The 72,089-nt window shown below is 39.6% G+C and overlaps 1 protein-coding gene across 1 annotated transcript; it reads left to right on the top strand.

Moving 5' to 3' along the window:
- Window positions 1–22,860: 22,860 nt before the first annotated feature.
- On the top strand, window positions 22,861–64,436 carry LOC311615837 (eukaryotic translation initiation factor 1A, Y-chromosomal). The gene is made up of 7 exons (XM_084871275.1): window positions 22,861–23,089; window positions 27,150–27,233; window positions 35,639–35,742; window positions 37,683–37,733; window positions 56,925–57,006; window positions 59,261–59,352; window positions 63,510–64,436. The coding sequence occupies exons 1-7, from the start codon at window positions 23,074–23,076 to the stop codon at window positions 63,513–63,515; spliced, it is 435 nt and encodes a 144-aa protein (XP_084727401.1). The 5' UTR covers window positions 22,861–23,073; the 3' UTR covers window positions 63,516–64,436.
- Window positions 64,437–72,089: the final 7,653 nt, after the last annotated feature.

Below are 72,089 nucleotides of genomic sequence, written 5' to 3'. Positions count from 1 at the left end.
ATAATTATAATTTTAATAAAAATGAGAAGTTTTAAAATTTTGAATTCTCTTTCATTAATGTTTACAGTGTAAACTAAGATAAGATTGTTATTAAAATGTTAAATTTGAAAGTAAATTAGTAATCAGCCTTACTATAAAAATACTTATAATATAACTAGCTAATTGCCTATAAGCTTGACCTTCAAACTGCATCCCTATAGTATAGGTTACCTGTTGTAAAAAGAAAAAGATTCTTGAATGAAGCTCTCTATAGCATGAAAATTATTCTAGAAGAAAATAAAGATGTTTCCTTCAAATATTATAGAAATTTTAATTAAAAATCTATATATTTAGCCTTTTAAACTAAGGTAAATTGTTTTTTCTCTCTGTCAAGTTTTATGTAAAATTAAAGATTAACAGTAGAAATTTGATGTCATTTATTATCCATAACCTAAGATAAGTAAAATTAATAAATAAATTAAGCTTTATTTCAGATTAATTTAAATTAGCTAATTAAAAGAAGTGAGTATTCATAAAAAGCTAATTATATTAGACAAAAAACTATTCCTAAAGTATTAACAAAACTTTATTGATAGTTCCTTTCATAGTAAAATTACTTAACATACAATGAATCCAAAATAGTCATATTTTTGTACTAAAAGTAAAAATTAAAAATTATCAAGACTACATTAAAAATTTTTTTAAAAAACCTCATAATACAAAAAGGGGACTAATGAATAAATAAAATAAATACCCTGCAAGTAAATTACATCAAGCCTTAATTGTTTTAAAATGTTTATTCATGTTAATTTTCATTTATAATACTAATACTAATAATGGAACACCCATAGAATCTTATAGTGTCAAAATAAGCCAAAGGAAAATCATTTGGACAAAAATCCAAAGGATCCCAAGTCCAATTTATAGAAAAGATTTCATTATTAACCTCTGGTCGAGAATATGTTTGTATATTTCCAGAAAAGCCATGTGGATTCCTGCAACAACAGACCCCAGAGAGATCCTGATAGAACCGTTCCAGCCACAGAAAAGGCAGTGGCCCATAAGAACAGAGGAGAAAAAGACCAGAATTAAAAATAGTGAAGACACCTTGCCATGCTAGCAGTCAGAAGTTATGCATTGCTACAGTTGCCCAGGACCTAGGGCAAGGAAGGTCGGTGTGAATAAGTTCAGATCATTTGCACACACCCTTAAACGTAAAAGTCAAAATATTTAATATTTGATGTTCTACCGGGAACCCTGGCTTAGGGGCTTGCTTTATTTCTAACACAGGGAATAGTATTAACTGCCACATTAATAGAGATATTATACCTCAGGCATTAACCATTTTTATCGATAGATCCAGTTCTGGAAAGGCTAGATATACTACAGCAGAGGAGCAAAGGTCCTTCAAACCCCTTATATTTCAGTAGAAACACAAGCTCTTATTTATTCCTTAACAGATTTCATTACAGAGCCCATCAACCTATAGTAATAGTACTTATGTGGAAAGTATAGCAAAAATTATTGAAACAGCTACTATAAGGCACACTAATTCAGAGGAACTTTTCATTTAATTTTCAGTCTTTAAAATGGTATTTGAGAACGACAATTTCCATATTTTATTAGAAGCAATATCCTCAATATATTGTCCACCTTCCTGTACCAACTAGTCCCCAAGGCCTTAAACCTAATCAAATCTAGCAAGATAAATATCACTCAATTGTCGAAAGAGCCAATCATACACTTAAAATCATATAGTAAAAAACAAAACAGGGGGAGACAGTTGTTATGTGTCACCTCAAGAGAAGCCCAGTCATATGTTTTATACTTTAAACATTTTTTGAATTTGTTGCAGAGGGTTATACAACAGGCGAAAGGCATCAGGTCTCCTGTACAACAGCCTCCACTGAGTTAGCTAGGTGGAAGGAAGCATAAACCAGAAAAGAGTTTAATCAGATTCAGTAATAATGTGGGGAAGAGGTTGTGTTTTATATCTTTCCAGAAGGAGCAATACAGCCAATTCAGGTGCCAGAGCATTACCTATGTCACCACAATAGACTCAGACAAGCTCCTGTGTCCCTTCACTCAAAAGGACTAAGTACTGCCCTTAGTCCTTTTGAACGAAGCAGAGTAAGAAGAAAACTAAAAGCTATGCAAGGGACTGAGGTACCAACATAAGTCATCTGAAGAAGTTAACGACTGAAGTACAGCAGATTGTGGAAAAGGAAGAAGTTGAAGCAAGGGGCTACTTTTTCAACCATGTTCCTACTCATACTAGCATCATTTAGCTGCCAGTCTTCTGCAAAGTCGTGCAACCAAATCCAAAAGAGACTTTCTTTCATTTAGTAGCTAAAAACGTTAATATGTCCATAGTTTTGATTTCTCTCTTATTGTTTTGTTATTTTTTAATAGCCAAAGTTTTGCTCTTGACATTCAAGTTTTGAAAATTATATCATGTGCCGAAACCAGTTTGGCTCAGTGGTAGAGAGTCAGTCTGCAGACTGAAAGGTCCCAGGTTCGATTCCAGTCAAGGACACGTACATTGGTTGCGGGCACATCCCCGGGGGGTGTGCAAGAGGCAGCTAGTCGTATTTCTCTCTCATTGGCGTTTTTAGCTCTCTTTCTCTCTCCCTTACTCTCTGTAGAAAATCAATAAAAAAAATTTTTTTAAAGAAAATTATATCATGTATGTAGGTTAATTTTACACTGGCATTGTTTACAATTGTTTTAATATTAGAGATTTATTATTAATGTTTAAATTTTACTTTTGTTATTAGCAGCCTAAAAAAAGGAGGTAAGCTGACACAGACTTTGCACATGGACCTTGCTAGCCCCCTACCCACACAGATTTCCCAGACTTGTTTGGATGGCTACTATCAATAGAATGAGAGGAACCTTTCATGACTTTCCAAGAAGTCTGTAACTATTTATTGAGATTTGTTGTTCCAAGAATTTGTCCTTCTGCTCTGTCTCTCCCTTAGAGATTAAGAGGAACAAATAATACATTCCTCTTGACTAAGGTGACCAGACATCCTGTTTTTGACAGGGCAGGACAGTCCCGATTTTTAACAATTTGCCCCATATCCTTCTGCCCTCTAAAAAAGTCCCGATTTTTGGAAAGAATTTTAAAAGGCCACGGGACATGGGACAAATTGTTAAAAAGCGGGACTGTCTCGCCAAAAGGGAGATGTCTGGTTACCTTACTCTTGACAGCTTGACAGACTTCCTATTCAAGTGTTTGTGTAAAAACAAACAAACAAACAAACAAACAAAAAAAAAAACAAAAAAAACATTTCACAGTTAATAAAGTTGCTACAGTTGGTCAATGGCTACCTGTAGTCCCGATCACACCTTCCTGTCTTTCTTTTTTTTCTCTTCCCACCTCTCTACCTCAGCCAGGTTCAACCTGTTAGGCTGGCCCTGGCACTGACATATTTTGTTTTACAGCTATTTACTAACAAAATGGGAAAACACTATTAAAAAACAATCAAAATCTATACTAATAAAAGGGTAATATGCTAATTAGACCAGCTCAACCAGACATCTTCCAGATGTCCAATGTCCTTCCAGGCTAAGCAACAGTGGTGGGGGCCGAGGCAGAGACAGTTAGGGCAGGGGAGCAGTTAAGAGGCAATCAGGCTGCCAGGGGGCAGAGAGGGGAACAGTTAGGGCAGCCAGGCCACAGCTGAGCATTTAGGTAGCTACCAGGACAGCAGGGAGCAAGCAGTTAGAGGGCATCCAGGCTGGCAGGAGGCAGTTAGGGGGCAACCTCAATCCAGGAGGGGACCAGTTAAGGCCAATCAGGCCAGCAGGGGAGCAGTTGGGGGTGACCAGGCCATGAGGGGATCAGATAAGGGGTGATTAGACTGGGAGGGAGGCAATTAGGTTGGCAGTGGAGGGCAGTTGGGGGTGATCACGCTGGCAGGGGAGAGCAGTTGGAGGCAATCAGGCTAGCATGGGAGGGCAGTTATGGACAACCAGGCCAGCAGGGTACCAGTTAGGAGGTAATTAGACTAGCAGAGGAGCAGTTTGGGGTGTCCAAGCCAACTGGTGACCAATTAGAGGCAATCAGGCTGGCAAGCAGAGGCAGTTAGGGGGTGAATAGGCAGGCAGGCAGAGTGGTTAGGGCCAGTCAGGCAGGTGAGCTGTTAGGAGCCAGCAGTCCTTGATTGCCAGAGGGCACAGGCTGGGCTAAGGGAACCCCTCTCCCTCGTGCATGAATTTTTACACGGGGCTTCTAATATGGTCACTATGACAGGCACTGAGCAGCAGGGGATAGACGCTCAACATAGGAGCTACTCTCTGTGATTAGTGCGCTCCCACAGCAGGAGCGCTGCTCAGCTGACCAATCCATCCTGGTGGTCCACCAGTCAGTGGCAGCCTCTCAGTAACCATGCAGGTCCAATCTCCAGAGAATGGGCCAGTTAATGAAGATCCAATACCACCAACACAATCCCAGTAGCACTGCTGGTCTCCTGGAAGTCAGCCTCAGGTACAGCAGCTGCGATGTGGACCCGCGTGACTAGGGCCCACTCAGGGTCCAGTTTCTGGAGGAGGCCACACACTAAAATGAAGAGAGAGACTAGAAAAGAGTTAATTTGGGACAAATGGGGGGCCAGGCAGAAGTCAACCTCTAGTGGGAAGACTCTCTAGGCTCTGGCCTTGCTGTCCCTTTTATTGAGGCTGCTGTGGGATACACCGTTACCCTTAAGCAGCTTTGGGAAACACCCATAGCCCTTAGGCAGGTAATAAGCAGATTATCCTATCAGTAAGGGTTTACATGATTACAAGTTGGGGAAGTTGCCTCAGTTACCATTGTCTCAATTAGATAGGGAGTGGTTGGCTCTGACCTTTCAGAGCTTCAAGGTTGACCAGCCTCTTTCTATTAGAGAGACAAGGATTGGTTTCTGGCACTGCTTCCCCTCTTTAGATGCTCCACAAGGAAGAAACAATATAAAAGCAGCCGCCAGATGGCTCCTGACAAGCAGCATGAACATCAGCAGGATGGATCTGGCTCCTAGGCTGGTAAGGAAATTCTATTGCCTGCCCAGAAGGGCGATTGCATCCTGGCCTCTTCCACCACCTCTGGACCAGTGCCAGATGCAGGGCTCCTGATTAGTGAGTGCCACTGTGGTGGCGCTAGCCTCTCCCTATTAGGACTAACTGGATATGAACCTTCCACAGGTCCGAGATGAGCAGGATTATCAGGCAGCGTTGGACTGCCAGTTTTGGGCTAATTCCTGCAGGCCATGTTAAGGGTCTCCACCCACGCACTAATTCATGCACAGAACCTCTAGTTGTGTTTTGTTTAGTAGTCCAATGATTATTTTCCCCAAATTGTAATGTGCAGCATGTACATTAAGTAGTACAATAAGTAGTATGCTTATTGAAAAGCACAGCTGATATAATAAAGCATTTGACCTCGTTAAAAAAGGGACTACAGTTGACCTGGACTTCTTAAAGATAAGCCATATAATCCTTGATAGTATTCTCCCTTAGAGCAAGGCTGAATACACCAGACTTCAAGTGTGGCTGACATACCAGTCTTTCAACTAGGCTGGCCATGCCAGAAAGATCATTGAGATTTTAGGGTGGGGTTTGGGATCATGAGATTTTAATCATTTAGAGACTCAAATCAATCACCTGAACAGACAATCACTTATGCCTATACTAGAGGCCCCGTCTCTCTGCCTGACCTGTGCCCTCTCACAATCCAGCACCCCTCAGTGGATGTTGGAGTGCCAGTTTCAGCCTGACCCACATAGAACAGGCCAAGGGACCACAATGTGCACCAGGCCCTTAATATGCATATAAGATCTTTGGTAAATCTCTTCTTGTCCTCCTTCCTCCCCTTTTTCCCCTGAGATTAATCCGTCTGTCTATGTTTCCATACCTGTGATTTTCACTCCTGCATTGAATATCTGCCCCCTGGTGACTGAGAGGAGGGCAGTTGGGGGAACCAGCAAATCATAGCTACCTGTTAGTCAGCCAGTTGGCCAGTCTCTTGGGCTTTTATATATATAAATAATGGAACCTCAATAAAAATTCTGAATACTGAAACTCAGATTCTCTAGTTGGTAAATAATTCATGTGTAATGTTACACACTGAAACAGGGAGAGTTATCCCAGTATCTGGAGAGAGGACAATGAAAACTATGTTTGTAAACTTGGACTCTGCCCTTTGCTTCACTTCCTTTAGCTGACTTTAATCTGCATCTTTTTTCTGCAATAAATTGTAACTGTGAAATCTGTGAGTCTAACAAATTATGTCAGAGGTAAAGGCAATCTTATGTGAGGACAATATATAATTACATTTAACTTGAACTTTATATGGCCTCAAACAACAAAATGTCTTAACAATTTACATGGGGAAGAAAATACAACCCTAGCTTTGAAAATATCCATGCAAGCTTTGACATCAGCTTTTCATTTGAATGAGTTTGTATCTAAAAAAACAAAACAAAACAAAACCATTATGTTGATATTGCTGTGGGAAGCCCAGTGATATTGAAAATTAACCATTCTCCCATACTTCTATAAAAAAAATTCTAAGACAAATAAAAATTACATTGTATTGAATAAAAGAATAATATGTAAATTTACTGTCACTCCAAGACAAGATGACCACCCCATGTGGTCAAAGATGACTGCCCCCATGTGGACACAAGATGGCAGCCACAAGATGGCCAGCAGTTTGGGCAGTTGGGGGTGAACAGGCCAGCAGAGGAGGGCAGTTGGGGGTGACCAGGTTGGCAAAGGAGGGCAGTTGGGGTGGAGGGATCCAGACCTGCAGGGGAGGACAATTGGGAGGGACCAGTCCTACAGGGGAGGGCAGATGGGGGTGGGACCAGACCTGAAGGGGAGGGCAGTTGTAGGTGATCAGGCCAGAGGAAGGGCAGTTAAGGGAGACCAGGCCAGCAGGGGATGGCAGTAGGGGGGACCAGGCCTGGAGGGGGAGCAGTAGGTAGGGGGAATACGAGGCCTACGGGGAGGACAGTTGGGGGGACCAGGCCAGCAGGGTAGGGCAGTTGTAGGCAATCAAGCCAGCAGGGAGGGCAGTTATAGGCTGGTAGAGAAAGGCAGTTGGGGGAGACCATGTCTGCAGGAGAGGGCAGTTATGGGCTATATGGCCAGCAGGGAGGCCAGTTAGTCCTTCAGGGGAGGACAGTTGAGGGGGATGCAGGCCTGCCTGGGAGGGAAGTTTAGGGGACCAGGCCAAGAGGTTAGGGAAGTTGTGGGCAATCAGGCAGGGAGGACAATTACGGGTGACCAGACCAGCAGAAGAGGGCAATTGGGAGTGACCAGGACTGCAGAGGAGGGTAGTTGTGGGCGTCAGGCCAGCAGTGAGGCCAGTGAGGCCTGCAAGGGAAGGCAGTTGGTGGAAGCGATCAGGTCTGCAAGGGAGGAGCATTGGTGGGGGAACCCCGACTTGCAAGGGAGGCAGTTGGGGGAAAGCAGGCCAGCAGGAAAGGATAGTTTGGGGCTACTAGACTGGCAGAGGATGGCATTCAGGGTGACAAGGTCAGCAGGGGAAGGCCGTTAGGGGCAGTCAGGCCAGCCTGGGAAAAGTTATTAGCTGGCAGAAAGTTATTAGCAGGTAGTCAGGCTGGCAGGCAGATGCAATTAGGGGCAATGAAGCAGGCAGGCAGGCAAGTGTTTGGGACCCAGCATCCTGGATTGTGAGGGAGATGTCCGACCACCCATTTAGGTTGGTGCAGAAATTCATGCACGGGGGGTGTGGCGGGGAGGGAGGTGTCCTTCAGCCCAGCCTGCACCCTCTCCAATCTGGGACACCTCAAGGAATGTCCGACCACCCATTTATATCTGATTCCAGGGGCATTGGGCCTAAATGGGTGTTCGGACATCCCTTTCGCAATCCAGGACTGCTGGCTCCCAACTGCTCACCTGCCTACCTTCCTGATTGCCTCTGTTTCTACCTGCCAGCCTTATTGATGTCTAACTGCTCCCCTGCCAACCTGTTGATGTCTAACTGTCCTCCCTTGCAGGCCTGGTTGCCCCCAACTTCCCTCCTCTGCCAGCCTAGTCACCCCCAACTGCCCTCCCTTGCAGGCCTAGTCTCACCCAACTACTTTTCCTTGTTGGCCAACTGTGATCACCATCTTCTTCACATGGGGGCAGGATCTCTGCCTCATGAGTGCAACTACCTTGTGTTGGAGTGATGGTCAATCTGCATATTACTCTTATTAGATTACTAGAGGTTCATGCACAGGTGGGGGGGGGGGGTTGCCTCAGGCCAGCCTGCCCCCTCTCCAATCTTGGACCCTTCAAGGGGTCCCACTGGGATCAGGCCTAAATCAGCAGTCGAAATCCCTCTCACAATCCAGGACTGCTTGGTCACTGCCAAATGCCCTCCCTTGCAGACCTGATCCTTCCCAACTGTCTCCCCCTACTGGCCATTTTGTGGTGGCCATCTTATATCCACATGGGACAAGATCTTTGACCACATGGGAGCAGCCATTTTGTGTTGGAGTGAAGGTCAATCTGCATTTTACTCTTTTTTTAGATGGGATGGGGGCCAGCTTGTTTTCCCTGAAGAGTGTCCTGGATCAGGGTGGGGGTCCCCTTGGAGCATGGGGTGGCCTAGGTGAGGGGTCTGTGGTGGTTTGCAGGTTGGCCACACACACTTCATCCCACCCCTCCAGAGACCCAAGCAGAGGCCATGGTACCATGGGTTTATTTATCTTATACAATTGAAACTTTGTAGCCTGGAGCAGAGCCAAGCCTTCTGCTCACTCCATGGCCACAGGCATTTCTGTGAGGATTTATGCATCATCTATAATTGAAAATCTGTAGCCATAAGCAGAGGTCTGGGAAAGCCAGGGTGTGGCAAAAACTTGGCTTCCTCTATTACCAGGGGAAACCCTATCCTCCCCCTCTTTCCAGCTCTGTGGCTACCACCATTTCTGTTGGGATTTATGTGTTCTACCATTGAAACTTTATAGCCTTGAGTGGAAGGTTAGGCTGCCTCCATTGTCTGAGAAACCCAAGACTCCCTCCTGCTCTCTGTGGCTGTAGACATCTTGGTTGGTTTTTTTTTTTTTTTTTTTTTTTTTTGCATATTTACTCCTGATTGGCTAATGGGTGTGGCTTGTGGACTTGGTGTATGTGTACAGTGGAGTGATGGCTAATTTGCATATTACTCTTTTATTAGATAGGATAGAGGCATGGTGCATGGGTGGGGGCCAGCTGGTCTTCCTTGAAGGGTGTCCCTTGGTGTGTGGGGCAGCCTGGGTGAGGGGCCTGTGGTAGTTTTCAGGCCAGCCACGCCCCCAGTCAACCTAATTGGAGTCCCTGATATCTAGGATTTATTTATCTTCTACAATTGAAACTTTGTAGCCTGGATCACAGCCAAACCTTCTGCTCGTTCCATGCCAGCAGCCACTTCTTTTGGTATTTATTTATCTGCTATAATTGAATCTTTATAACCTTAAGTTAGGGGTGTCGAACTCAATCAGAGAAGGGGCCAAAATCTAAAATCCAGCCAAAATCGTGGGCTGAATGGTTTACTGAACAGTCATAAACTGACAATGTCAACAGCGGAGTGCAGTGATGACAGCGCGGTGCGGGCCACATTGCAAGGCCTGGCGGGCTGGATTTGGCCCGCGGGCCTTGTGTTTGACACATGTGCCTTAAGTGGAGGCCTGGATTGGTCAGGGTGTGTGGAAAGCATGTCTTCCTCCATCAATGGAGAAACCCAAGCCTCCCTCCTCCTCTCTGTGGCCACAGCCATCTTGGTTGGGTTAATTAGCATACTTATTTCTGATTGGCTGATGGGTGTGACTTGTGGGTGTAGCAGAGTGGTGGTTAATTTTTATATTGCTATTTTATTAGATAGGATATTACTACCATAAAAATTATCAATCTATCACTGTCCTTAGTATTTTATAGGCAGACATAGATGTTAATTTGGATGCCCTATTATTTTCAATGTATGACCAGTAAAAACCTGAATTTCCTCAAAATATTTATCTTAGATTGACTCTACAATTATTTTTAAAATCAATTCTGATAGTATTAATCTATTTACAGAAGAGCATCACCCATCACTGCTGTACCATTCAGCTCAGTAGCCATCAAAATATTATGGACAGGACAGTCAACAAAAGGAACATGTCAATAATCAAAATATAAGAACCAGATTTCAGATAAATTAAAACTTAAATGTGAGGGCTACAGACTTCATTAAAGTTAAACCACCTCCAAAGTAATCTTGCTCTAAAGTGGTTTTAAGGGTTGATGTTTCCAGATTTTGAAGCAAGATTACCAGTGAAATAAAAATGTTTAAAGTTCATTACAAAGCGGATAAAGTTATGTGTAGATGTTACTTATTTAAAAAAAGATAAGGCTCTAATGTGCTTGGGAATTTGAACCCATTTAAAGTAAAATATAAAATTTATAAAAACTTATAGTAATGAATTAGAGAAAAACTATTTGCCTACCTATATGTCCTTCATGTATTTTGTCCATGTCCTAGTAGGATCATTTCATCTTGATCATTTTCTTTTTAGTTATTGAATTATTTTGTATTCTTTATATATTTTAGTCCTTCATTGAAAATGTGATTTATAAATATTACCTTTGGGTCAATAGTTTGTCTTTTTATTTGTTTTATTTTATTTTAAGAATGTTTTCATTTATTTTAGAGAGAAAGGAAGTGAATAGGAGAGTAAGAAAAATCTATGAGGAAACATCAATCAGTTGTCTGTTGCATGCCCTGGCTGAGAATGGAACTGGTGACCATTTGAGCACTGGCCAACAATCAATCAAGGCTTTCTTTTTTAAAAAATTTCTTTATTGATTAAGATATTACATATGTGTCCTAATCCTTACATTAATTCCCCAACCCACCCTCGCCCACTCATTCCCTCACCTCCCTGGTGTTCATAGTCCATTGGTTAGGCTTATATTCATACAAGTTTTTTGGTTGATCTCTGCTCCTTTCCCCCACCTCCTGCTTTCCCCCACCTTGCAGTCTGATTGATACTCTTTGTAATACGCTTGATATCTAGTATTGAGAAACAACTTGTTTTGTTCTTCTTTCTCGAGATTGAAAAAAAAGATTGCAACTATTCAGGGTCTTTTTATATACCATATGAATTTTTGGAAAGTTTGTTGTAGGTCTGTAAAATATATTATACCATTGGTATGTTAATGGGGATTGCATTGAATCTGTAGATTGCTTTAGGTAGTATGGGTATTTTGATTATGTTAATTCTACCAATACATGAACACGGTATGTTCTCCCATCTATTTAATGTCTTCCTCTATCTGTTCTCTCAGTTTCCGTAGTTTTTTAAATATAGGTCTTTTACTTTCTTAAATCTTAATTTTTTGGTGCAATGTAGATGGGATTGCTTTTTAGTCTCTCTTTCCGTAAGTTCACTATTGGTATAAAGAAGTGCCATAGATTTCTTGGCATTAATTTTGTATACAAATACATAGTCTATTTTATTTATTAAATCTAATAATTTTTTATGGAGTCTTTTTGGTTTTCTATGTACAATATCATGTCATTTGCAAATAAGGACAGTTTTACTTCTTCTTTTCTGACTTGGATGCCTTTTATTTCTTCTTCTTGTCTGATTGCAATGGCAGTACTTCCAGTACTATGTTGAACAGGAGTGGTGAGAGTGGGCATCCCTGACTTGTTTCTGTTCATAGGGGAAATGGTTTCAGTTTTTGTCCATGAGTATGTTGTTGGCTGTGAGTTTTTCATATGTGGCTTTTATTATGTTGAGGTATGATCCTTCAATTCCCACCTTGCTGAGTGTTTTGATCAAAAATCGGTGTTGGATTTTGTCAAATGCTTTTTCTTCATTAATTGATAAGATTATGTGGTTTTTATCTCTCAAAGATGTATTACATTTATTGATTTGTGGATATTGTACCATTCTTGCATTCCTGGGATAAATCCTACTTGGTCCTGGTGTATGATCTTTCTGATGTATTGCTGGCTCCAATTTGCTAGAATTTTGTTGAGGGTTTTGGCATCTATGTTCATAAGGGATATTGGTCTATAATTCTATTCCATTGTGTTATCTGATTTTGGTATTATGGTGATGATCTTGGAAGTGTTCCTTCCTCTTGAATTTTTTGGAATAGTCTGAGGAGGATAGATTTTAGTTCTTCTTTGAATGTTTGGTAGAAAAATACAACCTTCTAAAATGTGTCCATTTCCTCCAGGTTGTCTAGTTTATTTGCAGAATTGTTCATAGTATTTTTTTAACAATCCTTTGTATTTCTGTAGGGTTGCTATTTCACCTCTCTCATTTCTGATTTTGTTTATTTTAGTCCTCTCACTTTATTTCTTGGTGAGCCTGGCTAGGGGTTCATCAATCTTGTTTATCCTTTCAAGGAACCAGCTCTTGGTTTCATTGATCTTTTGTATTATTTTTGTTGTTGTTGTTGTTTTTTGTCTCTATGTCATTTATTTCTGCCCTGATCTTTATTATCTCCTTCCTTTTGCTCACTTTGAGCTTTTCTTCTTGCTCTCTTTCTAATTCTTTGAGTTGTAGAGTTAGATGATTTACTACCATTTTTCGTGTGTGTGTGTGTGTGTGTGTGTGTGTGTGTGTGTTTTAGGTAGGCTTGTAGAGCTATAAACTTCCTTCTCAGGACTGTTTTCATTGTGTCCCATAGATTTTGGATTGTTGTGTTTCGTTGTCATTAGTTTCCAGTATGCTTTTAATTTATTCTTTGATCTCATTGATAACCAATTATTTAATAGTATGTTATTCAGCTTCCAAGTGATTTTTTTATTGTTTTCATTGTAGTTTATTTCTAATTTTATGGCATTGCAGTCTGAGAAGATGCTTGGTATGATTTCAATCTTCTTGAATTTGGGGAGACTTTGTTTGTGACCCAAAGTCTATTTCTTTTTAAATGTCCCATGTGCACTTGACAAGAATATATATTCCATGGCTTTGGGGTAAAATATTCTGAAGATGTCAGTTAAGTCCATCTGATATATTGAGTCATTTAGGATTGCTGTGTCTTAGTTGATTTTTTATCTAGAGGATTTATAGAGTGATATCAGTGGTGTATTAAAGTACACGACTATGATTGTTGTTGATCTCTCCCTTGATATCTCCCAGGAGTTTTGTTATGTATTTGGATGCTCCTGCATTGGGTGCATATGTTTATCAGGGTTATATCCTCTTGTTGAATCAATCCCTTTAATATTATGAAGTGGCCTTCCTTATCTCTTGTTTTGGCATTACTTTAAGGTCTATTTTGTTTGATATAAGTATTGCTACCCCAACTTTTTTTTTATTCCATTTGCCTGAAATATATTTTTTCATCCCTTCACTTTCAATCTGTGTGAGACTCTTGTTCTAAGGTGAGTCTCTTGAAGACAGCATATATATGGACCATGGGTTTCTTATTCATTCAGCCACTCAATGTCTTTTTTGGTCAAAGCATTTAGTCCATTTACATTTGAAGTTATTACTGAAAGGAATTTGTAGTTTTATCTATTTTTTGTCTGTGTTCCTTCTTACCTGTTCATTTCTTCTTTTTACAGTATTCCCTTTAGCATTTCTTGCATTGCTGGTTTGGTGGTGATAAACTTCCTTAGCCTTTTTTGTCTGTGAAGCTTCTGATTTCCCCTTCAAATTTGACTGATAGTCTAACTAAATAGTGTATTCTTGGATTCAGTACTTTGCTTTGCAACACTTTGTATACGTCCTTCCATTCCCTTATAGCTTGATGTGTTTCTATTGAGAAATAATTTCATAATCTGATGGGTGTTCCTTTGTAGGTAACTCTCTGTCTCTCTCTTACCGCCTTTAAGATTCTCTCTTCGTCACTGATATTCACCATTGAAATTATGACGTATCTTGGTGTAGGTTTGGTTTTTTTGTTGTTGTTTGTTTGTTGTTGTTGTTGTTGTTGTTTTTTGGTTGATCCTGCTTGGGACTCTTTGTACTTGTGTAACTTTTCCCCCATATCCTGGAAGTTTTCTGTCATTATTTCTTCAAATAGATTTTCTAATCTTTGCTGCTCTTCTTCTCCCTCTGGTAGCCTCATTATACTTCATTTCATGTTGCCCAAAGCTCCCTTAGGCTTTCCTCCTGCTTTTTAATTTTTTTCTTCAATTGCTGTTCAGATTGAGCTTGTCAGTCCTCTTCTTCTAGTCTATTGTTGAAACTTTCCGTGGTGTTTTTGATTGTAGCTATATCACTTTTCATTTCTTTCTGATGCTTGCATAGATTGTTGATTTTCTCATCCATCTGATCTGTAAATTCCACAACTATTACTTTGCACTCTTTTTCAGTCATGTTGCATGCTTTAATTTCATTAATTTCTTTTCTTTGTGACTCCTCATTTTTCCCCCCCTCTGGGGATAGTGTCATCTTCCCATTCTGACTATCTCCAAAAGGTTCAAACTTCAAGTTGTGTGGACCTAGGCCATATGTCATGGGAGCTTCACACCATCCAAGTTTCAGTGAAGTGCTCTGAAACTAGGACATGTGGATGCCATTGTAGGAACCAGGCTTGCCCAGGGTCAGTGTTCGCAGCATTAAATGAGGCCTCATGTGCTCACTTAGGAGTCATGGACCCTGCCTGCATCACACTGTTGATATGTACAAAAATTAGCATACTTCACAGACCTAGAAAGAATTCTCCAAAAATTCATTTGGAACAATAAAAGACTCCGGATAGCCACAGAAATCTGAGAAAGAAGAGTAAAGTAGGAGGGATCTCAATACCAGATTTCAAGCTGAGTTACAAAAACACTGTTCTCAAAACAGCCTGGTACTGGCACAAGAACAGACATATAGATCAATGGAATAGAATCAAGACCCCAAATATCAACCCAAATCACTATGCTCAATTAATATTTCACAAAGATGCACGAATATACAATGGAGTCAAGACAATCTCTTCAATAAATGGTGTTGGGAAAATTGGACAGATACATGCAAAAGAATGAAACTAGATCACCAACTTACACCATACACAAAAATAAACTCAAAATAGATACAGAACTTAAACATAAGACTGGAGCCGAAACCGGTTTGGCTCAGTGGTAGTCTGTGGACTGAAAGGTCCCGGGTTCGATTCCGGTCAAGGGCATGTACATTGGTTGCAGGCACATCCCCGGTAGGGGGTGTGCAAGAGGCAGCTGGTCGATGTTTCTCTCTCATCGACGTTTCTAGCTCTCTCCTCCTCTCTGTAAAAAATCAATAAAAATAAATAAATAAATAAATAAATAAATAAACAAACAAACATAAGACTGGAAACTATAAAAATACTAGAAGCAGCAAAATACAGAGGCAGCAAAATCTCAGACATATGCCAAAAGAACTTTTTCACTGACACTGCTTCTAGGGCAATGAAAGCTAAAGAGAAAATAAACAGATGGGACTCCATCAAAATAAAAAGCTTGTTTATTGCCAAAGAAACCATCAACAAAACAACAAGAAAGTCCATTGTATGGGAGAACATATTTGCAAATGATATCACTGATAAAGGTTTAATCTGCAACATCTACAGAAAGTTTATACAATTTAATAAAAAAAAAGATAAATGAGCCAATTAGAAAATGGGCAATGGACCTAAATAGAATCTTTTCAAAAGAAGACAGAAGGAAGGCCAAGAGGCACATGAAAATACGCTAAAAATCACTAATTATCCGAGAGATGCAAATCAAAACGACAATGCGGTACTATCTCACACCTGTCAGAATGGCTAACATCAACAAAGCAACAAACGGCAAGTGCTGGTGTGGTTGTGGAGAAAAAGGAACCCTCATGTACTGCTGGTGGGAATGCAGACTGGTGCAACCACTGTGGAGAACAGTGTGGAGTTTCCTCAAAAAACTGAAAATGGAACTCCCATTTGACCCAGAAATCCCACTCCTAGAAACACCAACCAGAAAGGATATATGCACCCCTAGGTTCATAGCAGCACAGTTTACAGTAGCTAGAATTTGGAAACAGCCCAGGTACCCATCAGCAGATGATTGGATCAAAAACTATGGTACATATACAGAATGGAATACTTTGCTGCCATAAAAAAGAAGGAATTCTTATCATTTGCAGTAACCTGGATGGAATTGGAGAACATCATGCTGAGTGAAATAAGCCAGTCAATGAAAGAGAAACACCACATGAGCTCACTCATTTATGGATAATAAAGAACATTTTAAACTGATTAACCAAAAGACAGATATAGAGAGAGTAAAGCAATTAGCAGACTGTCAAGTTACAGTGGGGAGGGGAGGAAGAGCTAGGGAAGATAAGAGATCAACCGAAGGACTTATATACATGCATATAAGTACAACCAATGGACACAAAACTCTGGGGAGGGAGGGCATGTATGGGACGGGGGAGGGAAATCGTAAGATATGTACACAGATAATAATTTAATTAAAAAAAAGAGAAAAAATTATAACACTGCTATTCTGGCCTCTGTAAACATTTGCTTGCTTTAATAATAGGAAAAATAAGACTACTATCATTCCAAAGAGGTCATAAACTATGCCCCAGACAGAGTTATCAGTGCTGGCACCAGGCCAGGTCTTGAGATATGGTCTCATGGCCCTGACCCAGCACACTGGACTTTTCCTCAAAAGGTCTGGAAGTATCACTAAAAACTTTCAGACAAAGAACTGAAAAAGGTATATAGAGGAAAGGCTTCCTCTATTTGGGGCGCCAGAATTTGAGAAGCAATATTTTCTCTGGACCAGTAGCAATAGCTAAATGAAAATAACTCAAAATAAATTTAGCTTATTAAGGCGTCTTTCGATTTACAATATGACATTTGGGGGCTCACCCGGGGGGAGTGCTTACCAGCACTCGGTCTCAGACACCAAGGGCCAAAGGCCTCCCCCTGCCTGCCTGTCGCTCCCCACCCACTTCCCCCGCCCCTGGGGAAGGTCCCCAAGGAGGCACCCTCTGGAAAGCTTTCAGGGCCATGAGATACTCCTTAGTGGTTCTGACAGCCAAACAGAGGACACCTGACATGACCATGCATTTTTTCAGAATCAAAAAACAACAGCAACAACAAACCTTGGGGAGGTGAGTAAATCTGATTAAGTGAATTTGAGTTCATTTTCCTGCTTATTTGTTTATGTGACTAGTCATTTGGTTACTGAGAAGATTAGACACAGTTATAACTTCTCTGGTTAGTTCTCATTGAGACATGGGTAAAAAATCCTGTTCTTGAGGCTTGTGTTAGGAAGCGCCCCCACATCTGCTTCTGTTAGGCCTCCAAGTCTGTTTTTGTTAGGGGAATTGGGCAGGAATGCAATTAACTGTTTAACTTCTGAGAATTTGCCTGCTGAAGTATAGTCCAAGTTCAAGCATGCCTTTGGGGGCAGACTGACTGGTATATAAAGTCTTAGAGCTACTTTGATTTGTCCTGTGCTTTTGTGTGCTTTGTTAACTCTAAGAGATGTCTGGCTAAAAACATAAAGAGTATGTGTGGATGTCTTTGTCTCTTTGTTTAATTTGTTTAGAGAAAGCCAGTCCTGCTCTGGTGGGGAATTTTGCTCTGTTAGGCTAAATGTTAAAATTCTTTTTTTTTTTTTTTTTTTTTACTGAGAGGAAGGGAGGGAGATAGAGAGCTAGAAACATCGATGAGAGAGAAACATCGATCAGCTGCCTCTTACACACCCCCTACTGGGGTTGTGCCCGCAACCAAGGTACATGCCCTTGACCGGAATCGAACCCGGGACCTTTCAGTCCACAGACAGACGCTCTACCACTGAGCCAAACCAGTTTCGGCTAAATGTTAAAATTCTGAGATTAATTTAAAGGTACAAAATCTGTAAAGATTGTAATTCAAGACAAAAGCTGGGTAAGTTCCAAACTACTTGTAAGGAAAAGCAAGGGGGAAAAAAATGAATTCTAGAGTTAAAAAAAAAAAAGTAAAATCATTAAAATGTCAAAGAGAAGTTTAAAACAAAGTTAAATAGTTAATTGCATTCCCTCCCAACTCACCTAACAAAACAGATAGTTACCTTATCTTTTCATGCCAGGAGAGTGGGTCAGGGGGAAAAATGAGAGGGGAAAAAAAAAAAAGAACTTGAGTTCTACCATGTGGAGACAAAGGGCACAGTGGGGAGATGGTAGAAAAGCGAAGGGGCTTTTCAGAGAAGACAGGGTCTGGTTGTAGGACATGTTTCTCTGGCCCACATGGAGGTCCTTGCCATTGCTGGCAAGAAGCAGAGGCAAGTGCCTTTCCTGGTAGGAAGCGGGGAGGGGTGAATTGGGGTCTGCTAAGACTGTCTTAAAAAGGGGAGCCTTTGTTTAAGGCTTGCTGCTGATTCAAGGGATCCTAAGATCCAAATCCCAAAGGGTTAAAGAAAATAAAGTAGGGTAGTAGAAGGAATCAAAAATGGACCAGACCCCTTGTCAACAAAGTGGTTTGGCGGGGGTGGGGTGGGGTGGGGTGGGAGGGTGGGGGGGGGGAGAATCAATAAAAACATCTCTCCCTACTCTCTTCACTGATGCCTCTCTTAGTCTCAGCCCAGAAGATAGAAAAGCTGTTATAAGAAGCTCAGAATATCTGTATACATAAAATAAGAAAGGCAAAAAAATCTGAAACATTAACTTCTAGGCAAGTTTTAACTTACCTGCTTTTATTTTTATTACAGAAGGAAGGTCTCATTTGTTGTTAAAGGTATATTTTCATGAAAGAAAAAGTAGATTTAAAGTATGTTCAAAATGTTAACCTAAGAAATAGAGAAACCAAGATTATGGCATAGGTAAACACCTAAACTGCTGCCTCACATAACAATTTCAAAAATACAACTAAACGAAAAAACAAACATCATCAAGAACCTCAGAAAGGCTGGCTGAGTGGAAATTCTACAACTAGAGAAAAGCACACTGAGACTCAGAGAAGCTGTGGAAGGCAGAGATACTGAGACATGCATGCAGAGAGGAATGGAAACGGAGTGCATGGCTGGCTTTCTCAAGCAAGAGGGAGACAAAAACTCTCTGCTGCATTGAACTCCCATTCTGGGCGAAACTCTGGGAACCCAGACTCATTCGGGGAGAAACTGGACTATCTGGTAGCAGGCAGAACTCCAGGGTGGCTTTCTCTCAGAGGTGCTTGCAATTATTACCACAGGACACTGAGACACAGGGGCTTATTAGGGCAGGGCTAAGGAGAAACAAATGCTGTCTGCTCCAGCTTGAGACTCCGCCCCATCCAAACTGAGCACAGAGGCTTTGCAACTCTTGTTTCATAAGGGTTTCTCCAGCATAGAATTTCTCCCATCATAGACACAGCTAATCCTCACAGCCAATTGGCCTGCAGGTCAATTCCTCCCAGTAATAACAACAACAATCAAGGCTTAACTACAACAAGACTGTGCACATAGCCCACAAAGAGGTAAAGAAAGAGTGTGCACCTCAGGTAATTGGGGAGGCCTAGCCACTGGTCCCTACCACCCAAAGCCACTCTATCAACTCAGGGAAGCAGCGAAAACTCGGAGACAAAGGAACAGATCACAAATGAAAGAAATAAGGAAAGCAAATAATTAGATTTAAAGTTCAAAACTATGGTTATAAGGTTTTTCAAGAATTTTCTAGAAAAGGCCAATAACTTTAGCGAGTGTCTTGAGGATATGAAAAAGGACCAACTAGAAATTAAGCATACTTTGACTGAAATAAAAAATATTATACAGAGATCTAACAGCAGATTACAGGAAAACAAGAATCAAATCAACGATTTGAAGAAAAAAAAAAGAAAAAAAAGAAAAACACACTCAACCAGAAAAGCAAAAAGAAAAAGAATCCAAAAAGTTGAAGATAGTGTAAGAAACCTCTGGGACAACTTCAACATACCAACATCCAAATTATGGCGGTGCCAGAAGAAGAGAGAGAGCAAAATACTGAAAAACTATTTGAAGAAATAGTGCCAGAAAACTTCCCCCATCTGGTGAAAGAAATAGACTTAGAAATCCAGGAAGCACACAGAACCCCAAGCAAAAGGAATCAAAAGAGGACCACACCAAGACACATAATAATTAAAAAGCCAAGAGCAAAGGACAAAGAGAGAATATTAAAATCAGAAAGAGAAAAACAGTTAGTTACTCACATGACTGTCAGATTATTTTTCAACAGAAACTATGCAGGCCAGAAGGGTGTGGCAAGAAATATTCAAAGTGATGAATAGCAAGAACCTACAATTAAGATTACTCTACCCAGCAAAGTTATTCAGAATTGAAGGGCAGATAAAGAGATTCACAGATAAGAAAAAGCTATAGTTCATCACCACTAAACCAGTATTATATGAAATGGTGAAAGGTATTCTTTAAGAAGAGAAAGAAGAAGAAAAAAAGAAAAGATAAAATTATGAACAAATACATATCTATCCACAAGTGAACCTAGCCAAGACTGGTTTGGCTCAATGGATAGAGCGTCGGCTTGGGGACGGAAAGGTCCCGGGTTCGATTCCGGTCAGGGGCATGTACCTTGGTTGCGGGCATATCCCCAGTGGGGGGTGTGCAGGAGGCAGCTGATCGATGACTCTCTTTCATCGATGTTTCTAACTCTCTATCTCTCTCCCTTCCTCTCTGTACAAAATCAATAAAAAATATATTAAAACAACAACAACAACAACAACAAAAAACAAGTGAACCTAAAAATCAAGAGAATAAAAAATTTGATGAACAGAATAAACTGGTGAATATAATAGAATCAGGGGCATAGAAAGGGAGTGGATTGACAATTCTTGGGGCAAAGGGGTATGGGACATGCAAGAAGAGATTGGACAGAAAGCGTACACCTGCTGAAACTGGTTTGGCTCAGTGGATAGAGCATCAGCCTGCAGACTGAAAGGTCCCAGGTTTGATTCTAGTCAGGGGCATGTACCTTGGTTGTGGACACATCCCCAGTAGAGGGTGTGCAAGAGGCAGCTGATAGATGTTCTCTCTCATCAATGTTTCTAGCTCTCTATCCCTCTCTCTTCCTCTCTGTGAAAAATCAATAAGTGTATTTAAAAAAGAAAGAAAGAAAGGAAGGAAGAAAGGAAGGAAGGAAGGAAGGAAGAAAGGAAGGAAGGAAGGAAGGAAGGAAGAAAGAAAGAAAGAAAGAAAGAAAGAAAGAAAGAAAGAAAGAAAGAAGAAAGAAAGGAAGAAAGGGTACACCTATGGATGAGGACAGTGGGGGAAAGGGGGAAGGGCAGAGAGTGTGATGGGAACTGGGTGGAGGGGAGCAATGGGGGAAAAAGAGGAACAATTATAATAATCTAAACAATGAAGATTTATTTAAAAAAAAAATAAAAAAAGAATTACTGCCCTAACTGGTTTGGCTCAGTGGATAGGCCTGCTGACTGAAAGGTCCCAGGTTCGATTCTGGTCAAGGGCCAAGGGCATGTTCCTTGGTTGCAGGAGGCAGCTGATGGATGTTTCTCTCTCACTGATGTTTGCAAATTTCTATCCCTCTCACTTCCTCTCTGCAAAAAAAAAAAAAAAAAAAAAAAAATCAGTAAAATATATATTTTTAAATAAAATATTTCAGATGTCCTCTTTGTTTCCTGTACACGCCCCATTGACCCCTTTTATCATGCACATGACCCACCAACACATTACCATTTTGTTGTTTATCTATGGACAATGCATATAAGTCCCCTAGTTAATCACTCTTTCCTAACCTCCCATCCTAACTTCTCTCTGAAATCAGTTTGTTCTGTGCTTCTATGTCTCTGGATCTGTTGTGGTCAACAGCTTATTTTGTTCATTAGATTCCATATATGAGGTAATTGATATTTATCTCTCTCTAACTTATTTCACTTAGTATAATAATCTTCAGGTCTATCCATGCCCTTGCAAATGGTAAGAGTTCTTTCCTTTTTACAGCTTAGGTTTTTTACATATAGATAGTCCCATGTGCTTATTTTCTTTGCTTTAGGAGATGTATCAGTAAACATATTGCTACGAGATATTAAAAAACAAACAAAAAACATATTGATGGGAGAGATGTCAGATATTTTGCTGCCTATGGTTTCTTTAAAGATTTTTATGGTTTCTGAAATGGTTAAAAATAATAAAATGTGTCAGAGAAAGACTTGCTGTGCTTAGCAGATATCTTGAAGAAAGCTTGCAGCCTTGAGTACAGCATAACTCAGATAACTAGCGGACACCTGGCATTGAATGAACCAAGGATGGACTAGATAGAACCTTACATCAGAAGAGTGGCTTGAAGCCAGCAAGGATTAATAAAAATCTATCTCTCTTTGCTCTTTTGGCTGATGCCTTTCTTGGTCTCAGCCCACCTGCACCCAGGTGTCGGAAGTAAAATCTTTTTGATATATTATGGCCTTATGTCATAGGTGCGTGACCCTGGCCTGCTGAAACTTTCAGTTTCATGACTTAAATTTAATTATTTTACACGTTTGGTTTATTCTTATGTATGGTATAAGTTGATCTAGTTTAAACTTTTAACATGTATCTGTCCTGTTTCTCCAAACACAATTTATTGAAGAAACTTACACAATATTATGAAAACATATTTAAATTTGAAAAATAAAAAAGGGAAATTAAGAAAAAGTAGCAACAAACATCTTATACATTGGGTGTTTTGCCCTTCATCAGTATAGCTGAGCGATTTCAGGTAAAAAGTCAGAGCTGATGAATCAGCAACTTCTAGGAACTGCTAGATAGGACTATTACAAAGCAGACGTCTGGTTTCAGTTGCTAGTGATAATGTTTCATCCTCCCTGCAACATGGACGCCAAGGCTCCATGTACTTCATCGTTGACTCGGCTTTTTATTTTCCCTTAGCTCATCCTTTCGGGGGCTTTCCAATGATTCATTTACTTGAGCCCTTCACCCCATTATCACTGGACCTTCTCTTGCTTTAACAGGTGTCAATCACTCTGGTACGCAGGCGCCTAAGAAGGAGGGAAAATATGAGGAAGGGGAAAAAAGAGAGGAGAGGGGCGGGCCCAAGAATAGGCGCGGAAAAATGACGCCAGCGGCTGCGGCGCCTTTTGCTTATCTAGGAGCGTGGTCGTCTCCGCATCCCGTGGAACTCAGTTGCGTCAGTGTCCCTCGACTTCTGAGATTGTTTCATCTCGTGGGCCTCTTGGAACCGCCAGGAAGCCGGCACCATCATGCCCAAGAATAAAGGTAATTCTCGGTATCAGTTCAGTGTCAGCTCTGGTTCGGGACCAAACAGTATTTACCAGTCTTTCTTTCCTTCTGCTGCTGGGCGATCTGGGAGAAGAGCTGGGACGTTTAGTCACATTGGGTTGGAGCCGACGCCATTTTTGTAGGGATTCCCGTATCGCTACAGGATCTAAAGTGAGACCTGACCTTTCAGGAATTCCTAAAACTTCCCAAGTTTTTAGCTTTCAAGGATTAATTCCTGCTTCACTGGTTTCTTTATGGGCAGTTAACTGTTGTTGAAGATACTCCCTCTTAACAATATGCGAATTCTTGTCACGTACTTAGCTTAATTTTTGGAAATTCACTTTACTCCAGCCATTCACAGAGTTTAACTCTTTTCTAAAAGATGTGTTACATATTTGACAGAGTTTTCAGCCTTCGTTTCTAGTAAAATAGTGGCGTAAAATTTTCTGCCTGCTTTTTTTATTTTACTAAGGCTTTAAACCATTCACAAAGCATCATAATGGAGAACATACTTACTTAGAATTTCCAAAATTAGATTCCGGGGGCGTTGGTGGTATAGTGGTTAGCATAGCTGCCTTCCAAAAACACTTGCACACTAATTTATAAAATAAATTCTGCAACTTTTTACAGACCAGAGATGTTCTGATATTTTAAGTGTCCTAATAATATCTCCAGAAAAACGCAACTAAGTACAAACTACGAATGTGTTTTTTACAAGAAACGGCCTTTTTTTCACAGCCCACAAGAAATCTTTAATAATTCATTCTTAGGCTCCCGACCTACCTACGTACTCCTTTCCTGCTTCAGAAGTGGCTCCAGTAATTCTTCACTTCCTACATATCACCACTTCCAGCGGTTCTTGGTTTCAGTTCTGTGCATTCAGTGCACTGTTGTCTGGTTCCCCCAAACCAATTGTCTAAACCCTTTTTGTACCAATATTTACTGCTAATTTCTGGGATAGACTAAGACTATTTTGTTAAGTATATGATAGAAATGCTTTTAGCTTTCTGCTAGTCTCTAAAATTGAAGATGAATTCACAGTAGATCACGTTAAAAGGTATCTTACCTAGTGATAAAGCTTTTAAAGTATATAACTCATTAATTTGTATGCTCTAAAATGAATAACCCTGTTTTATGGACATTGTATTACTACAAGTTGGTACTTAATAGCTGTCTAATAAATGTTGATGCTATTTCTCTGTATAAATCTACTCTTAGGTAAATAAGTTTATCCCTTGGTTCTTTAGGACTAAATGCCCAAGAAAGATATGATTTGTTTAGGAAAGATTGTGAATTTTGATTTAGTTTACTTTTAGAAAGAGGACAAGATGAAATATTAGAATACACACTTTATATGATCTGTTCCAATCTTACTTTTTCAAGAGAGATTTTAAAGTATATTCTATTACATGACATGACAATAATGGGGTGTGTAGTGAATGGTTAATTCAGGTAAATTGACAAGTGATTTTTTTTAAATATATTTTTTTATTGATATTTTACAGAGAGGAGGAAGGGAGAGAGATAGAGAGAAACATTGATGAGAGAGAAACATCGACCAGCTGCCTCCTGCATACCCCCTACCAGGGATGTGCCCGGAACCAATGTACATGCCCTTGACTGGAATCGAACCTGGGACCTTTCGGTCCGCAGACCGACGCTCTACCACTGAGCCAAACCGGTTTCGGCTGACAAGTCATTTTTACATTAAAAGCACAACAAACATAATCGATATAATAAATTGGAACTTTTACTTCTGAATTTAAAAATTACAACAAAAATTCATTTAAAGTCCCCTGTGTCCATCTCTCAAATCTCTCTCGTTTTCTACAGGTAATCATTCTGAATTTTTATATTTTAAATCCATATGTCAAAACAGTCTGTTAGTTTTAGAAGTCCTAAATTTTTTGAGATGAGGTTTACAGAACATTTTTTATCTTTTTCTATTATTTTTTCTTTATACATTGGGCCATATATTATTGTTTTGAGCTCATTATCATTCAGCTTGTTTTCTTCAGAAATCTGAGAAACCAGTCTTCAAATCAGAAATAAAAAGGCAGCCTCTATTCTAGGGGTGTCGAACTCAATCAGAGAAGGGGCCAAAATCTAAAATCCAGCCTAAATCGCAGGCCGAATGGTTTACTGAACAGTCATAAACTGACAATGTCATAAACTGACAGCGGAGTGCAGTGATGACAGCGCGGTGCGGGCCACATTGCAAGGCCTGGCGGGCTGGATTTGGCCTGCGGGCCTTGTGTTTGACACATGTGCATCTAGTCCATTCTTTTTTGTTTGTTTTAAATATATTTTATTGATTTTATTATTTTTTTTACAGGGAGAAAGGGAGGAGGCTAGAGAGCTAGAAACATCTATCAGAGAAACATAGATCAGCTGCCTCCTGCACGCCCCCTACTGGGGATGTGCTCACAACCAAGGTACATGCCCTTGACCGGAATCGAACCTGGGACCAGACACTCTATTCAGTGAGTCATACCGGTTAGGGCTTCTGATCTGTTCTTGAGTAGCATTTGGGATAAAATGCTCCTACACTTTAAGGGTATTATTACATATGATTTTAAAATTGCCACTCCGGCCGAAACTGTTTTGGCTCAATGGTAGCGGGTGTGCAAGAGGCAGCTGGTTAATGTTTCTCTCAACGTTTCCCTTGCTCTAAGGATCTGGCATAAAACTAAGGGCTTTCCCTTCTAGGATATCAGTTTAGATGTATCCTAAGAATGCATAAGAGTGAATCTAGGTGGATTGAGAACTTGGGGAGGCCCACATCCCTTTTACTACAGTACAGAGCAGTGGGAGACTGCTCCTGAAAGGAGCATCCTAGAAGATACATTCAGGAACATATATGTTGTCTTTACAGTGGCCAGTTGCACATTTTCAAGTGTGCTTGGGATGTGAACATTCTGTGTTCTTCCAAGAGTTCTTATTATTACCAGTCACAGCTTCTCTTTCACCTATTTATTGTAAATGACCACTTTTTGTGGTTTAGTTCCTGAAATAGAAATAAGATGCTATGGAGAAGACCCCAAGTTCCTTGATTATTCAGTAGAAAGTCTCACAGTCAAATAAAATTATACCATCCAAATACATTTAAGTATAATAAAAGAGAATGCTGAAAAATTTTAACTACCGTACTTTATATCTTAGCATGGTGGTTAAAGCAGAGGACTAAATATTTTTTCTTTGATGATGGGAATAAAAAGTAGTATAGCTTATCAAAAGCCGAAGTGAAAACAACATTTAACCCAGAAATTCTATGTAAATTTACCCTTTGGATGTTTTTGTAGAATAACTTTTAATTTAGCTTTATTTAACAACAATGAAACATTGGAAATAACCAAAATAAGGGATTAAATATACTCTAACCATTAAACTGTCTCAGTTTCTGGATATTGACATCAAAAGACATTTAGCACAAATTATTTCGTGGATTATAAAAGAGTTCTATTTTTACTTAGAAAGAATAGGTTATAAGATGTTAATAGTTTTCTCTGGTAATGGATATTTATGTTTATATAAGACATACTTTTATGTCCCAAAAATTCAAATACAAATGTTGAAAGGATAGAGGGTTAATATATAGTTTAATTTGGGAATCTTTGGCACATTAAAGTATAATTGATGCCGAAACCAGTTCGGCTCAGTGGATAGAGCGTCGGCCTGCGGACCAAAAAGTCCCAGGTTCGATTCCAGTCAAGGGCATGTACATTGGTTGCCGGCACATCCCCAGTGGGGGGTGTGCAGGAGGCAGCTGGTTGATGATTCTCACTCATCGACGTTTCTAGCTCTCTATCTCTCTCCCTTCCTCTCTGTGAAAAATCAATAAAATATATTTTAAAAATAAATAAATAAATAAATACAGTATAACTGATAAGTTAATCAAATAAAGTTAATACTTAAAGATCTTAGAATTCTGTGTCATACTGTGACTTAAATTATATTTTCTATTTTTCTCTTAAGTGATTTTGTAAACTTAGGGGCCTTAATGTAAAATATACATTATTACATTTGACTTTTTTTATTCACTTTTTTACTCAACTAGGTAAAGGAGGTAAAAATAGGCGTAGAGGTAAGAATGAGAATGAATCTGAAAAAAGAGAATTGGTCTTTAAAGAGGATGGCCAAGGTAAGTTTTTTAAAAATTATTAATGTTTTTATGTTTAGTATGAGTTATAGTCTTTAATATGAAGTGGATCAAATTTATAATCTTGAGTAGTTATTCTAATGTCTCTGCTTTTCCTCATTTGTAATCCTTTTACTTCTTCAAACTGTGCTTATTAAATAATTGATTATATAATACGTAGGTTTAGATAGAAGGTTAATTGTGGCATTTTTGTAACTGTAGTTTTCTTTGTTTTGTGTGGAAGAGCATGATCTGACAGTACGTTTTAATTTTAGTGATGAGAGCAAATTAAGTCTGTATGCTATTGTTGAAAATTCCATACTCTAGTATGGTGATAATGAGTAATATACATTATTCAATAGACTATGGTTATTTGTGAGGACTTTTGGTCTCTAGTTCTCTGATGCTAGTATAATGTAATAAATGATAATACTATTGGATTAAAACTTCATTACAATATACAAAAAAATGATAATAAATTGAAGCATTTGCTGAAACCAGTTTGGCTCAGCGGTAGAGCGTCCGTCTGCGGACTGAAAGATCCCGGGTTCGACTCCGGTCAAGGGCATGTACATTGGTTGCAGGCACATCCCCAGTAGGGGGTATGCAAGAGGCAGCTGGTCGATGTTTCTCTCTCATCAACATTTCTAGCTCTCTATCTTTCTCCCTTTCTCTCTGTAAAAAAATCAATAAAATATATTTTTTAAAAATAAATAAATAAATTGAAGCATTTGGTTTTCCTATTAAAAAAATGTTACACTTACAGAAACGTCTTAAATCCATAAATTTCCATCTTTTTTTATTCAGATTCACTAATTTTTAGCATTTTCTTTCTCATTGTACACATGTACATTTTCCCTTTTTAAGACTTTCTTATAGATATCTTACATAGAGATTTCGACCTTAACTGCTTTGACATATATTTTCTAAGAACAAGTTCTTTTTATTTTATAACAATAATAGAGCTATCACAAAAAAGTTTTACTTTAAAATTATACCATTTTCTAGTACTATTCTATCTGTGTGGTAGCCACTAGTCTTACATAGTTAAGTGAATTGAAATTCAAATTTTGAACTATTGATTTTCATATTGTTCAATTCAGATATCTAATTTCCCCATTAACAGAAAAAAGTCTGGATAGTCCTAACCCAATATACAATCTATATCAAATTTCTCCAGTTATCTAAATAATTCCCAGCACTTCATATAAAACCATATGATTATTCAGGCCATACATGCAAAGCACGAAGGAGCCAACATTTTTATTGGTTATGTTAAACATGTTTTCTGGGAGAGGCCAGCAGTTATTTAGCTTTCATCTTCTCATTTCTATTAAAAGCTTGTTTTCAGGCTGATTTTCTAATTTTTTCTTCTTTTCCCCCATGTTGAAGAAGTGCTGAGTAGCAGTAAGTGAGGGCCATTGGATGTGATAAAAGAGACTCACTGCCAATATCAGTCCCACACTTTATATGCCATTTATCTGTCAATTTAATAATAGATATTTCTGGGGTTTTTTTAGGTTAGTGCTTAGTACAAATTTTAGTAAGTGTGGAATTTTAAAATAATTTCCTGTTTCTTACTTCCACTCTTCTGCTTTTATCATTTATATCCAGAAAGAGACTGTCTCATACTTCCTTTTTTAAAAAATAATATATTTTTATTGATTTCAGGAAGGCAGGAAAGAGAGAAATATCAGTGATGAGAGTGAATCATTGGTTGGCTGCCTCCTGCACACCCCCACTGGGGATCAAACCCACAACCGGGACATGTGTTCTTGATGGTAATTGAACCTAGGACCTTGCACTCTGCATGCCAATGCTCTATATTCTCTGAACCAAACTGGCCAGGACCCATGCTTTCTAATTCTCCTGTATTATTGATTTTTCCTAGAAGTAGTGAAATTAGTTGGCCTCTTGAGGACACTGGGAATATTTCAGTAAATATTTGATATTTTATCAGAAATATTTTTTTGATAAATCTTTATTGTTCATATTATTACATTTCCGCCCCCCATCCATTGCTCCCCTCCACCAGGTTCCCACCCCACCCTCTGCCCTTTCCCCACCCCCCATTGTCCTCATCCATAGGTACACAGTTTATGTTCAGTCTCTTCCCACATCCCTTCTCCCCTTTTCCCTGAGAATCGTCAGTTCACTCCCCTTCCATACCTCCTATTCTATTATGTTCACCAGTTAATATTGTTCATCAGATTTTTTTTTAATTCCCTTGATTTTTAGATTCACTTGTTGATAGTTACGTATTTGTTGTTCAAAGTTTTTATCTTTATTTACTTTCTCTTCCGAAAAAACCCCCTTCAGCAATTCATATAATTCTGGTTTAGCGGTGATGAACTCCTTTAGCTTTTTTTTTTTATTAGTTAAGCTCTTTATCTGGCCTTCGATTCTGAGTGATAGCTTTGCTGGGTAGATTATTTTTGGCTGTAGGTTCTTACTATTCATCATCTTGAATATTTCTTGCCATTCCTGTCTGGCCTGCATGGTTTCTGTTGAGAAATCAGCTGACAATCGTATGGGTGCTCCTTTATAGGTAACTACCTGCTTTTCTCTTGCTACTTTTATTTTATTTTTATTTTTTTTATTTTTATTTTTTTAAATATATTTTATTGATTTTGTACAGAGAGGAAGGGGGAGAGATAGAAAGCTAGAAACATCGATGAGAGAGAGTCATCGATCAGCTGCCTCTTGCACACCCCCTACTGGGGATGTGCCCGCAACCACGGCACATGCCCTTGACTGGAATCGAACCCGGGTCCCTTCAGTCCCCAAACCGATGCTCTATCCACTGAGCCAAACCGGTCTCGGCTTCTCTTGCTACTTTTAATATTCTCTCTTTGTCTTTTGCTTTTGGAATTTTAATTATGATGTGTCTTGGTGTGGTCTTCTTTGGATTCCTTTTGTTTGGGGTTCTGTGCGCTTCCTGGACTTGTAAGTCTAATTTTTTCACCAGGCGGGGGAAGTTTTCTGTCACTATTTCTTTCAGTATGTTTTCGATATATTGCTCTCTCTCATCTTCTGGGACCCCCATAATTCTGATGTTGGTTCACTTGAAGTTGTCCCAGAGGTTCTTACATTATCTTCAACTTTCTGTATTCTCTTGTCTTCTTGCTTCTGCGGAGGAGTATCTTCTGGCTTTTTATGTTCCAAATCTTTGACTTGATTCTTGCGATCCTCCATTCTGTTTTTAGGACTCTCTAATGTTTTTTATTTCAGACAATGTATTCTTTTTTTCTTGTTGATCCCTTATTATTTTTTGTTGATCCCTTATTAGTTCTTGTTGATCCCTTTTCATCTCCTCATAGGTGATGACCTTTTCTAGGAAATTCTTGAAAAACCTTATACGTGTGGTTTTGAACTCTATATCCAGTCTCTTCTTTTCCTCAATTTCTTTTGTTTGTGATCTATTTCTTTGTCTCAGCATTTTCACAGCTTCCCTGAGTTGGTAGGGTGGCTTTGTGTGCTAAGGTGTCCTATATGGTTCAGTGAGTCAGCCTCCCAGTTACCTGAGGTGGACAGTCTTGGTGTAGCCCTTTGTGGGATGTGTGTGCAGTCTTGTTAAGCCTTGCTTGTTGTTGGTATCACTGGGAAGCCTTGATCTCCAAGCCAATTGGCTATGAGGATCAGAAGTGTCTCAGCTGGGAGGGTTTCTGTTTTCCACTTGAATGGAGCAGAGTCTCGGGGTGGCACAGACAAGCCTTGGTGAATCCCGCACAATTGGTTGCAGACGCTTGAACCTCTTTGGTATAGGCACAGACAAGCTTTAGATTCCTGTCTGCCCCTCCCTAGAAGAGTCCTATTGGCAGCGAACGAGGAAGCTAGTCACTGGAAGGCCTCTGTGCTCTGCTTGGATGGGACGAAGTCTCGAATCGTGCAGACAAGCTTTATTCAGCCCCTCCCTACGAGGGTCTGGTTTCTGAGTCCCGCAGTAATGGCTGCTGGCTTCACAGACCTCCGAGAGATCCTCACCCACTGCCTGACAGTCTGGCCTCTCCCTGTCTGGGGCCATCTATCAGTGCAATAGGGTGGTTCTGTTTTCCTCCGGAACAAGAAAGCCAGTCGCGCATTAGCTGTCCGCCCTCTCGGTGCACAGGGAGTAAGCCGGTAGTGAACTTGGCCCGCCCTCCGCAAGCAGGCTGGCAGCAAACTCTGCGGCTGCCTTTTCGCGCGCACAGTTCTCCGCACCTTCATAGTTTCTGAGGTTCAGCGTGCCTTCTCTCTCCTTCCCAGATGGTAGAGCCTCCTCTCAGCCAGCCGTCCGGCACTTCAGGGTGATGTTTCCCCTGTTTTTCAGTTCTAAATTCAAATTTGTTGTAGGCTGCATTCTTGTGTCTGCCGCCATCTTGGTTTCTCTCCAGAAATATTTTTAAAAGAACTTTAATTGCTATGGTATTCTAAAGTAAACAAAAGTTTATAAGTAACTTATTTTGCCATTTATTTTTGAGAGAAATGAGAACCATGATTGGGCTAGATCTAAATGAGAAAGATTAATAAACCAGAATTATATGATACATTTTGGAATGAGTTACTTTGTTGTCTAAAAGGAGAGCATATAATCATGAAGATAAGAGTGAACTGATTTACTTTAAATAAATAAATAATTAAAATATTTCTAATAAGAGAGGGCTTGTAATGCATAGTTCACTTACAACAAATCGTTGATTTCTGTAGGCTTTTATTTACATTAAAAATAAAAGGGGGGCTGAAACCTGTTTGGCTCAGTGGTAGAGCGTCGGTCTGCGGACTGAAAGGTCCCAAGTTCAATTCCGGGCAAAGGCATGTACATTGGTTGCGGGCACATCCCGGTAGGGGGTGTGCAAGAGGCAACTGGTCGATGTTTCTCTCTCATCGACGTTTCTAGCTCTCTATCTCTCTCCCTTCCTCTCTGTAAAAAATCAATGAAATATATTTTAAAAAATAAATAAATAAATAAAAATAAAAAAGGCGGCTGAAACCGGTTTGGTTCAGTGGATAAAGTGTCAGTCTGCGGACTGAAGGGTCCCGGGTTCGATTCCGGTCAAGGACATGGACCTTGGTTGGGACATATCCTCAGTGGAGTGTGTGCAAGAGGCAGCTGATCGATACTCTCTCATCGATGTTTCTAGCTCTCTGTGTTTTCCTTCTTCTTCGTAAAAAATCAATAAATATATTTTTTAAAATTAAATAAGTAAAAAAAGGGGGGGGGACCCCCTAACTGGTTTGGTTCAGTGGATAGAGCATCCACCTGCAGACTCAAGGGTTCCAGGTTCTATTCCGGTCAAGGGCATATACCTTGGTTGTGGGTACATCCCCAGGGGGAGTGTGCAGGAGGCAGCTGATGGATGTTTCTCTCTCATCAATGTTTTTAACTGTCTCCCTCTCCTTTCCTCTCTGTAAAAAGTCAATAAAATATATTAAAAAATAAAAATAAGTAAAATAATACAAAGGGGGAGTAAATAATAGTATATGGAAGAGGCCATAGAAATTTTATTTTTAGTGGCTTGAAAGAACATCCACTTATTACTTTACAATTTCTATAGATAAGAAGTCTGGGCAGGGCTAAATTGGTTTTTCTGCTCATGGTCTCTTAAAGTTGAAATTAGGATGTTATCCAGGTTTCTTTATTGGAGCCTTGGATCTTTCTTTAACCTCACTTTTTTTTTTAAATAATTTGTTCCTTTTATTTATGAGTATATTCTATTTTTTTCCAGATTTTTTTATTTCATTATTGTCTAAAGTTTTACATATGTCTTCTTTCTCCCAATTGTCTCCCCCACTAAGCCATTCCCATCCCGGGCAAACCCCCACTCCCATAGGGAGCAGGTTTAACTCGAAGTCTGGCCATCCAGTTGTGGGAGGCAACCGGGCTGATCAGGGGAAGGTGCCACCCACATCACCCCACTACTACTGCCATTGCCAGCCACCACAGTGTCTCTTCACTGTGAAAAAATGACAACCTTCTTTAGGCATTTTCAAGATGTTTCTTTCATAGAATATGACCTCCCTTCTTTCCTCCTTTCCTCCCTCCCTTCGTTCCTACTCACATGAGGATATATTTCCATTGACTTTTAGAGAGTATGGAATAGAGAGGGAGAGACAGAGGGAAACATCAATGTGAGAGGGATACTTCAATTGGTTGTCTCCTGTATGAGCCCTGATCTGGACCCCAGACAGGGAGAAGCTTGTTACCTAGGTACATGCCCTTGATCATAATCGAACCCGGACCCTGCAGTTGACAGGCCAAGGGTCTCTCCACTGAGCCAAACCCTCCAGGGCAGGATATGACATTCTTAGCCCCTCCAGCAGTGAACCTTTGTTTTTTCCTCCAGGAGTGAGGTGGATCACTTCTTGGATTCTTATAACCCAAGTTACCAAGAACACTGCCAGTGGTGTGCAGGGAGCTTAGCCAGTGAGCTGTCAGAAAAGGTGTTTACTCTCTAACCGATTTGGCTGAGTGGATAGACCGAGGGCCTGCAGACTGAAGGTCCCTGGTTTGATTCCTGTTAAGGGCATATACCTTGGTTGGAGGCACATCCCCAGTGGGGAGTGTGCAGAAGACAGCTGATGGATGTTTTTCTCTCATTGATGTTTCCTACTGTCTATCTCTCTCTCCTCTTCTCTGTAAAAAATAAATAAATAAATAAATATATATATATATATATATATATATATATATATATATATATATATATTTTTTTTTTTTTTTTTTATTTTTTTTTTAAAGGAAAGGTGTTTTCTCTGCAGCTAATGTGGCAGAGGACCCCTGCATTGTGTCCACTGAATTAGGGGCATGTTCCCCCCACATGGCGGGGGGAGGGCACGCTTCCTAGGCCAGCAGCCAGTCCCATGTCATGGGCACCATCTTGGCGCCGGGGGAGGGGAGGTGTTCTGGGACCCCTGCCCCTCAGGGCCTAAGTGTGGGCCTACAGGCTAGGAGCAGCCTGGGTCCCAAGGATGTTTTTGGGACCCAAGCTGCTCAGCATCTGTGTATGCAAATTAACCACTATCTTTGTTGGCTTAATTTGCATATTATCTTCTGATTTGCAGTGAGGTTAGCAGAGGCACAATTTACCTGTTCTTTTATTATATAGGGTACCTGTATACAAGTCCTTTGGTTGCTCTCTAATGCCCCATCTCCCCTGCAATTTGTCTCTGAATCTATTCTTATTCATCAAATTATGTTGATCATTATATCCCACATATGAGTGAGATCATGTGATATTTATTTTTCTCTGGCTGGCTTATTTCTCATAGCATAATGCTCTCCAGTTCTATCCATGCTGCTGCAAATGGTAAAAGTTTCTTCTTCTTTACAACGAAATAGTATTCCATTGAGAGGTTGCACCACAGTTTTTAATCTACTCATCTACTGAAGGGCACTTAGGCTGTTTCCGAATCTTAGTTATTGTAAATTATGCTGCTATGAATATAGGGGTGCATATATCCTTTCTGATCGGTGTTTCTGGTTTTTTGGGATATATTCCTAGAAGTGGGATCACTGGATCAAATGGGGAGATCCATTTTTAATTTTTGAGGAAACTCCATACTGTTCTCCACACTGGTTGCACCAGTCTGCATTTCTACCAGTAGTGCACGAGGGTTCCTTTTTCTCCACCTCCTTGCCAGCACTTGTTTGTTGATTTGTTGATGGTAGCCATTCTAACAAGTGTGAGGAGAGCATATAATCATGAAGACAGGAGTGAACTGATTTACTTAAAATAAGTACATAATTAAAATATTACCACCAACCAGAAATGCAAGAAATGCTAAAAGGTCTAACTTTACATTTTTGTAGACTAAGTTCAATTCCCTGTGTTTGGACAAATAACACTTCTGTACTCTTGCTTGCTAGTTATACACTGGGAACAATGTTATCATGGCTTGTTTCGTAGCCTTTCATATTTTTAATTTTCTGACTTCAAACCCCCCTCCACTTTTATATAATATACCATAGTCATGGAAGTGACTACCATGTGACACAACCTGTCATAATCTATTTAAGGATATGATTAGCCCATTATATTAAAAGGTTGCATCTCCACTTACATGTAGGAAATTATACTAAGCATGTATACCACATGATGGAACCTTAGAAGTCATTTGAGAATTCTTCCATAACATAATAGATTTCAGAATTGAAAACCCTTAAATTCTAGTACTTTAAAGAATTAAAGTTCTTTAAAAATTATTAAAGAGTGTAATGGTTGAAGAGTTCTTTTGTTTTCTTTTTTGATTAAAATATGTGTCTCCTTGAAAAAGATCTCTTAAGCTTTTTCCTTATCAAGTTTTACCTTTTAAAAAAATACTTAGCTTGACCTGAATTTAACAGAAAAAAATGAAGTTATCAGCTATGTTAATTACAGTTATTAACATTTTAAGAAAAATAGTAATTCATTTTTTTTTTTCCACCTTAGAGTATGCTCAGGTAATCAAAATGTTGGGAAATGGACGCTTAGAAGCATTGTGTTTTGATGGTGTAAAGAGGTTATGTCATATCAGAGGAAAACTGAGAAAAAAGGTAGGTGTGGAGGTTTGTTTTTATATAATTTTTTTTTTAAAGAATTGTTCTGTTTTATATGGGCCAATCAACTCATTTTTCTGAGTTTCCAAAGATGATCCTAATAATAGTGTTTTATAACACAATCCTATAAAATAAGGAGATAATATGTTAATTACACCAAGCAACAGAACAATCTGGACAACCTTCTGGATGAAGCCAGGGCTGAGATGGCAGGTGAGGCTGTGAGGGACAAACCGCATGCATAAATCACATGTACAGTGTGATTAAAACTTCATAGCCCATGCGCAGAAGTTGGTTTTTGTCCTGGGCAAGTCTATCTTGAAGAAGTGGCATTAGAACATGCAAGGGGCCAGAGTTGCATGTGGCTCACAAGCCACAGTTAGTTGACCACTGCTCTAGTATAAAATAAGATCTTTGATGGGAACTTTCATAATCTATATATACAAAAGCCAAGCCATCAGAACAACTGGTCACTAAGACATGTACTGTGGCTGACCAACCAGGGGGTGCAGGACTGGCCAGCCAACCTCCCATGGCCACTTCCCCAAGCAGGCTGGCCGCAGATCCGCCACAATCAGGGGTGGCCAGCTGAACATGCCTGGATTTCAGGTTCACTCCTTGCCCCCACTTGTGGGAGGCAACCAATGGTTGTGTCTGACACATTGATGTTTTTTTCCCCTCCCTTCCTACATTCCTCCCTCAGTTCCTCCCTCCCTCTCTCCCTTTTCTTTCTTTTCCTTTTTATTCTCTTTGAAAAGCAATGTGAAAAATAATCCTCAGGTGAAGATTAACACAAAAACAAGTAACATTTTAAAAAGTGGACTTTTAAATAAACTATGCCATTAAGTGTATTTATATAAAAGCCAAGCCACTAGTTTAGCCATTCACTATAACATACACTGTAGCCAGCCAACTGACCAGATCAGAGAGCACCATCTCTCCCAAACCCCCTGCCCAATTGGCTCTCCCCCTGGTCAGTCATCTTCGGCCCTTCCCTCCAACTGGCCCAGCCTAATGCTCCCTTATGGAAGGGACAGACCCCACCCATGCACAAATTAGTGCACTGGGCCTCTAGTAAAGGATTAAAAGCTACAGAATTTTTTTTTGGATTAAAGGAGACCAAAGAAACTACTAATTGAATATAATATACTGCATTTTCTTTGATTAGATTTTAGTTTAGGAAAACAATAGGGAAGTTTTAAGTTGGAATATGGTAGACCTGTTTAGGTCTTTTTATCCCATATTTATTACACATGCAAAGAAAATTAATATAATTTTCCCCTAATCTTGTGTCTTTCTCCCACACTGTGTGAATAGTATATATTTTTTGTGACAAGAATGGTTTGAGGGCCTGGAGCAGCCGGGCCCGGAACAGCCAGGTCGGGAGCAACCAGGCTCAGAGCAGCAGCAGCCAGGCCGGGAGCGGCCAGGCCAATGCTAAGTAATTGATTTACTACCTGAAAAATTTAAAGTTCTGAAAGTTTAAGGTCTCTTGCCAAAAAGAGGTTTTAAAGCTAACACCTTAATTTTAATGGAGAAAGGGGAGGACAAGCCCTTCCCACCCAGAACAGGTAATCCAATTCCAGCCAGCAGCTATCTTTAAACAATGTGTCCATTTACATTTGAATGGCTACGCCTTTTGATAGCCTAAGGGCAAGTTTACATGTAAACAAGTTTGCTTCTCTGTTCCCAGGGCAGAAAAAACAAGGTTTAAAATTATTAGATTTCGGAATTTATTCTTAAAAATATAAAAGTTTATTAATTTAAAAAAAAAAACACACACACAAAAAAAGAAAACAAGGAAATTAGAAAAACTGATGAACAATGAAAAAAAAATAATAAGCAACTGATGAGTGCAAAAAAAAGAATGGTTTGACATTATTCTTTATTACTTGTTTTTATTTTAAATATAATGTGCAATATGTTTTCTTTTATAGGTTTGGATAAATACCTCAGACATTATCTTGGTTGGTCTTCGAGACTATCAGGTAATAATTACACTTACATTGGTTTTGCATAATTGTACTTAATAAATTATTAATATTTAAAATATATAATCCTATATTAGAATACTAAAATGATAATATGCAAATTGACCCTAACAGTGGAATGACCAGGAATGACTGATCACTATGATGTGTACTGACCACCAGGGGGAAGACACTCAACGCAGAAGCTCTCCTACCTTCCTGGCAGCACTAAGGATGACAGACTAAGGGTTATTAGTTAGATATTCCCTGAGGGTTACTGTATTGCTAGAGGGAATGTCTGATTGTCACCTTAGGCTGATCCCCCAGAGAGCAGCCTAAGCCGTCAGTAGGATATCCCCCGAGGGGTCCCAGACTGCAAGAGGTCACAGGCCCAGCTAAAGGACCCCCCTCCCCCAGGTGCACAAATTTTCTTACACCAGGCCTCTAGTATGAATATTTGACCAATTCTAGTCAATAATGCCTTCTTACCATTCTGTCATCAAAATTTACTAAGGATAATTGTGTTTAAGACTGATGTTTTCCTAATTCAGAAAAATTTCCACAGGGATTAATAGTTTATGTGTTTATAACAAAACACGTCTGGATATTCATTATTCAATACTAGATGCTTCATGCAGAAATTCATACACTGGGGGTGGGTGTCCTTTAGCCCAGCCTGTGCCCTCTTGCAGTCTGGGACCCTTTGTTGGACATTTCTGTCACAGTCTGGAACTTCATGTTTGTTATCACTTGCCTGCTCGCTTCTCTTTACACTTGCCTCGTTGCTCCTTAGTGCTACCACGGAGGTGAGTGAGGTTCCTGCCAGCACCGATGCACTTGCCAGCCATGAACCCAGCTTCTGGCTGAGTGATGCTCCTCCTCTGAGAATGCAACAACCACCAGGGGCTAGCTCCGGCATTGGGTATCTGCCCCCTGGTGGTAAGTGCATATCATAGTGACTGTTGTTCTACCATAACAGTCATTTAGGCTTTTGTTATATAGATTAGAGGCCCGGCAGTTGGACAATCCAGGACTGCTGACTCTCAACTCCTTGCCTGCCTGCCTGCCTTCCTGATTGCCTCACAATCTGGGACTGCTGACTCTCAACTCCTTGCCTGCCTGCCTTCCTGATTGCTTCTAACCACTTTTGCCTGCCTGCCTAAACACTCACTAACCACTCCCTGCCAGCCTGATTGATGCCTAACTGCTCCCCCTGATGGCCTCCAACTGCTGGGCTGGTAACCCTCAATTGCCCTCCCCTACTGGCCTTGTCACCTCTAACTTCCCTCCTATGCCCACCTTGTCACCCCAACTGCCCTCCCCTGCAGGCTTGGTCACTCCCCACAGCCCTTCCCTGCAGATTTTATTGCCCTCAACTACTCTCTCCTACCACCCATCTTCTTGTGGTGACCATCTTTAACCACATCAGGCAGCCATCTTATGCAACAGCGCGAGGGTCAATTTCCATATTACCTCTTTATTATATAGTATTGTTTCTATTTTAAATGTGATATGCAATAATCTCTTAGAAGTTTGCAGTAAATACCAAAGTTTATTCTATTTTCATTTCTTTAAAGGCCAGTTGTATTCTAGGTAGTGTATTAGGTATTCCAAGGAGTGATGCAGCCTGAAATTTTTACTATTCTATGGTGAAGTTAGAAGATAGATACTTTGTGATGTTTCCATGAAGCAAAATACTTTCCCATAATTCCTTTTTTTGAAATGAGAGTGATAACAATGATGTCTTTTATTAGAAACTAGAGGCCTGGTACAGGAAATTTGTGCATGGAGGGGGGCGGAAAAAGGTTGTGATGTCCCTCAGTCTAGCCTGCATCCTCTTCAATTTGGGACACCTCAAGGGATGTCTGCCTGCCTGTTTAGGATGTCCACTGGGATTGGGCCTAAAGGGGCAGTAGGACATCCCTCTCACAATCTGGGACTGCTGGCTCCCAACTGCTCGCCTGCCTGCCTTCCTGATTGCCCCCAACCTCTTTTTCCTGCTACCGGACCACCCCCTAACCAATCCTCTGCCAGCCTGATGGATGTCTAACTGCTCCCCTGCCAGCCTGTTGCTTCTAGCTTTCCTACTCTGCAGGCCTGGTCACCCCTAATTGCCCTCATGCAGGGTTGATCACCCCCAAATATCCTCCCTTGTAGGCTTGGTGCTTCCAAACTGCCCTCCCTTGCTGGCCATCTTTTGGTGGCCATCTTGTGTCCACATGGGGGAAAGATCTTTGGCCACATGAGGTTTTAAAACCAGTAAACCTCCAAAACTTTTTTTTTTTTTTTTTTTTTTTATATATTTTACTGATTTTTTACAGAGAGGAAGAGAAAGGGATAGAGAGTTAGAAACATTGAAAAAAATAGACTTAAAAGTTCAGGAAGCACAGAGAACCCCAAACAAAAGGAATCCAAAGAGGGCCACACTAAGACACATGATAATTAAAATGCCAAGAGCAAAAGACAGAATATTAAAAGCTGCAAAAGAAAAACAATTACCTACCAGGGAGTACCATAGATTGTTAGTTGATTTCTTAAACTATGCAGGCCAGAAGGGAGTGGTAACTATTCAAAGTGATGAATAGCAAGAACCTACAACAAAGGTTACCCAGAAGAGTATATTATTCAGAATTGAAGGGCTTATAAAGAGCTTATAAGACAAAGCTAAAAGAGTTCATCACCACCAAACCAGTATTATAATATATGAAATGCTAAAAGGCATTCTTTAACAAGAGGAAGATTTAAAAGTAAAGATAAATATTATGTACAAATGTATCTATCAAGAAGTAAACCTAAAAATAAAGTGAATTAAAAATCTGAGAAACAAATGTGAATATAATAGAATCGAGCATAGAAAGGGACTGTACTGATAATTCTCTGGGGAAAAGTAGAGTGGGTTCAGGAAGAGACTGGACAAAGATTGTACACGTATGGATGAGGACAATGCAGGGAAGAAAGGGCAGAGGAGGAGGGGATTTTTTTTTTTTTTTTGAGGGGGGAAGGATAAGAAAGAATTGTAATAATCTGAAAAATAAGATTTATTAAATTTTTAAAAATAAAAATATAAAATTAAAAAACAAATTGCCACAATTTTCGAATAAAAGCCTGAGTGGGAAAATTTTAGTAATCAGGTTTTAATAAGAAAATAATTTCTAGGCAAGACCAGTTCCACTCAGTGGATAGAACATCGGTCTGCAGACTGAAGGATCCTGGGTTTGATTCCGGTCAAAGATATGTACCTTGGTTGCGGGCACATCTCCATTGGGGGGTGTGCAGGAGGCAGCTGATCGCTTTCCCTCTCATCAATAATTCTAACTTTCTTTCCCTCTCCCTCTGTAAAAAAATCAAAGTTTTTTTAAAAAAATAATAATTTCTAAAGTGGGAGTTTATAGAAAAGGCTAATCGGTTCTCTAAAAATTGTGTTTTTGAAGGATCTCCAAATCATTTTGCCCCTCCAATACCAATGGGATGCTGATTTTATTGGCTGCCTGGAACTAGGGCACAGGGATTAAAAAAGAACAAGTTGTAAAATTCTATAAAGATTGCACTTACTGAAGATGATTGTCATTTTTTTTTTAATAAATTATCAGAATAATTTAAGCATTTGATTCTCAAGTTCAAATAAAATGGATTTTGATTATTTTTTCCACTTTCTAAAAAGGAGTGTATTTTAGATTGTCCTAAACCATCTTTCCAGCAATATTCTATTTGTATCTGGTTTTTTTCCCTAGGTTTATTGAGCTATAGTATTGTAAAAATGGTTCAGCATAGTGATTTGACCCATTTATATATTCAAAATTATTTACACTATACTAGACACCCAGTGCATGAATTCCTGCGTGGGTGGGTCCCTTGGCCTGGACAGAAATTGGGGCTGATCAGGGTCCACTGGTTGGTGGCAGTGACTTCAGAGGTTGGCTTTGAAAGCATATTGACCAGGGGGCAGCTTTGGATCATAGCAACTGTTCTTTGGGACACTTAAGCTTATATATATGTGTGTGTGTGTGTGTGTGTTATGTGGAAAGTGTTAACTGATGACATCAGTTTTATATATATATATAAACACCTCTATTCTTTTATATTATTACTTTTTTGTGTATGTAGAGACATTTAAGATCTATAAAGTAACTAGTTTGTGTTTATTATATTACACAAACAAGTGAGATTATATGATATTTATGTTTCTCTTACTGGCTTATTTCACTGAGCATAATGCTCTCCATTTTCATCCCAACTGTTGCAAATGGTAAGAATTCCTTTTTTACTGCAGCATAGTATTCCATTTTGTAGATGTACTACAGTTTTCTAATTCATTCATCTACTGAAGGGAATTTAGGCTGCTTCAAAATCTCAGCTATTGTGAATTGTGCTGCTATGAGCATAGGGGTGCATATATCCTTTTTGATTGATGTTTCTAGTTTCTTGGAATATATTCCTAGAAGTGGGATTACTGGCTTTAATTTTTTAAGGAAACCTCATACTTTTGTCCACAGTGAATGGATCAGTTTGCATTCCCACCAACAGTGCATGGGACTTCTTTTTTCTCTGCATCCTCCCCAGCACTTGTCATTTGTTGGTTTTTTGATGATAGTCAGTCTGACATATGTGAGATGGCACCTCACTTTGATATGCATCTCTCAGATGATTAATTACTTTGATCGTCCTATCTAATAAAAGTAAATGCAAATTGACCATCACACCAAGACACATGATGGCTGTCCCCATGTAGACACAAGAAGGCTGCCACAAGATGGCCATCAGGGAAGGGCAGTTGGCGGTAACCAGGCCTGAAAAGGAAGGGTCGTATAGGGGGACCAGGCCTGCAGGGGAGGGCAGTTGGAGGCGACCAGGCCAACAGTGGAAGGCAGGGTGACCACACTGGCAGGGGAGAGCAGTTTGGGATGACGAGGCCAGCAAGGAAGAGTAGTTGAGGTGACCGGGCCTGCACAAGAGAGCAGTTGGGGAGAACTAGGCCTGCAGAGGAGGACAGTTCAGGGGACCAAGCCTCCAGGGGACAGCAGTTGGTGATCAGGTCAGCAGGGGTGGGCAGATAAGGGCAACCAGGCCTGCAAGGGAGGGCATTTGTGGGTGACCAGGCAAGCAAGGGAGGATAGTTAGGGGCAACTGGGTCAGCACAGGATGCAAGTTGGAAGTGACCGGGCCATCAGTGGAGGGTAGTTATGGGCTGGAGTAGTTTGATGATCTAGCTGGCAGGGGATTGATTAGAGGTGCTCAGGCAGAAGCAGTTAGGGGCAAGCAGGTGAGTTGGGATTGTTAGATGAATGTTCAACTGTCTGTATAGGCTGGATCACACCAAACATCCCTCAAGGGGTCCCATATTGGAGAGGGTACAGGTGGGGTGAGGGACAGTCCCCTATCCCGTGCACCAATTTTGTGCACTGAGCCTTTAGTGTTTTCATATGTCTTCTTTCTAAAAGTATTTAGGTCCATTCCCATTTTTTCATTGTGTTGTCTGCCTTCTTTTAAGTTGTATAATTTCCCTATAAGTGTTGGAGATTAAGCCCTTATCTGTGATAAATTGGCAAATATGTTCTCCCATGCAGTGGACTTACTTGTTTTGTTGATGATTTTCTTTGCTGTACAGAAGCTTTGTATTTTGATTTAGACTCATTCGTTTCTTTTCTCTTTAGTTTCCATTGCCCCTGGAACTGTATTGGTGAAAAAATTGCTTTGGCATTTGTCTGAGATTTTGCTGTTTGTGGACTCTAAAATTTTTATGGTTTTCTGTCTTTATTCATTTTCAATTTACTTTTGTGGATGGTGTAAGTTGGTGGTCTGGTTTCATTTTTTTGCCTGTATTTGTCCAGTTTTCCCAACACCGTTTATTGAAGATACTGTCTTGACTTTATTATACGCTCTTGTCTCCTTTGTCAAATATTAATTGAGCATAGTGGTTTGGGTCTAATTTTATGATTTTTGCAAAGAGATATCTATAATCTCAAAAAATATCCAAGGGTCTACTCTACAATGGATTCAAGATAGATTTATTGAAATAATTGCTCTAACCAACTGAGCTATCTGGCTAGAGCCAAAGAGGCAGAATATGTTTATCTTATGCTCCCCTGAATTTTCAGCATCTATTGCAGAGTTTAGTCTATAGTAGGTATGCAATAAACATTTGTCAGTTGAATATAAAGTAAATGAAACCAAAGGAGAAAAATAATAACTATAGGCAACATGTCATACATTAGCTTTCCAGAATTAATACTAATAACATCTTATAATTGGAAGTTTACTATATTCTTTGATCAACATTTCATTTCCACCTTCATCAAACATCTGGCAATCACCACTCTACTCTCTTTCTATGGGTTTGGCTCTTTTAGATTTCAAATATAAGATCATATAGTATTTCTATTTTCTGTCTTTTACTTAGCATAATGCCTTCCACGTTCATTCATGTTGTCACAAATGTCAGTAAATCTCATGGCTGAATAATATACCTGTGCCTGGATGTATGTGTCTGCATGTGTAAGAGACATCTTTACTCATTCAAACAGGTTGCTTCCATACATTGATATGGTGAACATGGGGTGAAAGTATCTTTGTGATAGCTAATTTTTTTCTTTGGGCATAAACCTAGTAAGAGTACTACTGGATTTTATGGTGGTTGCATTTTAAATCTTTTGAGGAAACTTCCTACAGTTTTCAATAGTGGCTTTACCAGTTTACATCTCACCACATTTGCTATCTCTTGTCTATTATGATTCCCATCCTAACAACTGCCCTCTCTTGCAGGCCTGGTGCTTCCCATTTGCCCTCTCCTGCTCACCATCTTGTGATAGCCATCTTCTGTGTTGGGGTGATGGTCAATTTGCATATTACTCTTTTATTAGATAAGATGGTTTGCAAATATTTTCTACCATTTTGTTGGTTCCCTTTACATTTTGTTGATTATTTTGCTATACAGAAAAATTTTAGTTTGCTGTTGTTATATATGAATTTTGCTCTTATTGCTTATGATACAAAAAAACAATAGCCAACCCCAATGTCAAGGAGCTTTCTCCCTGTGTTTTATGGTTTTAATGCTTGTGTTTAAGTCTTTATCTACTAAGCTAATTTTTTGTGAGTGGTAAAAGATAAGGGTTCAATTTCATTTTCTGCTTGTGTTTATCCAGTTTTCACAATGCCATTTGTGAAGACTATTCTTTCCCAATTGATTATTCTTTTCTTTTTTAATATTTAAAAAAATATTTTTATTGACTTCAGAGAGGAAGGGAGAGGGAGAGAGATAGAAACATCAATGATGAGAGAGAATCATTAGTTGGCTGCCTCCTTCATGCCTATTACTGGAGAACGAGTTTGCAATCCAGGCTTGTGCCCTTTATCAAAATCAAACCTAGGACCCTTCAGTCCTCAGGCCAACACTCCATCCACTAAGCCAAACTAGCTAGGGCTTTAATATTTTTTATTGATTTCACAGAGGAAAGGAGAAATAGAAGGGTGAGAGAAATAGAAACATCAATGATGAGAGAGAATCATTGATTGGCTGCCTGTTTCCTGATCCCACTGACGATTGAGCCCACAATCTGTTCATGTGACTTTGACTGGAATTGAAGCCTGGGACCCTCAGTGGTTGCCGTATCCATTGATCCAAACCAGGTACAGCTAATTTTTTTTTTTTCTTCTTAAAAACGTTTTTTGATTTTATTGATTTTAGAGCGATAGGAAGGGAGAGGGATAAGAAGCTAGAAATATCAATGAAAGAAAAACATTATCAGTTGGCTCCTTCCTGAATAGCCCTGACCTTAGTTTATGGGTCAGTGCTCAATCACTAAGCAACACTGGCTGAGCACAATTGATTTTTCTTGGTTAGTTGATCATATATGCAAAAATTTATTTGTGGAATTTTGATTTTGTTTCATTGGTCAATGGATATATTTTCCATTTTTAATTTTTGGTCAAAGTCTAGATCATTTTTATTTTATTTTGTTTATTATTATTTACTATTACTTTTTAATTTTTATTGTTGAGAATAGTACAGATATCCCCCCTTTTCACCCCTACGATCCTCAGCTCCTACCCTTTTTCTTCACCATCCTCTTGTCTGTTTCTATAGCCAAGATCTTCAATTAATCTCTTCCCTTCAGCTCCCCTCTTCCCTCTGAGTTTTGTCAATCTGTTCATGTTTTTTTTTTCTTCTTTTTTGAAAGATATTCTTTTTTTTTTTTTTTTTTAATATATTTTATTGAATTTTTACAGAGAGGAAGAGAGAGGGATAGAGAGTCAGAAACATCGATGAGAGAGAAGCATCGATCAACTGCCTCTTGCACACCCCCCACTGGGGATGTGCCCGCAACCAAGGCACATGCCCTTGACCGGAATCAAACCCGGGACCCTTCGGTCTACAGGCCAACGCTCTATCCACTGAGCCAAACCGGTTTTGGCTGTTCATGTTTTCATGTCCCTGATTCTATTTTATTCACCACTAAGTGAGACTTGGAAGTCTCACTAAGTCCCTTTACTTTGTTCATTAGATTTCTTGTTCTTTTATTCTGATTTTTAGATTTAATAGTTGATAATGTATTTATCTAAACTTTAATTCTAAATGATAGCTTTGCTGGTTAGAGTAATCTTGGTTGAAGGTCCTTGCTACTCATTACTTCGAATATTTTTTTGCCACTTCCTTCTGGCCTGCATAGTTTCTGTTGAGAAAATAGCTGGCAGTCTATGGGAGCTCCTTTGTAGGTAACTAACTTCCTTTCTCTTTAAAAATTCTCTCCTTGTCTTTAAGCCTTTGAATTTTAATGATGTGTCTTAGTGGGTCTTATTAGGTTTTTCTTCTTTGGGACTCTGCACTTCCTGGACCTGTAAGTCTGTTTCTTTCACCAAGTAGGGTAAGTTATCAGTAATTATTTCTTCAAATTTCTTCAAATTCTTCTGGCACCCCCAAAATAAAATGTTGGTACACTTGAAGTTGTTCCAGAGGCACCTTATACTATATTAGTATTTTTTTATTCTTTTTTATTTTTGTTCTTCTGATTCCGAGTTTTTTGTTTCCTCATATTTTAAGTTGTTGATTTGGTTTTCGGAATTTTCTACTTTCCAGTTGAATTATTCTTTATTTCAGCTAGTGTATGTTTAATTTCTTACTGGTCCTTTTTCATATCTTGGACATTCTTATTAAAGATTCTTGGAAGTCTCACTAAGTCCCTTGAAGCTTTTAAGAAAATCCTTGGATAACCTTATAACTAGTTTTGAATTCTGTATGTAGAAGTTTACTTGCTTCCATTTCTTTCATTTGTGACTTGTTTCTTTGTCTCCACATTTTGGTGGTTTTCCTTTGTTTGTTTTTATGCATTAAGTACAACTGCTATGTCTCCTGAAATAGTAGAATGGCCTTATGTAGTAGGAGGTCCTATAGAGCACAGTGCTCAGCCTCCCCAGTACCTGAGCTGGGCACTTCTAGGTGAGCCCCTCTTTGGGCAATGTGCACAATCTTGTAGTTGAGCCTTGAATGCTTTTGTTATCACTGGAAAGAATTGATCTCCAGGCTCTAGAGCCAGTGCACCCAGTGAACAGCATCAGACCATACCAGATTATAACTCTTCACATCCACAAGTGACATATTCAAAAGGCAGACTCAGTGAGCATCAAAGCCCCACTAGAGCAAGTGCTGCTCTATAGGGTTATCTCCTGCACAACAGCTCCTACTGTAGTTACAACAGCTTGGGTGGGGCTGTAAATTGGTGGGACAGGGTCTTAGAAATCACCAGGGTGGACCAAACTGTGAACCAGTCTGATGGACACTTACATGGGGCCCTTGCCAGTCAGCTTTGCATTAGGAGAGGTTCCAGCACAGGAACAATTTCTCTCTGTGAGCACCCTCATCTGGGAGAAAGCCCCCAAGTTCCTTCCTCGATGCCAGACAATCCAATTTCTCCCTATATGCCTCTGGGTCCTCTAACACCACCTGGAACCAGAGCTCAGAGGGGTCAAGTTCTAGTAAATTTGTATGCCCATCCTTTAAAATGAACATCTGGGTCTCCAGCAGCTTACATGTCACTCAGCCACAGTCCCTGTTGGTTTTTACGGGGATTTTCTTTCCAGTTCTGGAACCTTGGGCTAAGGTCTCATGTGGGTCTGGGACCCTTTGCTCCTTATGTGTAGCCTCCACAGAGAAAATTAAAAAATGACTCATGGGTGTTGGACTAGCACTTTCTGTTCCTCTGCTCCCCTCACAGTCACTATGTTCTTTCTTCTTTACTTCTCTAGCTGTAGAGCTTCCATCCAGCCATCTTGTTCAGACTGTTCTGAATGATAATGATTCTGTATTTTAGTTGCAATTTTTATATAGTTGTGAGAAGCAGCATGTATCAACATTTATCAATCCTTCCATCTTGGTTCTTTTTATGTATTTTCTTAATTCTTACCCGAGGATATTTTTTCATTGATTTTTTCTTTTTCTTTTTTTTAGACAGAGAGGGAAAGACAAAAATATTGATGTGAGAAAAACACATTGATTGGTTGCCTCCTGCACATGCCCCAAACAGACCATGTCTGTGGAGGAGCCTACAACTGAATGTTAGTACAGTATTGTGTTGATTACTATAGTTTACAATGTAATTTAACATCAGTAAATGTGATGCCTGCAATTTTGTTCTTTCTCAAGATTGGTTTGGCAGAAAATTGGGGGACATCTATAATACTGTCAACAACCCTATATAATAAAAGGCTAATATGCAAGTTGACTGAACAGCGGAACAACTGGTTGCTGTGGCACACACTGACCACCAGGAGGCAAATGCTCAATGCAGGAGCTTCTCCTTGGTGGTAAGTGTGCTCCCACAGTGACAGTGTTAAAGAGCACCAAGCCAAGTCATAAGGATGAGCAAGCAAGAGAGTGATAAGGAGCGAGCAGTCCTGCACTGCGAGAGGCATGTCCTCCTGGTAAATACAAGAGGGCTGCAAGCCAGGCTAATGGAACCCCATCTAGTGCATAAATTTTCATGCACTAGGCCTCTAGTAAAGAATAATAGACAATGCCTCAAAAGAATAAGACTGCTTTTGGCTATTTTTTTTTTAAACATAATTTTTATACTTCAATTACAGTTGACATTACAATATTATATTTCAGGTGTACACCCTAGTGATTAGACATTATATAACAAGTGATTGCCCTGATAAAACTTACATTCATCTTACATATATTGTTTATTTTTGTATGATCTTGTATGCTTTAGTAGTCTTGTTTTCTAGTGATCTGGTGCATGGATTCTTGCAAATTGAAAGGAATTTAAATAGAAGATGGCCAGCTTGGTGAGATGGACTGGATATGCCCTAGAGTCAATCTCCTGCGGTCCCTCCCCAGCATCTACGGAGTGAAGGGAGCCCTCCAGCAGTGAGGTCCCTCAGCCTGGCCTTCGGGAATCGGGCCAAAAAAGGCCCTCCATCATCTCCTGAGGGGTCCTGGAGTGTAAGAGCACTCTGCAAAGTTGCTGTCATACAGGGTGTGGAACACAAATGCAAGTGTGCATAAACCAGATTCGGGATTGATAGTGCACCAGCAATAACATAGCCAACGGCCAAATATGGAATCACATGGCTCTATAAGGAATCAGGCTCCTTCCTTTCAGGTTTCAGGATGCATCATCTAAGAACTGCTGCCAAGTCACTGCAGCTCAGCAGCTCCTGAATTGACTGTCTGCCCCTTGATGGTCAGTGTGCATCATAGTGACTGGTTGGACTGGGAAGTGCAGCATATTAGCCTTTTACATATATATAGACTAAATGCCTGGTCCCTCAGGGTGGTCTGCAGGAATCAGACCCCATCTTCATGGCCCCACAGCCCTGCCTGGCACCCCAACTTGGCTTGGCTCTTCCCCCTCACCTGCTCTGCTCTACTGCCTATAGAGCGATTGGTCGAGGCTGGGCTTCCTTCCCAGCTTCCTCAGCCCCTGGGAGCCAGGAGGCAATCTCACCACCTGCTGCCGCTGCTAGTCACCCCATCTGTAAGACGATCAATGGGGTATTCAGGCCCCTACTCACACCTGCCTTGCCCTGGTGCTGCCTGCTCATCTGGTCCACCATTCCCACAGTGGTCCTGCTCTTGTTGGAGTTCATTGGGGATGGCATTATCTTCATTGCTGCCCATTGTCAGCACTGTGTCGCCAATGCCTGCCATGTTTCACGCTGCCCATTCGGGGTTAGCTCATGTCATAGTGAGCAGTCCAACTCCCAGTCAAATGATTGCTCGAGGATAATTTACATATATAGAAGGATATTTACATATTTACATATCTATATTTAAATAAATATTTACATATTTACATATCTATAATTTACATATATAGAAGGATATTTCTTTGCTATGCTTTACATTCCCATAACTTCTATAACTATAAATCTGTACTTCTTAATTCTTTCACTTTTTCCACCCAGACTCCTAAATTTGCCAGCTGGCAGCCATCAAAATGTTCTGTATCTATGAGTTTGTTTCTGCTTGCTTGTTTAGTATTTTTTATCTAATTGTTGATATATATGTGTATATACACACACATATATATTGCCATTTTATTTACATTTTTTATTTTTTTCCTCCTGAAGATTCTTCATTTTTGGTGGTGAACTCCTGTAGCTTTTCCTTATCTGGGGAGCTCTTTATTTCTCCTTCAGTTTTAAATTATTGCTTTGCCCTATGTAGAGTAATTTTTCATTGCTTTGAGTATTTCTTGCTACTACCTTCTGGCCTGAAAAGTTTCTTTTGAGAAATCAACTGACACTATAATATTGGAAGTTTCCTTTAAGTAACTGACTGCCTTTATCTTGCTGCTTTTAAGATTCTGTATTTGTCTATAATGTTTTGCATTTTAATTCTGATATGTCTTGGTGTGAGACTCTTTAGTTTTCATTTTGTTTAGTTTCGTCTTGTGTTTCTTGAATTTGTATGTCCATTTCCTTCATCAAGTTAGGGAAATTTTCTGCCTTTTTTTTTTTTCTTTTTTTTCTTTTTCTTTCCTTTTTCCATTTTCTTGCTCCAGTACTTCCATGGTACACTTGAAGTTGTCCCAGAAATTCCTTATAGTATTCTTATTGTTTTGGATTTTTCTTCCCTTTTTTTTTGCTGTGACTGAGTGTTTTGGGTGTTGTTTTTTTTCCTTCGTTTTATTCATCCTCACCCATGGATTTTTTTTCCTTTGATATTTAGAGAGAGGGAGAGTGGCAGACAGAGAGTTGAGAGAGGGAGAGAAACATTAAACTCATCAAATTGATTGCCTCCTGTATGACAACTGAGCTGGAGATTGAATTCAGGTATGTGTCCTTGACAAGGAATCAAACCTGTAATCTTTTAATGCTAATCATTGAACCACACCAGCCAGGGTGTGATGGGTTTTTCTTTTGCTTCCTCATCTTTCATATCACTAGTATATATTAGGTAGTGCTGTTATATCTCCCAGACTTGATAGAGTGGTCTAATTAAATAGGTGTTTTGTAGGTTGGGATAGCCTTCCTGATCAACCAAGGAGCCTCTCCATGTAAGCTTTGTACACTTCCTGTTATAGTTGATTTGTAATTGCTGTTAATAGGTCAATAGGTGGGATTTACATGCAGGCCAAACAACTTCAAGAATTGGCTACAGTTACTGACAATTGATCTCTGGCCACCATGGACGATCAACTATGCATTGACTCCCTACAGAACAGGACTTATTTCAGTAGATCTATGGTGCCTGGCTTCACCCTTTGAGTGTGTCACTTTCTGGAGGTTTTTGGATGATACAACGTGGTTTGAAGTTATCTACTGGGAGTGCTTTCTCTGGGACCTCTAGTGAGGTGCAGAACAAGGTTGGCACTGCCTGTGTTCTGTTTGGGCATAATCTAAAAGTGATGTAGATACCTGCTACTTGTGCTGGCTTGGAGGTGCCCAGGAGTGGCCAAGCTGTGAACCAAAGTTGGCTTCCACTTATACCAAACCAGGAGCCAACTTAGCAAGAGGTCCAGAGCTTGCTGAGGCCAGATGCTGCATATTTGAAAGATTTTTTAAAAATCTGAAGCATGAGGCAAGACAGGACATTGGTAGGGAAAAGCACTAGAAACAGCTGTGTGGAACTAAAGTTTTGGTAGGACAGGACCTTGAAATCACCAGAGCTGGGCTAATAGTTTTAGCCAGGTTGATGGAGACAGATAATCCTGGCACTGTGGAGAGAGGGCTTATCAAAGGCTTGTCCCTTGAGAAGGCTTGTCTCTCCCTTTCAACCTCCCAACTCATGCTGTTATATAAAACAATTTAGTTCCTACCCATAATGTCTCTTTCAAGCTTCTAACCCAGGAGTGGAGCTCAGAGTGAACAAATCCCAGTAAGTCCTTGTGTGGGTTTTTAAGAGGAGTTGCCTGGGACCCCAGAAGCCTCCATGTTACTCAGCCACAATCCCCCCTGGTTTTTACAGCCAGAAGATATGGGGGTTTTCCTCCAGCAACTGGGATCCAGCCTTCACTACAGTCAAAGTCTTTACAGGCTTTGTTGACTCTGGCCGGTGTCGGCCAGAGCACCAACCTTATAGCTCCCTCCACTCCCACCTTTCCCTTCATAGCAGGTGTCCTGCCTTGCCTGAAGGGCTGGGGGCATGGCCGCCATATTTGTCATCCTTATTTGCATATTTCCTCCTAACTGCTGGTGGATGTCGCAGAGGTACAGTCAGTTTACTTGTTTCACTTTTAATAGTGTACATAGTGTTCCATTTGATATTTCCTATACCCCACCTGGCACCATATATAGGTAATACATATTGACTGTGTTTCCTGTGCTTTGTTTACATTTATATCTTCATTACTATTTTGGGTTGTTTTTGTGTGTGTGTGTGTGTTTTGTTTTTGTTTTTTAATTTTTAATCTTTATTGTTCAGATTATTACAGTTGTTACTCTTTTTCCCCCCATAGCTTCTCTCCGATCAAATCCCAACCCACCCTCTGCCTATACCCCTCCCCCACTGTCCTCATCCATAGGTGTACAATTTTTGTCCAGTCTCTTCCCACAATTCCCATACCCTCTTTCCTTCGCTGAGAATTGTCAGTCCACTCCCTTTCTATGCCCCTGATTCTATTATATGCACCAGTTTATTCTATTCATCAGTGTTTTATTCACTTGATTTTTAGATTTACTAGTTGATATGTATTTGTTGTTCATAATTTTTATCTTTTCCTTTTTCTTCTTCTTCCTCTTCTTAAAGAATACTCTTCAGCATTTCATATAATACTGGTTTGACAATGATGAACCCCTTTACCTTTTTCTTATCTGTGAAGCTCTTTATCTGCCCTTCAATTCTGAATGATAGCTTTGCTGGGTAGAGTAATCTTGGTTGTAGGTTCTTGCTATTCATCACTTTGAATATTTCTTGCCACTCCTTTCTGGCCTGCATAGTTTCTGTCGAGAAATCAGCTGACATTTCTATGGGTACTTCCTTATAGGTAACTGTTTTACTCTTGCTGCTTTTCATATTCTCTCTTTGTCTTTTGCTCTTGGCATTTTAATTATATTGTGTTTTGTTGTGGTCTTCTTTGGATTCCTTTTGTTTGGGGTTCTGTGTACTTCCTGGACTTAACAGTCTGTTTCTTTAACCAGGAGGGTGGTGTTTTCTGTCATTTTTTCAAATAGGTTTTCAGTATCTTGCTCTCTCTTCTGTCACCCCCATAATTCTGATATTGGTATGCTTGAAGCTGTCCCAGAGGCTTTTTGCACTATCTTCATATTTTTGGATTCTTTCTTTCTGGTTGGGTGATTTTTGCCTCTTTGTATTTCAAATCTTTGACTTGATTCTTGCAATCCACTCATCTGCTGTTAAATATCTGTATATTATTCTTTCTTTTTTTAAGATATATATATATATATATTTTAAATATATTTTATTGATTTTTCACAGAGAGGAAGAGAGAGGGATGGAAAGTTAGAAACATCGATGAGAGAGAATTATCAATCAGCTGCCTCTTGCACACCCCCTACTGGAGATGTGCCCGCAGCCAGGGTACATGCCCTTTACCAGAATCAAACCTGGGACCTTCCGGTCTGCAGGCTGATGCTTTATCTACTGAGTCAAACCTGTTTCAGCTGTATATTATTCTTTATTTCAGTTAGTGTATGCTTAATTTCTAGTTGGTCCTTTTTCATCTCCCTGAGGGATTCACTAAATTTATTGACATTTTCTAGAAACTTTTGAAAAACCTTATAACCATGGTTTTGAACTCCATATCCAGTAGTTTTCTTTTCTCCATTTCCTTCATTTGTGACCTGTTTCTTTGTCTCCACATTTTTGCTGCTTCCCTGAATTGATAGAGTGACTTTGTGTGCTAGGTGTCCTATAGGGCCCAGTGGCTCAGCTTCCCCAATTACCTGAGGTGGACACTCTTGGTGCACTCTTTTATGGGCTGTGTGCACAGTTTTGTAGTTAAGCCTTGATTATTGTTGGTATCACTGGGAGGAATTGACCTCCAGGCCAATTGGCTGTCAGCTTCATCTGTGACTATGGGAGAACTTTTGTGCTGGAGACACCTTTATGGGGCAGGACTTGCTTCAGTGAGGCTTTGCTACTCACTGAGTCTGCCTCTGAATTTGTCCCTTTTGGATCTGAGGAGTTGTAACCTGGATGGTTCTACTCTAATACCTGTGTACACTGGCTTTTGGATCTCCAAAGAGGTGCAGATTTAGCTTTGCCTGCAGCTACCCAGCAGGAGCTATGGAGAGATCTGCAGATTCCTCTTCTTATTTTGATTTTGGAGGTGCCCAGATGAGGCCCAGATGTGCAGCAATGCAAACTGCTGTGTGGCCTTGGGCCTTCTTTTGGATGTTCTGGATCTCACTGACTCAGCTGCCGTTTGTTAGGTAATTTTAGATTGCAAAGGAACCAGCCATTCATGAGCAAAAATCCTCTGTGCACAGCTAGGGTGGAGTTGTAAGTTGGATTGGGCGGGGTCTCGGGGTATCATCAGGGCAAAGCAAACAGCAATGGCTGACTTTTAGACCTGCCCTAAGAAGTCCCTGGGTCTTAGTGTCCCCTGGTAATCGCTGCAAGCAGCTCTGAGAAAAAATTACCTCATATTCCAGCCTGATGCCAGACAGTCCATCTTCTCCCTGTATGAATTTCACCCAGAACTGGAGGTCAGAATAGTTGGGAGCTTGTTTCTTCCTCCTGAGCATACTCAGTTACCAGCCCTTTCCGAACACACGCGTGTTACTGTACCTCTGCACTTTACCTCTGAACTTCCTCTTAGCCTCAGTGTGCCTTTCTTTTCCCTTTTAGTTGTAGAATTTCCACTCAGCCAGCCTTCCTGGGGTTCTGGATGATGTCCTTTTTGTCTTTTTGTTATAGTTTTGAAGTGGTTGTGTGAGATAGCAAGTTCATGTGTTTACCTATGCTGCCATCTTGTTTTCTCCTCATTACTACTGTGTTTCCCTGAAAATAAGACATCCTCCGAATATAAGACCTACTTACAGGTTTCCTTCTGAGTGAAATATAAGACATCCCCCCAAAAATAAGGCCCCCCCTAGACTAAACAAGAGAGATTTGGTCCACTGATTCTGAAAGAAATTGAGTCACAAGAAATTCACCAGGAAATTCAGGAATTGAATTCTTAGGATGATGTTCCAGAAGATGATGAGATGATTGTCATTGAATAAATGAGTAAATTCTTGATAGTGTAGGATTCTCAGTTTGTCTGGTTTGTGTTGACAACTACCGTACTACCGTACCGTATACAGGTCATAAATTTCCTTTATTTTCATTTAACAATAAATGTGTACCATATTCTTCTTCATGGAAAAATAAGACATCCCCTGAAAATAAGACCTAGTGCAATCTTAGGGAGCAAAAATTAATATAAGACACTGTCTTATTTTCGGGGAAACGGTATTTTGTACCTATCAGTTTGTACTTCCTTATTTCTTCACCACACCCCCAAACCCTTGTCTTCGAGCAACCACTAATTTGCTCTCTGTTTCTATGAGTCTATGTCAATTTTGCATCTTTGTTTATTCTCTTCTCTAGATCTCATATATAAGTAAAATGATACGGTATTTGTCTTTGACTTGTATTGTTTTTTGTAACACCTGCTCTTCATTTAATCTTTAATGAATAAGTCTATATATATCCTTGCTGGAAACATTCTATTCTCTTGTTCTAAAGAGCAATCCAAAGATTAGATTAGCTGCTCCATCTGGTAGCTTATTGGAAATGCAAGTTTTTAACTTAGTCTTTTATCTACTGTGCTAGAATCTGAATTTTAATACAGTCCCTCTGTTTTATATGCACATTACAGCTTGATAACTATTGCTTTATAGCACATTACAGTTGTGTTTGATTATTTTAGTTTTCTTTAATGTTTTTTGGGGGGCATGAGGAGGGGTTAATTGTAATTATTCTTCAGACACTGCTTTTCCTCTCCAAATGACTCATTTTAAAAAGTGGCTAAATGTGAATATTTTAGGGCATATTTTAGGGGCATTTGCAATGGAAACACCAAAAAAGATCTTTTTAAATACAGAGTTTTTGGACTTAATATCAGATCTATCAGTCTTTAGGAGATATAACTACCTTTTTAAAAAACCAAGTAAGTAATCAGTGTGATAGGGAAGCAATTACACTGCAACTTTATTTTTTTCTATTTTTCTCCCCCCTTCCCCCTTTTCCTCGCTTATTAAAATTAATTATACAAGCAGTTTTTCCAGGCTGTTGGTTAATCATTACTTAGTCACTTATGAAAAACTAGAGGCCTGGTGCCATGTACTTGTGGGGGGAGGAAAGGAGGGGTGTTCCTCAACCCAGCCTGCACCCTCTTGCAGTCTGGGAGCCCTTAGGGGATGTCCGAATGCCACAGAAGCACTTCCACAAAAGTGGGAGAGGCTTCCACCACCACCGCTGCACTTGCCAGCCATGAGCCTAGCTCAGGGCCTCTGGCTGAGCAGAGCTCTCCCTGTAAGAGTGCACTGACTACCAGGGGCCAGCTCCTGCATTGAGCATCTGCCCCCTGGTAGTCAATGCACATCATAGCAATCAGTGGTTCTGCTGTTCTGTCAATTTGCATATTATCCTTCTATTATATAGAATGATTTCTACTTAAGTCCAAGAATATGTTAGGAATTTAGAGAGTTTGTAACAGTTAAGTGAGATTTTCCTTAATGTGTTTAATTTTAAAGTAATTTGCTAACCAATTGATGTACTTTGGCAAAGCCAATTTTAAAAGCTATTTGTTTACCTTTAAGGATAACAAAGCTGATGTAATTTTAAAGTACAATGCTGATGAAGCTAGAAGTCTGAAGGCATATGGCGAGCTTCCAGAACATGGTAATGACAAAGTTATGTTTTCTGTGTTATAGTATTGCTAGTTTGTTGGTGTTTTGGTGAAGCAGTTTTGATAGAATTGTCTTATTTTTCATGTATGTACTTAACAAAAATTAGTTTTAAGTATACCAATCTATACTTTTTAGCATTTATACAATAGTAATAACATTCTGTTTCTAGTAAATGTTCTTTTGATCGGGAGTTTAAAAGTTTTAAGCTCTGAGCTTGTGTGTAATTTATTTTTTTTAGAAATATATTTTTGGTAATTTTTAGAGAAGAAGGGAGAGTGGGAGAGAGAGAGAAATATCAATGATGAGAGAGAATCATTAATCAGCTGCTTCCTGCATGCCTTGGGCATGTGCCCTGACGGGGAACTGTGACTTTCTAGATCATAGGTCGACACTCTACCACTGAGCCATTCTGGTTGGACTATATATAAATTTTGTTAAGGAAGTACATTTTATTTATTGTTTTTAACAGTTCTTAAAGGAGATGTATCCAGTTTTCAGGTATATTAGGGCAACAATTATGATACTATTGTAATATTGGATTTATAGGAAACAGTGGTCAGTATATCTTAGCATATTATTTTATAGAATTTCTATTTTTTAATTTAAAAAAATCCTCACCCAGTGATATGTTAAAAGTAAAGGAGAGTGTGAGGGAGGGATAGCAAGAGAGAGAGAAATATTGATGAGAGAGAAACACATTTATCAGCTCCCTCCAGTATGTGCCGGGACCAGGGATTAAACTCACAACCTGGGTAATTGCCCTAATTGGAATCAAACCTGCAACTCTTCAGGTATTGAGTTGCAACCAACTACGCCATATTGACCAGGGCTGTGTGTACTTTTTAACAGATATTTCTTTTCTTTCTTTTTTTATATTCACCCAAGAATATGATTTTTGACTTTCAAGAGATGGAAAGGGAGAGGTAGGGCAGAGGATGGGAGAAAGGAGGAGAGAGAGATAACAGTGTGAGACAACATCAATTCGTTGCTTTCTATACATACCCTGACCTGGGATCAAATCTGCAACCTTTTGGCATATGGATGAGCAGTGTTGGCCAGAGTTATTTTTATTCTAATGGCTACTTAAAAATATAAAGTAAGTTCCTAAGAGAAAATGTACTATTTCTACAGCCACATTTTTTACTTTACAGCTATTTTACTTACTTGTTTTACTTCATTGCATTTTGTAATGAAAATATAAGATCTTTACATAAGCATGAAAATTTTGATAAAATTTTTTTGTATTTAAAATATCAGACCAGTATTTTCTCTTTCAGTTCTGTTTCTTAAAGCAGCAATTTTCAACCATTGCCTCAATAATTTTTAAAACATACAGTATTTACCTGAGTATTTTAGTCAAATTGTATTTCCACCAAATTGTCAAATTTAAGAATAACAGCAGCTCACACACTAACTGTCTAGTATGAATGAATTAAAGTTATACCTTTTATTGGTCATATTGGGGAAAAATACATATTTTTTGGTATACTGTAGCATTTTAGTAATTAGGGAAGAAAAAGGTTGAAAATTGCTGTCTAAGGGGATAAGCATAGCTTGACCAAGATTTTTTAAATTGATTTGGTAAGTCTTTCAAATAGTTGGTGAATGAGTTATTCTTAGTTAGGAAAACTTCACATGCACCATGTTTTCAATTACATTTTAAGGCTAACTTGGGAAGTGCAAGATTTATGTTAATGTGATTAGAACTTGCCTTTCTTGCCGAAACCAGTTTGGCTCAATGGATAGAACGTCGGCTTGGGGACTGAAAGGTCCTGGGTTCGATTCCGGTCAAGGGCATGTACCTTGGTTGCGGGCATATCCCCAGTAGGGGGTGTGCAAAAGGCAGCTGATCAATGACTCTCTCATCATCGATGTTTCTCACTCTCTATCTCTCTCCCTTCCTCTCTGTACAAAAGCAATAAAATATATTAAAAAACAAACAAACAAAAAAAAACTTGCCTTTCTTATAATACCTTTCTGAACAAAGTAAGACTATAGTACATATATTCTTCATTATAATTAATGAACTCTGGGAGTTTTGTGAATTTTCTTTGTGTTGAATTCTTCGAAGTTAGAAAGATAATTTGTTTTTTTAATGAAATATTTGTATTGAAATAGGACTTGTAAAAGTGGCCTTCTATTGTTTGATATTTTGTATCAGGCCCATTTCTTTTAATCGGTAATTGATCTGATAACACCTTTTTAACTATATATATATATAACTATATTTCTTTTTGTATCTTTAGCTAAAATCAATGAAACAGATACATTTGGTCCTGGAGATGATGATGAAATTCAGTTTGATGACATTGGAGATGATGATGAAGACATTGATGATGTAAGTAGTAGATAAACCCTGTTGGGTTTGTTTTATTGATGTACAAGGAAGTCAGATGTTTCCCCTAACTTCCTTTAATCTAAGAATGTTGCACACTTAAATTCAGTGTATTTATAAGATTGTTCATGAATCTGAATATTCATTAATATTCAGAAACCAGATAGTTTAACTTTTTATTCTTTAAGAAACTTTATAATCCTTTGAAACATCTCTTTCTAAAATGATCAGTATTAGTTTTGACAGATGGTAGTCCATAATGATATTAGGTCTAGTAATAATTAATGTCGTTTTCTAATACTTCTTTAAATCGAATTTATTTAAACAATACAACAAAATTTAATCAACAATATAGTTGCCGTTGTTTTCTATTACTTGTGCCCAACGCTCAGGAAGCATTTTAATCCCTCTGTTGTAAAATTCTTGTGATTTTGATGCAAAAAATTCGGTCAATGCATTTTTGAGGCATTCTTCATTATCAAATTTTTTTCCAAGAAGAAAGTTTTGCAAAGAACGAAACAAATGGTAATCGGAAGGGGCAATATCAGGAGCATATGCTGGTTGAGGGAGAACTTCCCATTCCAACTGGCGCAGTTTTTCAGCAGTGATTCTTACAGTATGCGGTCGTGCGTTATCGTGGTGAAGAATTGCGCCCTTCCGATTAATCAGCGCGGGTTCTTTTTCTCTTAAAGCTTGGGCTAACCTTTCCAATTGGGCACTATACACTGCACTTGTAATGGTTTGGTTAGATGGTAAAAGTTCATAATGAAGAATTCCTTTAAAATTCCACCAAACACACAACATCACTTTTTTCGCATGCAAGTCAGGTTTTGGCGTGGGCTGCGGAGCCTCATTTTTGTCCAACCATTGAGGCCGCCTTTTCAAATTAACATACAGCATTCATTGTTCATCTCCGGTAACAATTTGCTCTAAAAACGGCAAACGGTTTTGACGAGAGAGGAGCGAACTGCAAATTGTGACTCTTTGATTACGGTTGTTGTCGGTCAACTCATGAGGAACCCATTTTCCAAACTTTTGGACTTTGCCAAGTGCACGCATTGATTGGAAATTGTTTTTTGTGAACAATTTAAAGTTGTCGCAAGCTCTTGTTGGGTAATTTGAGGATTTTGCACCAAAAGAGCTTGAAGAGCTTCTTGATCAAAATTGGATACACGGCCTCGACCACTCTTGTCATCTAACAAAAAATTTCCCTCACGAAATTTCTCAAACCAATGCTGGCATTTTCTGGCGCTAACTGCATCTTGACCAAGAGCACTACAGATGTTTTTTGCAGCCTCACTTGCTTTTCTTCCTAATTGGAACTCGTAAAGCATGCAGTGCCGAATATGCTCTTCATCCGCCATCTTCTTAGCCCTAGTTTTGCAACAAAAACCAAACCAAACACAAACTTTTTCAAGCAAAACTTGTTAATTGCACTTCACACGTTCTGTAGATACCACGTGTTTGAAGGTTATGTCAATACAAGTCAACGCCAAGCAGGATTTTAAACGAATGTTTAAAAACGACATTAATTATTACTAGACCCGATAACTCATTTAAGAGTATCTACAGTTATAGTTAAGAAATATAGCAAATTATTTTGAGAATGTCTTTTCTTAAATGAAATTTTAAAAGAAGAATCTTGTTTGAATCCATTTGCTGAAGCATTAAAATTGTAATTTACTTCAAAAATCTTGTTAAAATGGAGGCATCTTTGATCAAAGTATATATTGAGATTACACTGTTCTTATTGGTCACATTTTTGCTTTGTAGTTTATATGTGAAAATGTTCCCATCCTTTCCATTTTCTGTTTCTGAATATGCTTTAAAATGTACATAACATTAGGAACTAATGTAATAAATATTAACAGATGAAAAGAGGAATAGATGTGAATGATCATGTGTAGTTTTTAAACTATACCCTTGTGGTAGATATTTTGGTATTCTCTTGAATTTTAAGTTCTTTTAACTCCTCTGAATGTCTGAAAATACTATTAATAAAAATGTCAGTTATTGAAAAATCTGGAGACCCCTGTTCTAGATATGTGACTTCCAATCACTTGTGGTGCCCCACCTAGACTTTCCCAAGGCCTTGAATTTTTGAAAAGCTGTGTTAATTTTGCTGCACAACCTTTGTGCTACATTTTCTAAAATTCCATTTAAGTATTTAAACACTTATTATATTTACTTACTTTGAAGAATATTGCAAATTTAATTTTAAATAATAGTTGCTATGTTCTTTTTTCTTTTCTTTTTAAAAATTGTTGACACTGCCAAAACCGGTTTGGCTCAGTGGTAGAGCGTCGGCCTGCAGACTGAGGGGTCCCAGGTTCGATTCTGGTCAAGGGCATGTACATTGGTTGCGGGCACATCCCTGGTAGGGGGTGTGCAGGAGGCAGCTGGTTGATGTTTCTCTCTTATCGACGTTTCTAGCTCTCTGTCTCTCTCCCTTCCTCTCTGTAAAAAATCAATAAAAATATATTTTAAAAAAAAATTGTTGACACTGCCCTGGCTGGCTTGACTCAGTGGTTAGGGCATCAGCCTAAGCACCAGAAAATTGTGGGTTTAATCCCAGCCTGGGTGAGGGTGTGTGCAGGAGGCAACAAATAATGTATTTCTCTTTCTCTCTCCTCTACCATTTACTCTAAAAGAGAAGGGGGGGGAGAGAGAGCGGGAAGGTCAGTGGAAATAATATACTTGGGTGAAGATTAACAAAAAGGAAAAAAAAATAGATACTGTTACAGGTGCCCTCCCCCCTCCCCCCCACTTTTGCCTTCTTAAAGCCCCCATTCTGCAGGCCCTCACCACATTTTTTATCTGTATTCATGGGCTATGAATATATGCATATGTGTTTTTAGGGTAATTTCTTCCAGCCTCTCCCATGCCCTTTGACATTATTATTATGTTTAGATTTCTGGTTTTTAACTATAACTTTATACAGATGTATTTAAAAAGAGCCTAAGCCTGATTAAAATGTAGGCCATACTATCATCCCATTATTAAGTATACTATATTCCTCCTGTTTTTCCAACCCTCAACATGTAATGTCTATCTCTAGCCACTGCACAAAAGGGGCAGGGGAGCTAGCTGGTATGGGTGTCATCTGGGCACCAAAAGATTGCTGGTTCCATCCCAGGTTAGGCACATGCATGAGTTGTGTGTTTGATCCTCAGTAGGGGATGTACAGGAGGCAGCTAATCTATGTTTCTCACATCATTGTTTCTCTCTTTTTCCACCCCTCCATTCCTCTAAAAGTCAGTGGGGGGAAAAAATTTTAAGGTGGGAAGGGGGGACATCTATAATAATATAAACAATAAAAAGTAAAAAAAAAAAAAAAAAAAAAAAAAGGAAGGGGATGCTAAACAATTATGTAAAATTTGCCAATGGATGATAATTGAGAAAATTTTGGTGTATAAATTTCCTGTTTAAAAGGAGTTTTTTTCTAGATCAGTATTTCCCAATGTGGGGCACATGCCCCACAAGGGGCAGCTTGATTTTTTAAAAATATTTTATTGATTTGAGAGTGAGAAACAGATTTGTTTTCCCATGCAGTCATTGGTTGCTTCTTATATATGTCCTGGCCAGAAATCGAACCCTCACCTTGGCATCTTGGATGAAACTCTAACCAACTGAGCTCCCTGGCCAAGGCCAGTTTGATTTTTAAGGGGAGGAATTCGAAAATGAGTTATTAACAGTGAATTTTTTGCATTTAAGGTTCTAGTGGCCTCATATACAGTATATAAATATATATTGTGACATGTTTATGTATTTCAGTTCTCTATTATATGTTTTGAGACTTTACTTTTATTTTTTCATATTCATATTTTTTTAACAATTTCTTAGTGATTTCTGCCTCAGTATTTCAACTGTCCTTCATTCTTTTATTTTTCTCTCATGGATGCTATGTTGTTTCAAAACTTGTGTAAACCAAGTTTTATGGCCTTTTAGGCTTTCTCCACATGAATAGGAGTTCACTTTTTGAATAATAAAAATTATATGTCACAGTGGGAGGAGGAGCATCAGGATTTTAGAGATGCTTAGATGGGTATGGCCAAAAAAAGTTGGGAACTACTGTTCTAGTTTATCTTAGGTTTTTGTTCAGTAGACTGTTTATTATAAGAATTATTTTAACATGAATCTCATGTTCTTTTCACTTGCAGATCTAAATTGAATTTAAAGTTTCAGAGTATTTGTTCCATGGTTTGGATTTTGGTCATCACCTGTTAAGAAGACTAAAACTTCAGGATAATTGCAGTTTGCTAAAATACTGATTTGTTTTCATTGTTTTTAAGTCTTTATTGTTATCTTTAAATGAGCTGTTAACACTTTATTCTTTTGATGCAATGGAACTTAGGGATAAAAGATCACAAGCTCTACTGTTAAAACATAGTAAAGAGAGGGAGAGAGAATGGATAAAGTAAATGCTTTCCAGTTAATGGATGTTTTGACTAAATTGTTTTATCTTTATGGTCAGTGATAAGTCCTAGTTCCAAGTAATTTTTTTCAGTCATTCAGTATGTTACCTAGATATTCTCTTTAATTTTTGATAAAAATTTGAGGAAGTTAGAAATTTACATTTGAAGTTAAGAAAAGGGGCTATTTTTTAATATTTCTATAGCTGGGTACTATATTTTCAACTATGATAACATTCTTTTCATCATCTCATGCTGTCTTAAATAACTAGCATTTATAAACTGCTTATTTTAGAGCTTGAGCATGAGTAGCAATTTTTAATTTATAAGATGAATAGTTGCAAAAATTCACTGCTAGATAGTAACTCAAAATTGGAACTACTGATATACTAGTCAAAAGTGTGTTTTTTTTTACCTTATGATTTCAAATTTTCTTAAATAAAACAACTTTTAATGGTAAATAAGAACAGTTTGTACTATACTAAAAAGTTGTTAGAACATGTCATTTTATTTCAAAACTCATGCATTTGTAACCTATAGTTTAGGGCTTTATGAACAATTAAATTACAATGTATAAATGAAAAACTAATTTTATAATAAACTGGTATAAGGAAAAGGAAGGGACCACAGCTAAGAAATATAATAAAATGCCCATTGGGTATATTTTGGCTTTAGTTTGTGTTACTGGTGTATTTTTTTGTGTATATTTTATTAGAAATTTATATTATGACCTTTCTTTTTAATATTTTGTTCATTTTGAAAGTTATAGTAAAATGAATTAAGGAGGGGCTAAATAGCAACCACAATTAAATCTTATATAATGGGATACAAAAGATTTTTAAAAAAATATATTTTATTGAGTTTTTACAGAGAGGAAGAGAGAGGGATAGAGAGTTAGAAACATTGATGAGGGAGAGACATCGATCAGCTGCCCTTGACCGGAATCAAACCTGGGACCTTTCAGTCCACAGGCCGATGCTCTATCCACTGAGCCAAACCAGTTTCGGCTACAAAAGATTTCTTAAGTGGTTTAGAAACATCACTTTTTTCAGAGGGTATTTTCAGTAGAGAAAATTAAAGGGAATGGCTTTTCCTGGTTTTAATTATATCCTATATAATAAAAGACTAATATGCAAATCACAAATCAACCCTATGGCAGAATGACCAGTCACTGTGACATGCACTGACCACCACAGGGAATATGCTCAATGCAGGGGCTTCCCCTGTTGGTCAGTGCACTCCCACAGGAAGAGTACCACCCAGCCAAAAGCTGGGGTCATATCTAGTGAGCACAGCGGTGGTTGTTGGGCCTCCCCTGCTTCACAGCTGTTGGACACCCCCTCAGGGCTCCTGGACTGCAAGAAGGTGTGGGCTGGACTTAGTATCCCCCTTTCCCACCTTTTCCCTCCCACTTCCTATGTCATGCACTGGGCCTCTAATATATAAAGAAGTCTGCTTCTTTATATAATTATAGTAGAAGCCCAGTGCATGAAATTCATGCACTAGGGGAGGGAGTCTCTTCGCTCAGCCTGCCCACTCTCACAGTGGAGAGCCTTCAGGGAATGTCCTAGTAATGGCTTAGGCCTGCACCCCATGGAACATGCCCTTGATCATAATCGAACCCGGACCCTGCAGTTGACAGGCCAAGGGTCTCTCCACTGAGTCAAACCCGCTAGGGCAGGATATGACATTTCTTAGCCCCTCCAGCAGTGAACCTTTGTTTTTTCCTCCAGGAGTGAGGTGGATCACTTCTTGGATTCTTATAACCCAAGTTACCAAGAACACTGCCAGTGGTGTGCAGGGAGCTTAGCCAGTGAGCTGTCAGAAAAGTGTTTCCTCTGCAGCTCATATGCAGAGGCCCCCTGTGTGTGTCCACTGGTGTGGGAGCATGCTTGGAGCTGGGCTGGTCATGACTGTTAAGACTTGGAGCCAGTCGTGACTGTTAAGGAATCCCAGACAAATTTGCATATTACCACTTTATATATACTGTATAGGTATATAAAGAACAATGAGCAGGATTAGAGTCTAATATAATATATGATGTATTAGATTCTATATAATATATAATATCTCTATAATATACTATTATATAGATAGTATAGTATATAATATCTATAGTATATATAGATATTATATACTATAGTTTGCCCTTAGTAGCAGGAAGTAAATTCTGAGACCCCAGTGGGTAGTACTAAACTTTATATCAACTACATTTTTTAAAAATATATATTTGTACACACACACACACCACTGACTGGCCAGGTTATTATGACCATTTAATGTAAACTAGCTGTAATTTTGTGCTGAAGTTGCTAGAGTGCCAGACCATTATAAATAGGGAAGCAGGTTGTTTACCACGACAGTAGAAATTATTTTTTCTGAAGAAATGATTTTTTCTGAAGATATGGGTAAACAACATGAAGTAACAGCCTTTGAACGTGGGGTAATTGTTGGTGCTTAGAGCCATGGAGCAAGTTATCAGCAAAACAGCTGAATTTCTTGAATGTTCAAGAGCAGCTGTTGTTAAAGTGTTTAAAGACTGGACTGTTAGTCGAAAATCTGGGTCTGAACATGCGAATTGTGGTCGTCAGTGACTGGTCAATGTTAGTGCAGAACGGAGAGTGGCAAGATTGGTACAAGACAACAGAAGGGTAACTGCATCAAATTACTGGAGTTCTTAATCCTCTCAAATGATCTCTGAACGCACTATATATGTGGTTTGTGTGTGTGTGTGTGTGTATATAATAAACACACTGAGTGGCCAGATTATTATGACCACTTGATATTTGCAGGCAAATTTGCTATACAATTTTATTGAATAAAAAGCCAAAGGCCTATTCCAATACCTTTGCTATCTGCAATTACTAAGAGAAAACTCTCCAGTTCACACAGGAGCACAAGGATTGGACAGTCAAACATTGGAAAAAAGTCACATGGTCCAATGAAAACATTTTCAGTTGCAGATGGTAGATTGAGAATTTTGCAGAAAACATGAAACCATGCACCCACATGCATGAGTACAACCCTTCAAGGTAGTGTTATAGTTTGGGTCATGTTTTCCTGGCATGATTTAGGCCCTTTAATTCACATGGAACATCTGAATAGCACAATAGGTCTAAGTATCATTGCTGATCATGTTCATCCTATCATGTTGATGGCGTATTCCATGGAGATGGCTTCCTCCAACAAGACAATGTGCCATGCCATGGTGCTCATATTGTGCAGGAGTGGTTTCAAGAACATGAGGGAGACATTACCTTGCTTAGGTGGCCCCCACCATCACCAGATCTCAATCCAACTGAGCATTTGTGGAACGAAGTTAAAAGAGCCATCAGGCAGCTGGTTCCACAGCCATCAAATCTCACAGAAATGGAAGTGCTATTCATCAGGCATGGTGTCAGATTCCTCCATCACCTTTCAGCATCTCTTGGAGTCAATGCCCAGAAAAGATTGGCTGCAGTATTGAAGGTGAAAGGGCCCATCGAACTATTGATGGGATGGTCAAAACAATCTGGTCACTCAGTATATATATATATACAGTGTATATATTAGAGGCCCAGTGCAAAAAAGTTTGTGCACTAGTAGGGTCTCTAGTGGCATCCAGTCAGGACCTCCTTCCCTTCCCCTGGCCAACGTACCCCCTGGTCGAATTCCTGATTGAGGGGACAATTTGTATACTACACTTTTATTGTAGGACTAGAGGCCTAGGGCATGAAATTCGTGCATGGGATTCCCTCAGCCCAACCTGCATCCTCTCCAATCCAGGAACTCTGAGGATTTTCCACTAATGGCGTAGTTCTACTCCCCATAGTTATCTGCTCTTTTTGGGACCTGGGGGCTTCACCACAGCCATAGATATGAAATCCTAATGTCCAGCTGTCTGCTCTCTATCTACTATCACCATGTGAACAAAGCCCCAATATGCTGCAGTGTGCTCTGTCTGGCAGGCCTGGGGACTTCACCTATACCGACACACTAAGGAAGTCCCCATGCCCTAGCTGTCCAGGCTGTGTCTGCTAGGCCTGGAGGTGTTCCCACCACTGCCATCTAAGGAAGCCCCCAAACCCTGCTGTCCAATCTCTGTCTGCCATGTCTAGGAGCAGATTTAGCCTCGCTGCTTGGTCCCCACAAAATCCGGCCAGGCTGAAAGGCCTGAGTGGACTGGGTGCTGCCATCTTGTGGCTATGGGTGCCACCATCTTTGTAATGGAGTGATGATTTATTTGCATATTACTCTTTTATTATATAGGTTACTTACAAATGCCCTGGGGCACAGATTCATGTATATTGAAAGTAAATTAGAGGTAGAAACCAAGATGGTGGCATAGGTAAGCACCTAAATAGCTGCCTTGCACAACAATTTCAAAACTACAACAAAAAGAACAGACATCATCCAGAACCACAGGAAAGCTGGCTGAATGGAAATTCTACAACTAGAAGGAAAGAGGAAAGCTCATGGAGCTGCAAAGGGCTGAGGTAAGAAAATGCATGCACAAAGAGGAAGTGTGGCTGAGTACCTGGCTAGCTTTCTCTGGCAGAAGGAGAAGGAAGCTCCTGACTGCACTGAACCCCAGTACTGGGCAAGATCCTGTGTACCCAGGCTCATACGGGGGAGTCTGGATTGTCAGAGAGAAGGCACACAGAGACTCAGGGGAACTATGGAGGGCAGTGGTCTGAGGTACACGCAGGAGGTTGCCGGCTTTCCCTAGCGGGAGGGAGTCAGAAGCTCCCAACTGTGCTGAACCTCAGTTACGACTGCACTGAACCCCAGTTTTGGGTGAGCCCCTTGAAACCCAGGCTCTTAAATGGGAATCTGGACTGTCAGGCGGAAACTTAGGGGAGCCACAAAAGTCAGAGGTCTGGAGGCACACATGCAAGTGTGCACAGAGAGGACTGATTCCTGAGTGCGCTGCTGGCTTTCTCTAGCTGGAGTGAACTGGAAGCTCCTGATTGCTCTGAACTCCAGTTCCAGGCGAGAATCTGGAAATCTAAATTCATTGGGGGAGAAACTCGACTGTCTGGCAGCAGGCGAAATTCGAGGGTGGCTTTCTCTCAGAGGTGTTTACAGCGATTACCAAAGAACACTTAGACACAGGGGCCCCATAGGACATCGCTGACGGGAAGCCAAGAATGTCTGCTCAGCCCTAAGATTGCCTCATTCAAGTTAAGCATACAGGCTTTTGCAATTTTGCAAGTCTTGTCTCATAAGGCTGTCTCTAGCCCAGAAATGTATCCCATAGTAGATACAGCTGACCCTCACAGCCAATTGGTGTGGGGGTCAATTCCTCCAGTGATACCAACAGCAATCAAGACTTAACTACAACAAGGCTGTACACACAATTCACAAAGGGTCAGGCACTTCTGGAGGCCGATCCACTGGTCCAGATAGGACATCAAGCACACAAAGCTTTCCTCCCAACTCAGGGAAGCAGCGAAAATGTGAAGACAAAGAAACAGATCACAAATGAAAGAAATGGAGGAAAACAAATGACTGGAAATAGAGTTCAAAACCACAGTTACAAGATTTTTCAAGAATTTCCTAGAAAAGGCCCATAAATTTAGCAAGGCCCTCTAGGATCTGAAAATAGAAATTAAACATACATTGACTGAAATAAAAAAATAAAAATAAATAAAAATTTCTTTTACAGAGATCCAACAGCAAGGAACGCAAGAATCAAGTCAAAGATTTGAAATACAAAGAAGTAAAGAACACTCAACAAGAAAAACAAAAACAATCCAAAAATTTGAAGATAGTGTAAGAAGCCTCTGGGACAACTTCAAGCATACCAACATCAGAATTATTGGGGTGCCAGAAGAAGAGAGAGAGCAAGATACTAAAAACCTTTTTGAAGAAATAATGACAGAAAACATCACCCACCTGGTGAAAGAAATAGACTAAGTCCAGGAATTACACAGAACTCCAAACAAAAGGAATCCAAAGAGGTCCACTCCAAGACACATCATAATTAAAATGCCAAGGGCAAAAGACAAAGAGAGAATATTAAAAGCAGCAAGAGAAAAATAATTACCTACAAGGGAGCACCCATTCGATTGTCAGCTGATTTCTTAAAACAGAAATTATGCAGGCCAGACAGGAATGGCAAGTGATGAATAGCAAGAACCTACAACCAAGATTATTGTACCCAGCAAAGCTATTATTCAGAATTGAAGGGCAGATAAAGAGCTTCACAGATAGGAAAAAGCTAAAGGAGTTAATCACTCCTAAACTAAGGTGACCAGATGTTTCGCTTTGGCCGTCCAATCTAATTAGTATATTACACTTTTATTATTATAAATATATGTTTAGATTCAATATGTAATTTCAGCATATACAGAACAAATAACATTTAAGATCTTCAAACATTACACATGGCTTATTGGAAGTATGCACTGAGCATTGAAAAGAATTTCCAGTATGTAGAACACACAATTTTAATTACTAAAGTTTGCAGAGAAAATGCAAGAATTTTTTTAAATAAAACTGTCACAAGCTTTATAAACCTTACATTTCATAGTCCTTTTTATAATTTTTCACAAACCTTATCCATCCTATCTAAAGAGTTATATGCAAATTGTTCATCACACACAAGATGGCTGCCCCCATGTGGTCAAAGATGGCTGCCACAAGATAGCCAGAAGGGGAGGGAATTTAGGGGTGACCATGCACTCAGAGGAGGGCAGTTGTGGGAGACCAGGCCAGCAAAGGAGGGTATGGGGGGGGGGGGGGGGCGCGGAGCCAACAAGGCCTGTAAGGGAGAACAGTTGAAGTGGGACCAGGCCAGCAGGGGAGGGCAGTTTGGGAGACCAGGCCTGCAGGGGAGGGAAGTTGGGACACAGCAGTCCTGGATTGTGAGAGGGATGTCAGACTGCCCATTTAGGCCTGACCCAACTGTGATTGGGCAGTCAGACATCCTTCAAGGTGTCCCCAAATGGAGAGGGTGCAGGATGGGCTGAGAGACACCCCAACCCTCAAGCACGAATTTTGTTCAGAGATAATTGCCCTATAATCCTTTACTTAACAGATAATTTAAGAAAAATAATTGTCCTTGGAAGAAGTTTTCTTCCCTTTTCCTCAAAAATGAATCTCCATGTCTTATACCTTCTTTTTTTTTTTTATCACAACCATATAATTGTTTCCAACTTAAGTTGAACTTCTAAGTCTTAGAAGCCTTAATTTCTAATAATAACCAAAAGATGAAATAAAAGACCATCATTCCCTGGATTGATGTTTATGAACACATTTTAATTATATTCTCACTTTCAAGAAATGTAACCAGACAAATAATTTATGCTGCAGGTCAATACTTGAGCTAATTAAACAGGGACAGGATTGAATCATTATGAGTGTTTATTCCAATACTACCAGCAGCATGAGAGAGTTGTAGGTTCACAAGAATCTTTACCTTCTACCATAAGCTGCTGCTTATATTGGCTAGATTACTTGGGAAAGTAGAGGAGAGAACAAATGTGCAGTTTACAGCTATGCAAAAGGGCTGGGTCTTCAAAGGACTTAGTAATATTCAAGGACTGGATTTACATGACAAATAGCCAAAGGATGGGCAAAATTGGCAGTTAATAGATAAGCAGAGTACTGTGGATCTTCTAAGGGCTTAATGATATTCAAGGGCTGGGGATCTGATTTCTGCAGCAAAGATGTTAATCTTTCCATGCTAATAGGCAGCTCCAAATGGGGAGGACATGCTTTGGAGTCTTCCTGTGGTCCCTCCCCAGCTGGCCAATCTGCCAGTCTCTTTCTGGCCTTGATTGTGGAATATAAATGTTTTCATATGAGAACAGTGGGGCCCCCTGGCCTGGCATGTGCAATCTAGGACTCTTCAGGGGATGTTAGAGAGCTGGTTTTGGCTTGATCCTGCAAGCCAGGCTGAGGGACCCCACTGGTGCACCAGTGTTCTCATAAAACATTTAGGGTGCCCAGCAGGGCAGCTCCTGGCAGGTATGTGGACAGAAGCAACAAATGACTGGCAGCCTAGATCCCTGCTGCCACCATGCTCTCATTATCACTGCTGAAGACAGCTCAGAATCACCCTGTTAGAGAAGCTTAGGACTGGGGAGACAGCCAAAACAGGTTTGGCTCAATGGATAGAGCGTCGGCTTGGGAACTGAAAGGTCCCGGGTTCTATTCCAGTCAAGGGTATGTACCTTGGTTGCGGGCATATCCTCAGTAGAAGGTGTGTAAGAGGCAGCTGATCGATGACTCTCTCAAGGATGTTTCTAACTATCCCTCTCTCTTCCTCTGTACAAAATCAATAATATATATATATTTATATATATATATATATATATATATATATATATATATATATATATA

This window comes from Pipistrellus hanaki (genome assembly GCF_964339955.1).
Source record: "Pipistrellus hanaki genome assembly, chromosome: Y".
Taxonomy (NCBI): Eukaryota; Metazoa; Chordata; class Mammalia; order Chiroptera; family Vespertilionidae; genus Pipistrellus; species Pipistrellus hanaki.
Note: the sequence above shows the minus strand (reverse complement) of the source record. Positions and strands in the feature narration are given on the sequence as shown.

Excerpts from the sequence above, each read along its gene's own strand:
- LOC311615837 (XM_084871275.1), top strand. Across the intron at positions 27,234-35,638 it reads CTTTAAAGAGGATGGCCAAG|AGTATGCTCAGGTAATCAAA; the intron begins GTAAGTTTTTTA and ends TTTCCACCTTAG. Across the intron at positions 37,734-56,924 it reads TTGGTCTTCGAGACTATCAG|GATAACAAAGCTGATGTAAT; the intron begins GTAATAATTACA and ends TTTACCTTTAAG.